Source organism: Camellia sinensis, chromosome 9, assembly GCF_055761805.1.
Source record: "Camellia sinensis isolate YWXY chromosome 9, ASM5576180v1, whole genome shotgun sequence".
NCBI classification, from domain to species: domain Eukaryota; kingdom Viridiplantae; phylum Streptophyta; class Magnoliopsida; order Ericales; family Theaceae; genus Camellia; species Camellia sinensis.
Window position 1 is genome coordinate 159,000,123 of NC_138969.1, and position 72,089 is coordinate 159,072,211.

General features: G+C 30.6%; 3 protein-coding genes across 3 annotated transcripts; 2 read left to right on the plus strand and 1 right to left on the minus strand.

The window, feature by feature from the left end:
• The first annotated feature begins 1,200 nt into the window (after positions 1–1,200).
• LOC114322535 (uncharacterized) lies at positions 1,201–26,275 on the plus strand. Its single transcript, XM_028269877.2, has 18 exons — positions 1,201–1,614; positions 2,561–2,680; positions 2,773–2,898; positions 3,013–3,075; positions 4,472–4,579; positions 5,174–5,251; positions 6,041–6,133; positions 6,270–6,356; positions 22,450–22,551; positions 22,701–22,820; positions 22,939–23,001; positions 23,343–23,488; positions 24,107–24,188; positions 24,281–24,339; positions 24,440–24,488; positions 25,658–25,749; positions 25,836–25,905; positions 26,008–26,275. The coding sequence occupies exons 1-18, from the start codon at positions 1,231–1,233 to the stop codon at positions 26,077–26,079; spliced, it is 1,914 nt and encodes a 637-aa protein (XP_028125678.2). The 5' UTR covers positions 1,201–1,230; the 3' UTR covers positions 26,080–26,275.
• A 14,318-nt stretch (positions 26,276–40,593) lies between these two features.
• Positions 40,594–42,085, plus strand: LOC114322547 (uncharacterized). Its single transcript, XM_028269889.2, has one exon. It carries the CDS (start codon positions 40,885–40,887, stop codon positions 41,671–41,673), a length of 789 nt encoding a protein of 262 aa, XP_028125690.2. The 5' UTR covers positions 40,594–40,884; the 3' UTR covers positions 41,674–42,085.
• Positions 42,086–57,837: 15,752 nt separating this feature from the next.
• On the minus strand, positions 57,838–62,841 carry LOC114322537 (uncharacterized). The gene is made up of 3 exons (XM_028269879.2): positions 62,505–62,841; positions 59,396–59,595; positions 57,838–58,231 (listed from the first exon to the last, which is right to left on the minus strand). Exons 1-3 carry the CDS (start codon positions 62,592–62,594, stop codon positions 57,985–57,987), a joined length of 537 nt encoding a protein of 178 aa, XP_028125680.2. The 5' UTR covers positions 62,595–62,841; the 3' UTR covers positions 57,838–57,984.
• Between the last annotated feature and the right edge of the window lie 9,248 nt (positions 62,842–72,089).

Here is a 72,089-nt window from a genome sequence, read left to right on the forward strand (position 1 = left end):
CGTCTTTGTCATGGACGACGACCAGTGATCATGTCTTTCTCCATTGATCGGGGTTCACTGATAACCGTCAACCATCGAAATCAACTCGTGACTTCACTCTCACCGACGACGAAGATAATATATTTCCGACGAAGAAGATAATATATTTCCGACGAAGAAAATGAGTGGATGTACTAGATCTGATGTAGATCTACTCAAATCTACATCAGATCTGAGTAGATCTACATAAGATTTGACTAGATCTAAACAAAAAATAGTTGCCGAAGTACAACCCTCTCTCTACATGCGCCTTTCTCCTTCGATCTCTTTTTTTTTTTTTTTTCTCTGCTATACACTTTTGTTTTTCTGTTCTAATGGAGAAAATTTTCGAATTCTGAACAAGTAGTTTTCGAGTTTTAGTTATAGGCGGTGAAAACTGTAAAATTTTGCAGTTTCAAATTTTTTTGGTGCTGGAATGAATCATGGTAGAAAATTGTAAAATTTTACAGTTTCATAACATGTTTTTCAGTTTGATTAATAAGAATAAATGCTTAATAGATTTTTGTTTTGAAATTGTAACATTTTACAGTTTCAAAACTTACTTTTCAGTTTGATCACTATTTAGAAATTATTTGCTTGAACTTTACAAAAATTGAAAAATAACATAAGTTTTCCCCATTGTTGCTGTTTTTTGTCGTTTCATTTTTTTTCCTTTTAGTTTATCAATATTTAGCACATTTTGCTATGTTTTTTTTGCTATAATTTATCCATTTATTCTTTTTTTTTCCCGGCAATATTCTAAACATTCCGGTGAGTCTCCAGTGATGTTCTTAACGTCCAGTGAACGTTCTGAATATTCCGGCGACTTCCATTAACGTTCTTAACACTCTGGTGAACTTTCGGCGAAACTCCGGCGACTTCCCGGTGATGTTGAACATTCCGACGAGTCTCTGGCGACCGTTTGACGGAAGTCCTACGGTAGTAAGATGTGAACAGTGTCTGTAAATTAAAAAAAAAAAAAGATTTTTTGGTAACAATTAAAAATGTATTGGACTAATTGGTACAAGTATTTTGTTTTGGGATTAGCTGGGTTTTGAATTTGGTACATGAGACTTATCAGTAAGGTTTCCAACTTAGTTTTGGCGAAGGGTCCAAGTCCAGTATAACATTGGGCCTAAAGCCCAAATTTCCTCGGGCCAGCCCATGGATCTCGGGCCTAATTTACATGCCAAGATATTTGCAACGAATCTGATGCATTCCTGGGTCTTTAAACGAACCCGACCCGTTTTCGTTCTCTGCATCTGTCTCGCCGAACTCTCACTCTTCCCCGAAGATCAATCGAACCAGAGAGCAAAACCTTCATTCGATTTCGCGATATCAAATCAATTATCGAAGAAGATGACAGTGGAGGTATCGAACGGCGCTGCAGATGCTTTGTCGTACCCCAACGGCGACGTGAAGCATCAAAACCCTAGCAGCGCCACCGCCTTGAAGAAGTCGCGAGAGACCGAGCGCCGCCGGAGACGGCGGAAGCAGAAGAAGAAAAACAAGGCTTCTGTGGCGGAGAACGGCGACGACAGCGATACCGCGGCTGACGACGATGACAATGCGAAGGAGAACGGCGATCTCCAGAAGGTATATACAATTTTTTGTTCTTTTTTCTGGATAGTTTCCTAGGGTTTTGATGAATTAGTAGCCAGCTGGTGACTCGTGTTGTGGATCTACCTTCGGGATAGAGATAGGAAAAATTGAAAATTATCGCCGTTTCAATGAAGTTGAACATGGTAGTGAATTGTGTGTGCTTATGATTTGCTTGGTTGTTTAGAAGCTCGAGTTCTTCATTTTTGAATCCATTTCTTACTGATTATTTGTTTTCATGGAATAATTGTGTCAGTCGGAAGCCTATTAGGGTTTATGTTTAATTTCTGCTCAGTAGCGAGTATGTAGTAATATATTATTATGTTATGTTTGCTTCATCATTTTCGTGCACTGTTTATATATATATATATATATATATCATCAATTAACAGAGCAGAGACGTGGTACTTATGGAAATTTGCATTCTGGATTAACCAAAATGTTGTGGTTTATGTTGTTAATTACATGTTCGATGTCTTCAGCTTTATATTCGCTTTCTCTTTGTTTGATGATTAAAAACAATTTTGTGACGAGGAGACTTGAAACTGGTGATTGTTATGTTTCTTTAGAGGGTGAAATAATGAGCTAAACCAGTCGTTGTTGGATGAAGTGGCTGAGTTGCATTGTTTTGATTTCCTTGGAAATGAAAAGCTGTGCTGGACTTTGCATATGTACCTGCTTCTATACTTTTACGCGGTTACCATACTAACCTTGCTTTTTTTTGTCTGTTTTTGGGAATACGAATTCTGTTTCATGAGTAATGGTCCTACAAAATTTGGTGTTATTTACTTATTTATTTTATGTTTTCAATTTTATAGGATTTAGTTTTGGCCCTCAACTAGCAGGGATGTAAACAAGGAGGAATGCCAAAGTCTTGTAATGTGGTTTTTGCTTTTAAATTTTTTTAGCTGATTTTGTTTTTGTTTGTTTTGGACACTAATAGGCTTTGGAGCAAGTTGAAGTTGAGTATGTACTAGAAAAGGCGGAATTAGATGGTGATTTGGATGATGAGTTTAGGAAGGTCTTCGAGAAATTCAGCTTTAAGGAAACTGCTGGGTCTGAGGTGAAAGGAATTTTGATAAAATATTGAGCATCTTTCTTTTGGTTGTATTGTGCTGATTTGTTTTACTCATTGCTCCTATCAAATTCATTCAGGAGAATGATAAAAAGGATGAGACTGCTACCAATGCTGCCTTAGCCAAGAAAGCTGACTCAGATTCTGACGAGGAAGAGCAGGATACGCAACAAAGAGACAAAGGCTTCTCAAATAAAAAGAAAAAGGTTTGATTTTCAGTACCCTGATTATAATGTTGCTGTTGATGCTATTGTTGCTGTTATTGTTACTTCTACCTTGTGCATTATTATAGACTAAAATCATTGCACATGGTCTTTCAGCTTCAACGACGGATGAAAATTGCAGAACTCAAGCAGATATGTTCAAGGCCTGATGTAGTTGAGGTAATGATGGTTGGTGAATGGTTTAATTCTTTTCAGTCATTTCTTGGTGATTGCAGTTTTCTATTTCTGTGGCTTGGTTACATCATCATGTCAGTACTATGACGATTTCCAACTTGGGATTGTAAAATTAAAGAATGAAACCGTTCACTTCTTTGACACACATTTTAAAAACTCCAATTTGTTCTGTTTTTCATATTTGTTGAGTTATTCCCAAAGGAAAGTGTGGAATTTAAAATATTTTATATTTTGAGGAAAGGTGATATTTTCATTAAGCCTAACTGTATTCTTAAGCCCTGATTTATCATTGAATGCTGACTATGATAAGTAAAATGTGTATATTGGTAATATATGTATATTTGCAATAAATAATGTATAATGTTGTATATGAAAGGTAATATATATATATATATCCTTATATTACCAATATGGCAACATATAAAGGTAAAGGTAAATTTTGTAATATGTATATATATTACCAATATATGTATATATAATACATATATTACTATTTTATGATGTCTGATACTTTCTCTTTTTCTCTCTCCCTTCTTACATCATCAACTCCTTGAAACAATTGATCTCATTTCATTCTCTGGGAAGTATTCTATTTGATTGGCTGTAATCAAAAACTTTTAAATTTACCTAGATTACAATTCTCTTCTGAATTATTTGGATTTTTGCATTGTATGTCTTGTCTATAGTTGTGGTGGTTAAATAGTTCTTCCATACCCTAATAATGAATAAAGACCATAAAACACATCCGAAGATCTTTTTGATTTCAGGATAAATCTTATGTGGCATGTAAGAGGTTTTTTAATCATGTTCGTTTTTTTATGTTGCAGATGGATTATTGTCAACTTTGGCTGAGGGAGGATTGCTCTTTTTCTATTTCGTTTTTTTGGCAGTGTATATGAGATTTGTACATGGTTGTAGTTGTATAGCTTATAGGCTTGCATTTTTGAATGTACAAGTTTTTTCCCTTAAGGTGTTTTTGTTTATCTTTTCTTATCAAAAAAGAAAAAAGGAGATGGATTATACTCAAGGAGGTTCACCCGTTGAATTTTTTCCCAAGTTTAATGTCAAAAGCTCCTTTCTTCATCTATAATTCCTTTTGCCTTTCTATGAGGTGTTTTATCTTTGTAGTAGTCAAACCCTTTGTTGTTCCTACGAAGAAAGGTTTCAGATTAATAAGCTTAGAGGAGAAATTATTGGCAAGATTGAATTTTCTTGGTACAATAATTTTTGGCATCATTTGTTGCCCGAATAGATCATTATTTATTTTACCATTCATAAAATGATATTATTTTGGGAAAATATGTATGATCATTTTTCTAGTTGCAGTTGTTATTGTAGCTGTTGTAGTAATTATCTAATAATTTATGTATTTAATTTTCAGGTATGGGATGCGACTGCATCTGACCCAAAGTTATTGGTATTTCTGAAATCATATCGAAATACTGTTCCAGTGCCACGACATTGGTGTCAGAAAAGAAAATTTTTGCAGGTTAGCCAATCCACCGAATTATACACATCAGGTTAAATATGCATGCATGTTTAGTGGGCATACTTAAATGAGAGAATTAGGAGAGAGGTGATGGAAGATAACGTCGATGAGGTTTCTCTTATATGTATATATGTGATTCTTGCAGGGGAGCGGCTGTGACAATCATGGAGCCTGGATATGTAGGTGTTTGGCAAAGGGGACCTTTGGATGGTTTCTCTTTTAACATGTTTGTTAGTTTGGGTTGGGTATAGACATTTACATAACACCTTATTTTAAAAAGCAAAAGAAAAAGACAAAAAAAAATAAAAAATAAAAAATAAAAAAAAATTCCGGGATGAAATATCTTTTTTACATGTTAGATATTGGGGATCATTGACTGGAAGGATGCTAATTAATCTGCTTTGAATTTACAGATTTTTTTGCATTATGCATAAAGCCTGGGCTGAAAATATATTTTCACATAAGATATTTGGACTGTTTGTATTCTTACGTTCTAAGATATTATTCAAAAGTGATCTGATTTGGGTGCAGAATTATCTAAGGATTTATCTGATTGAAGACTCCTACCTCATCAGGTTTTGAATTATTTTGCAGGGGAAACGTGGTATTGAGAAACAACCTTTTCAACTTCCTGATTTCATTGCTGCTACAGGGATTGAGAAAATCAGACAGGTAAGCTCAACTTGTGACTACTTTACAGTAATAATTTTGTTTCATTCTTGTTTATGCACTCATGGATTACTACATCTATTTGCTTTATCCACTAATAAAAAATAAAAAAAACGAAAACAAAAACTTTATCTTCCTTTGTTTTTAAATTTTCTACAGCTGTTGTTCTCTTTAAGATGACTACATTGCCTGCAAATGGCATGAATTCTTGGGAGATGCCACACTTATTATTCTTTAAAAAATGCATCCAGTAACAATTTTCTTTGAAAGTTATAAATTTCTTCCTTCGTTATCCAATTGTGGATTGATCTTCATAGAAATCTCAAAATTTATCTGGCATATGGCTAGCAGCTTGGTGAAATCACTAGATGTTTATCCCAATTGTCTGTTCATTTTAGTTTTCCCAACTTTTACATTTTAGTTCACACACAGCCTTGAGTGCAAGTAGAAGTAGAGATTCCCACTAATCTAAATAAACAAGAATAGAGGTAGAGAGAGGCAATCCTGCTGCTGTTTCATGAATCTCAGAATGATGCTGATTTATGTGATCATTCAAATATGATGCCAGTTGCCGAACTTGCATATGATTTTACTCTGATACTCAATGACAGTGATTATTCAGCTCTTGTTACTCTTCCACTCTTGTTTCCTGTGTTTTTGGTTCTGCTTTTTAGGCGACATCCCAAACTTAAATTATGATGTCTTTTCTTGTTTTTTAACCCCAACTGCCAAAATATTTGTTATTGCTACCAATTGTAGCATATTTTATTGTTTAATGATATATTCTTACAGGCTTACATTGAGAAAGAGGACAGTAAGAAGCTTAAACAAAAGCAACGTGAGAGGATGCAGCCAAAGATGGGAAAAATGGACATTGATTATCAGGTTTATCTCAAATATTGATTTGTAGTTTGTCTTAAGCACTTGCAATATTTTGGTTTGGAGGTAAAATTGAATCTGTTTATTTCTTTTGTTTTTGGCACTGTCTTGACTTGCCTGTGCCTATGGTTCATGGTTGCAGGTTCTCCATGATGCATTTTTCAAATATCAAACTAAGCCGAAGCTTACGGCCCATGGTGATCTTTATCACGAAGGAAAAGAGTTTGAGGTATGAACGTTATGTTGGTATTTGCTACATTAATAGACAGAAAAAGTATATGTAGCCTCAATTCTGATGTTGTTCAAATATACTTGATTTTCTTAGTTTTCCCCGATATATAATTTTTTGTATTCCCTTTAAAAGCAATATATTTCGTAATGTTTGCTCGTATGTCAGTACAATATGAGGACCCTTAGGTTTAGTATGCTTACCTATATTACAAATTTACATATCACAATGTTTGAAAATGTCTTGCCTGTACTTTGTTAGAATGGTTAAAGATTGTTTCATCTTAAAATTCAATGGTTAGATATGTTTGGATGTATAGAGTCGTGAATATGGAGAGAAATGAGGGGTTGTTAATGGGACATGGTAATATGTAAATGAGATGAGATATGGAAAGAATAAATAAAGACCTGAGTGACGTTAGAGGGAAAAGAGACAAAGCGAGTTGTTAAAGCAAAAGAAGACATTGGTCTCTTGCATTGACTGAGAGAAAAAGAGAGGTCTTACTTTTGGAGAAAGAACAACACCTTGGGTGAGACAAATGTATGGGTTGGTCTAGCTTTTAGACAAAAGAGAACCAATGGAAGACATATAAACGGAGGGAGACAAGAGAGTACACACGCAAGAGAGAATAAGCGGAGAGAGAAAAGATTGAAAATATAAGAGGAAGGCAAATGTGTTGGAGGGAAATCAGTGAGAAAAAGAGTATGTAGAGAGAGAGAGAGAGAGAGAGAGAGAGAGAGAGAGAGGACTAAAACTGGTAGAGAAAGAAACTAAAGAGGGAGACAAGAAGATGCGAGAGAAATTGAGTTGAACTCTCCCTAAGGGGGAGTTGAATTAGGAGGCAAGCACTTGGTGCTTTGCAGGGGTCGGGATGCTAACTCTCATTGATGCTAATCTAACAACTAACTAACAACTGACTTTCGCCGATCAAAAAATAAAAAAATAGAGTTGAATTGAGGGTGGTGAATAGATGAACCAAGAAGCATCATGAAGTGGTGACGTGGTTTGATAAGGTGGAGACGACAATGGGTTGCCGAAATGGAAGGTGAGCTATGTTACATGGACTTGTCAGTTTTGGCGAAGTACGCGTGTCGATACGACACGACACGGGTACGGGTCCGGAATCCGGACGGGATACGACATGGAAAAAGTGGATATGGCATATGGAAGTAAGAAGAAAGATGGCATACCTACAATTAGGGCTACGAAAACTACGATTAGGGCTTCGATCCTGCGATTAGGGATTCGATCTTCTTCTCTCGAACTGTCTTCTTCTCACTCTCACTCTCGATTGTTCTCTTCGTCTGTCTCCTCTCGTTCTCAATCTTCATCTCTCTCTTCTCTCTATTTCGATCAACTTCGTCTCTACTTTCTCGCTGTATTATTTTCTCTTGACCGTCTTGTCCTCTCGTCTTTTTAATCGATGCCTATATCATAAATAATATATAATATAAATTATATCATATCTACTATATAATATATAATATAAATTATATCGTAAATAATATATATAATATAATTTATTAAATCTAGCTACATTTGAGCCATTGGAGATAGAGATTAGGGGCGAAATGCGTTATCTAACAGCCGCAAAACTGTTAGACTACGGCTTTGTCTCTAGAATAATTTTCACAGATCCAGATCAGACAGATAGCTTCGGACATGTAGAAGCATTGATAGATAGTAGACTACCAGAGTGGAAGGAAATATGGTGCAATCCAGCTAGACTTAAAATGTACCTCAGAGGAACCTCTACATTCCCAGGATATCCAAGACTTCTCAATAGGAGACCCTGGCCATGCAGAAGATTTCCACGCAGAAAACAGCTCAATAAATGGAGGAAATGTGCAAACAATCCTCTATTAGCATATAATGGTAATTATGGACGCCTAGTCTGTGAAGATAAAAATCAGATGATATTTTGTAACTTAGCTATCCCAGGATATCCTTTCAGTAAAGAGACATTCTTCAATGAAAGTCAGTATCCCAATTACCAGCATAGCGTCTCTCATGAGTCACCAGTAATGGGAGAAAATGACCAAGAATGGTATGATGAACCACCCATGGGAGATGGGGATGACTTTTACGATCAACTCTCAGCAGTAGACCTACACGATCTCTCAGACAGAATGTATGGGTGAAGAGAGAAAAAAAAAAAAAAAAAAAAAAAAAAAAACAGGGTGTCCACTACAAGACTCATAATATTTTGAAGATATTATAGTAGCAGTTCCTTTTGACTCTTCAATTTTGTAAATATTCCACGAATAATCCGTTTTGAAGATTCAGCATCCAAGCGTCTCCATCAATAATTGATACTCCAGCAGAAGAAGACAAAATTAGTAGAAGATAAAGCTTCTCTTCAATTATCGATAAAAGATTCTGTAAATATTTGTGTATGTAATTATTTGAGTCTGTCGGTAATAAAGATTTTCCTTCACTCACTACTTTAATAGAGCAGATGACTCCCATCTTGCTCCATTAAAGAAAAGCTGTGAAAATCTTTACACGTGTCTTATAATAAATTATAGTGTCAGAATTTTGTCAAAAAGTGGACGATTGAATGATGTGCGATGGGGCCCAAAGCAGTACCCGGCATCATTATCCAAACCCTCTATTTGTTTTTATATGTAGAAATATCATCAAAAGAGGCATATAATTGTATACATATATAGCCTTGTCTTTACTTAATTTTCAAAAAAGCCCAAGTCTAGGCTAGCATAGGTTTTGACCCTTAGGAAACTTTTAGACGTGAAATGTTGGGCATAACCTTTTGAGTTTTGTTTTTTCTTCTTTTAATGTTGTATAAATTGGCATGCTTGCCAACGAAAGAGGCAGAATGAAAAATACCCCTCACTCTGCGTTGTAAAATTTCTAACCTTGAAAAATACCCCTCACTCTGCGTTGTAAAATTTCTAACCCCTCTAAAAAAACCTCAGTGTATTTAAGTTTTTCAGAATTCCAGTCTGTAATATAAATTTTTGTAAGTATATTTCTTATTAATATGAAGTGTGAGTAGTTTCTCTTTTTTCTTAAATATTTCAAAAGGGTAACTCTTCTATTTTAAAAATTTATTTTCTTTTTGAAAAAACTAAGTTTATGGAATGCTTGTTTGCTCATTAATATTACATGTTTTGCACCTTCGTAGTATCTGTTGTTTTCTAATTTATTACTAAGTGACCTTAGCTGAAGAGTCCGTGTGAGTCGTGGTTAGGCGTTGGAGGGCAAATTGTAGGCAGAAAGGGAAAGGTAAAAATTAGGAAATAAAAATATACTATGTTGAACGAGGCTTAGCTTCAATGTGGGAGTACATGTAATGAAAACAAACATTGCCTAAAAATAGTTTTTGCCAAAGAAAAAGAATTTTAGAATAAAAGGAGAGCAACCTGAGTAGAAATATTAAGGAAATATTGTTCATAAAAATTTTAAAAATCAAAATTGTATGCCTTTAGATGAAGAACTTAGGATTAAAATCAGAACCGGTATTGAGCTTATACAAGAATTAGAAGATTAAAAATTTAGATATCAATTTTTTTGTCATTAGTATCTGGCAGATCCTTAGAAAATTACAGTTTAAAAATTTCTCAAATAAATAGATAGATAACTGTAAGACAAGAAGTTTTAAAGCTAGCCATACAACAGCTTTTAAAGAACTTAGGATTAAAATCAGAACCGGTACTGAGCTTATACAAGAATTAGAAGATCAAAAATTTAGATATCAATTTTTTTTGTCATTAGCATCTGGCAGATCCTTACAAAATTACAGTTTAAAAATTTTTCAAATAAATAGACAGATAATTGCAAGACAAGAAGCTTTAAAGCTAGCCATACAACAGCTTTTGAAGACCTATTAGCATAACTGAAGAATTAGCTAGATAATTCTCAACCCAATTTCACAATAGTGGTAGACCACTAACTCCCCACCCCCAAAAATTAGTATCAGAGCAGTGTTCGGTTTTAGGACAATTTAAGTTAGTTTATGCATTTTGCTTATGGTAATAGAGTAGTTTTTATTTTTGGACATTTTAGTTATAAATTTCATATTATAGTAGCGTGTAATAATTTTAAAGTAGGATTTAATTTTGTGTATGAAAAGAGTAGAATATTTAGATTTAAAACTCAGCAATTATAATCATCGTCTTAACATAGATAAAAATAAATTCCGTTGTAATTTTGAAGATACTTTCACACATCAGCTTCATAGTGAACATAATCCTCAGCTAAATAGTATCATAGATTATCAGATTAATTTTGCAGAAAATATTAAAAAGGACATAGATAAAATTAGTAATCTTTTTATTTCCTCCATAGATCATCTTCGTAATGATCGTAGTATAATTAAAGATCAAGACAAAAAACTAGATTATATCTAAGACCAGTGTAGTTCAATTTTACAAAAACGAACAGATTTAAATTTAGAAAAATTTCCCACAAAGCTAGAAATAGAAGCTTTAATTTCAGCTATAAATACTAGCATAAGACTTTCATAATAACCCAAAAGGAATCAGTAGCTACCAAGGAATAAATCAGTTAGATAAAATATCAGTAAGACAAAATAATATAGAAATTTTATTTCTTATTAGATTGTGTGAAAAATTTGAATATTTATCAGAACAACTACATAGCTTAGAAAATCGTTTAGCTTCTTTAGAAAAAATAATACTTCAAAAAGGAAAAGGAGTAGAAGGACAAACAAACAAATCTCAACCTCAGGTAAACGAAAAAGATATAGCTAGATATTTTGAAAAGCTTAAATTACCAAGAAAATCCACCTGTAGAATTTACAGAAAATAAAAATGTTTAAACAGCTAATAAAAGGAAGTAGTAAAAACCGTAATGAAGATGAAGACGTTAAAATGGAAGAATTTATAGATGTAGAACAACAAATAGAAAAATTTAAGAAAGAGAAATTAGAATTAATTTCAGCTAAATATGTATATAAGCTAGGTAAGATTCATAAAAAACAATATCTATTTAAACACTATGGTGAGCAGATGATTAGTGTAACTCATGAAGATGAAAAAATAGATCTAAATTTGATAGATAGAGAAAGCTATAAATATGCAGTAAAAGAACACCTTAAAATGACTCATTTAGGATTAGTTGTGTTAGGAATAGCTTAACTATCTGATCATTTGTAAGTCTATAGTGAGTATTACTTTCTGAAACTGCTAAGCCTAAAAATCTTGTGCAACCTAATAAATTCTTTTCTTCATTTTTGATATTGTATTCTCTGCTCTTTATTCCTATTTTTATCTTTTTATGGAAGGTCGAGGTTGGTAATAAGAAATCTGGTGTAAAATAAATCATTCCTCCTTTTGAATTCATGTCTAATACATAGTTGCCTAAAATACTTTGTCCTACATCATTAAATCTATCATCATAAAGACATACAAAGACTTTAGTTCCTAAATTTTCTCTGGTTAAAGCTATACTGGGTAAATCTTACTGCATAGCTTCCATCTGCCCTTTGACATAGTAAGTTATATTGTGGGGCTAATCTCTTTTGTCCTAGAAAATCTCTTAGTTTCCAATCTAGTGCTGCATTATCTTCAGAATTAAATTTTTTAGCTGGTAGTGCATTTATTCCTTTTGTGCCTAATAGCTTAACTATTTGATCATTTGTAAGTCTATAGTGAGTATTACTTTCTGAAACTGCTAGATGATGAAAACTAATCTGTGCCCCATTTGTGTATGTCTGTTTAGTGCCATCGGCTATACTAACTAAAGTTGGGGTTGTTAAAGCTGTGCTCCATCCTGGTGGAACTACTTGTTCAATATATGATTTACTAGTTCCTGCATCTAGCATGGCATCTATACTAAGGGTCTTTTCTACAAATTTGATTGCACAAGAGATCTCAACTATATTTGGTTTGGGTATAACCTGGTAATTAAATGGTAAATATGTATTATCTGGTTGTGCTTGAGAGTATTGACTAAAAGGTTGAGAATCAACTAGGTTGACTAATTCTAAAGAATTCGTATGTTCTTCAATCAGTTTATCTTTTAAAGGGTATTTATTGTGAAATTGTTCTAGCTGCTGTTTAAGCTGTCTAGTTTCTAGTTTTAAACATTTTATGTCAAAACTAGTCTTAGTTTCTGTCTCTCGTATTTCTAACTTGAGTTCCCTTAGTTGTAATTCTAAGTCTCTAATTGTTAAATGTAATTCTCTGCTTTCTATACTATGATCTTCTCTGTTATCTTCTAATGTTATTTTATGTGTCATGTTTAATTTTTCTAGACAGACTATACAATAAGTTATACTGCATAATAAACACTGTGCTCGTTTATCTTTAGCTGGAAACCAATTACAATAGCTACATCTAGTGGTATCAAATCGTAGTCCTATTTGAAAATTATGCTGACATTCAGTATCTGCATTACATTTCATGATAAAGAAAGTATCATGAGGAGTCGTTCCTATTTCTTGGTTGAGTTGTCCTAAAAGATTATCTATATCTGTATCACTTTCTGAATTACTATCTGAACTTATGGCTTCTATTTGATATTCATAATCACTGACTATGCTATAGACTTCTGAATCATCGCTATTTATGCTAACTATATCTTCTTCTAAGTCTTCTATAATATGAAGTCATTCTATCTGTTTATTAGTATTAGGCCTTTGTCTTTTTGGGCAGTTTTTTGCAAAATGATTGGGTTCTCCACATATAAAACAATTGCACTTTTTGTTGTTGGGTTTTCTAACATATTTTTGTTTTCTTTTATCTTTTTCTTCTTTAGGTAATCTCTTATAATTTGTCCTATTAAAAGTTCTGCTTTTCCTAATGAATTTCTGTTTTTTCCATGGTTTTTTATAATTTTTCTTCCAATATTTATTCTTTCCATGTTTTTTGTATTTTTTCCTATTATATTTATCTTCGTATTGCTGAGGAGTATATATTACACTGCTACAAAAATCATAATTTTGTTTTTTCAAATCTTTCTGTATTTTAACTTCTATACATTTTTCTCTGAGCTTATAAAATGTAAAAATTATTCTAGGTCCTATTCCTAAAGTTTCTCTTATTTTTATTTCTCCTGTGGCTATTTTTGCTGGTAAACTTGCATAATAAACTTACCATTTATTTTCTATCTCTCTTCCTAGTTCTCCTGGTAATTTTCTAAAATATTTATTTCCTATCTCTTTATCAAAACTTTTTCCAGTTCTGGCTGCTATGGTTAAATATTCTTTACTAAAAGGTGCAATATATTTCCAACTTCCTAACGTTATTTGGTCTTAACTCAGTTAATGCTACGCTTTGAGGGGAATCATTTCTTCTAGAAGGATCATATCCTATAAGTATTTCTTTAATAAAACTGGTAAAATTTTACGGGTTATTTCCTAATTCTTTAAGCTGTTTAATTGTTTCTTCATATTTTCCTTTAAAAGTTAAATAAATATTATAAGCTGAATCTCCTAAAAGTGTTTGCAGATATTCCCACATATCCGTTGATTCATAGGGACTGGTCATCTATGCTTTTACTGCATCTTTTACCCATCTTTCTATTACTTCTTGCCATATCTGAGGGTCGAATTTGGCTAAATCTAAAAGGGTTCCTTGATTATTGCCTGGTTGTAATTATATACTTATATCTGGTTGTCTACGCTTTCCATGAAACCGATAACTTTTATTTGGGTCTGCGTGACGTCCTGAACTGGCTGATGGTCTTCTTCCTCCTACTGCATAATGCATTGGTTCTACGGGATCTTCTACAGTTGGTTGTGGGTTATTAGTTCCTGAGCTTTCTATGTTCGTGTAAAAAGTATCTTCTAAGTTGGATTGTTTTGGTATTTTAAATATTTTGGTAGGATGTATTTTATCTTTTATGATATCATCTACATATTCAGTATGAAATTCTTGGTCTAAAAATGTCACTGTTTCATCATGGGTATCTCCTCTAGCTAAGTATTCAAAGTATCTAGCATCTAATATTTTATTCATATCGGTTAGGGTAAAATTCTCTAAATCTATTTCATCAATATTATATATTTTATTCTGTGATATTGTTTTTTCTTCTGTCATTACATAAAGTTGATTTATATCACTGTGATTATCTTGATTTTCTTCCCTATCTATACTGCTAAATTCATCATCTTCAGACTTTTCTGGTGCTACATAGGTATACTGGGTAAATCTAACTACATAGCTTCCATTTGCCCTTTGATATAATAAGTTATCTTGTGGGGCTAATCTCTTTTGTCCTAGAAAATTTCTTAGTTTCCAATCTAGTGCTGCATTATCTTCAGAATTAAATTTTTTAGCTAGTAGTGTCTTTATTCCTTTTGCGCCTAATAGCTTAACTATCTGATCATTTGTAAGTTTATAGTGAGTATTACTTTCTGAAACTGCTAAGCCTAAAAATCCTGTGCAAACTAATAAATTCTTTTCTCCCTTTTTCATATTGTATCCTCTACTCTTTATTCCTATTTTTATCTTTTTATGGAAGGTCGAGATTGGTAATAAGAAATTTGGTGTAAAATAAACTATTCCTCCTTTTGAATTCATGTCTAATTCATAACTGCCTAAAATACTTTGTCCTACATCATTAAATCACTAAATCTATCATTATAAAGGCATACAAAGACTTTAGTTCTTAAATTTTCTCTAGGTAAAGCTTTAATTCCTACCACAACTAATCCTAAATGAGTCATTTTAAGGTGTTCTTTTACTGCATATTTATAGCTTTCTCTATCTATTAAATTTAGCTCTATTTTTTCATCTTCATGAGTTATACTAATCATCTGCTCACCATAGTGTTTAAATAGATATTGTTTTTTATGAATCTTACCTAGCTTATATACATATTTAGCTGAAATTAATTCTAATTTCTCTTTCTTAAATTTTTCTATTTGTTGTTCTACATCTATAAATTCTTCCATTTTAACGTCTTCATCTTCATTACGGTTTTTACTACTACTTCCTTTTATTAGCCGTTTAAACATTTTTATTTTCTGTAAATTCTACAGGTGTATTTTCTTGGTAATTTAAGCTTTTAAAAATATCTAGCTATATCTTCTTCGTTTACCTGAGGTTGAGATTTGTTTGTTTGTCCTTCTACTCCTTTTCCTTTTTGAAGTATTATTTTTTCTAAAGAAGCTAAATGATTTTCTAAGCTATGTAGTTGTTTTGATAAATATTCAAATTTTTTACACAATCTAATAAGAAATAAAATTTCTATATTATTTTGTCTTACTGATATTTTATCTGATTGATTTATTCCTTGGTAGCTACTGATTCCTTTTGGGTTATTATGAAAGTCTTCTGCTTGTTTTAAAATAATCTGGTAATCTCTATTAGCTTTCTTATCACTACTCATAAACTAAGATCTTACAAGTTGTTTTAAAATTTCTAATTTCTGTTTTAGATTATCTTGAATTTGGTTGACTTGTTCTATTTGTTTAGCTATTTGATTTATCTGACTATGGATTTTTTCAATTAATTGTTTAAATTCTATCTCTATTTGTTTTGAGCTGCTAGTATTTATAGCTAAAATTAAAGTTTCTATTTCTAGCTAATTGTTGAGTTCTAAATCTAAATATTCTGCTCTTTTCGTATACAAAATTAAATCCTACTTTAAAATTATTACACGCTACTATAATATGAAATTTATAATTAAAATGTCCAAAAATAAAAACTACTCTATTACCATAAGCAAAATGCATAAACTAACTTAAACTGTCCTAAAACCAAACACTGCTCTGATACCAATTTTTGGGGGTGGGGAGTTAGTGGTCTACCACTATTGTGAAATTGGGCTGAGAATTATCTAGCTAATTCTTCAGTTATGCTAATAGGTCTTCAAGCTGTTGTATGGCTAGCTTTAATGCTTCTTGTCTTACAGTTATCTGTCTATTTATTTGAAAAATTTTTAAACTGTAATTTTCTAAGGATCTGCTAGATGCTAATGACAAAAGAAATTGATATCTAAATTTTTGATCTTCTAATTCTTGTATTAGTTCAGTACCGATTCTGATTTTAATCCTAAGTTCTTCATCTAAAGGCGTATAATTTTGATTTTTAAAATTTTTATGAACAATATTTCCTTAATATTTCTACTCAGGTTGCTCTCCTTTTATTCTAAAATTCTTTTTCTTTGGCAAAAACTAGTTTTAGGCAATGTTTGTTTTCATTACATGTACTCCTACTTTGAAGCTAAGCCTCGTTCAACATAGTATATTTTTATTTTCTAATTTTTACCTTTCCCTTTCTGCCTACAATTTGCCCTCCAACGCCTAACCACGGCTCAGACGGGCTCTTCAGGTAAGGCCACTCAGTAATAAATTAGAAAACAACAGATACTACGAAGGTGCAAAGCATATAATATTACTGAGCAAACAAGCATTCCATAAACTTAGTTTTTTCAAAAAGAAAATAAATTTTTAGAATAGAAGAGTTACCCTTCTGAAATATTTAAGGAAAAAGAGAAACTACTCACATTTCATATTAATAAGAAATATACTTACAAAGATTTATATTACTGACTCTGGAATTCTGAAAAACTTAAATACACTAAGAGGTTTTTTGAGAGGGGTTGGAAATTTTACAACGTAGAGTGAAGGGGTATTTTTCATTCTGCCTCTTTCGTTGGCAAGCATGCCAATTTATACAACATTAAAAGAAGAAAAAACAAAACTCAAAAGGTTATGCCCAACATTTCACGTCTAAAACTTTCCTAAGGGTCAAAACCTATGCTAGCCTAGACTTAGGCTTTTTTGAAAATTAAGTAAAGACAAGGTTATATAAATATACAATTATATGCCTCTTTTGACGATATTTCTACATATAAAAACAAATAGAGGGTTTGGATAATGATGCCGGGTATTGCTTTGGACCCTATTGCACATCATTCAATCCTCTCCTTTTTGACAAAATTCTGACACTATAATTTATTATAAGACACGTGTAAAGATTTTCACAGCTTTTCTTTAATGGAGCAAGGTGGGAGTCATTTGCTCTATTAAAGTAGTGAGTGAAGGAAAATCTTTATTATCGATAGACACAAATATTTACAGAATCTTTTATCGATAATTGAAGAGAAGCTTTATCTTCTACTAATTTTGTCTTCTTCTGCTGGAGTATCAATTATTGATGGAGACGCTTGGATGTTGAATCTTCAAAACGAATTCTTCGTGGAATATTTACAAAATTGAAGAGTCAAAAGGGACTGCTGCTATGATATCTTCAAAATATTATATGAGTCTTGTAGTGGACACCCTGTTCTTCTTTAGAAAATTTAGACATAGAAAACTATGAATTTGAAGATTTAGAAGAATTTGATTTTGAAGATAAGGGAGACTATTGGAACCTAGAAGATTTTCAACAAACAGTTAACCTAGAATTAATTTTTGCAAAAATAAGAAAATTAAAGAAAAAATTAGTATATAGAAGAACAGAAAATGATTTAGATGAGATACAGCCTGTTTGGCAGAAATTATTTACAGCTTATTTCAGCTTTCAGCTTAATTTAAGCTATTTTGATGTGTTTGGTTTAGCTTATAGCTTTGTGGAAGTCAGAAATCAGCTTATTCTTTGAGTGGGTCAGGAGTTGCTTTAAGAATAAGCTGGAAATCAGCTTAAACTGAAAGTTATAAGCTATAAGCTGTTTAGGCATAAGCTATAAGCACTTTCCCACGGCTCTACCAAACAGGGCTATAATAAGATTAGCTGAAACAACAGAGATTTTACGAGAACAACCCATGAAATATTGGGAAAGAAATAAAGTTTTAGCCAGTTCAGATATAAAAAATAAGGATTACAGGATTACATCAGCACAAATAGATCATACGCCAGCCGATATAGAAGAATTTAGAACACAGATTAAAGAGTTACTAGATTTAGGAGTAATTAGACCTAATAATAGCTTGCATAAAAGCGCAGCATTTATGGTTAGAAATCATGAAGAAATAAAAAGAGGAAAAGTTAGAATGATTATAAATTACAAAAGATTAAATGATAATACAGAAGACGATAAATATAACATACCAGATAAAGACCAACTAATAAATAGAATACAGACAGCAAAAATATTTAGCAAATTTGATTGTAAGTCGGGATTTTGATAGATAAAAATAGAAAAGGAAAGCATACCTTGGACGGCCTTTTGTTGCTCACAAGGACATTACGAATGGCTAGTTATGCCTTTTGGACTAAAAAATGCATCTTCTATATTTCAGCGTAAGATGGATAGTATATTTAATAAATATAATTTTATACTGGTATACATAGATGACATATTAGTGTTCAGCCCAAATAAAAATAGTCATATAGATCATTTATATATAACATTAGAAGAATTCATAAATAATGGGATAATAATTAGCAAGAAAAAGATGGTATTAAATAAACCTCATATAGAATTTCTAGGAATGGAGTTAGGAGTTGGAAAGATTAGGTTACAATTTCACATAGTTAAGAAAATTTTAGGCTATCCATATAAATTAGAAGATACAAAACAACTTCAATCATTTTTAGGAATTTTAAATTATGCGCGAATGTATATTCCTAACCTTAGTAAAATAATAGGACCATTGTATAGTAAGACCACACCCACTGGACAAAAATATTTCAATCAACAAGATATAGCTCTAGTTAGAAAAATTAAAGACATTTGTAAAAATTTACCAGACCTGCAACTTCCCTTTGAATCAGAATATATTGTAGTAGAAATAGATGCAAGTCAATTAGGATGGGGAACAATATTATTAGCTAAACCTAGTAAGTATGATAGTAAAAATAAAGAGCGCATTTGTAGATACAGTTTTGGAAAATTTAAGGAAAAAGACACGACCATGACTAGCCTAGATTTTGAAATATTAGGAGTAGTTTATGCAATAAATAAATTTAGATTATTCTTGCACAAACCCTTTACGATTAGGACAGATTGTGAAGCTATAGTTAGATTTCATAATAAACTTAACGAGCGTAAATTAAGTACTAGAACATGGGCAAAATTTTTAGATTGTATAGTAGGACAAGGATATAAAGTAGAGTTTGAACATATTAAAGGAAGTGATAATAGGTTAACAGATTGGTTAAGTAGGAAAATCTATTTAGAAAAAGAAGATAACCAGTTTAATTTTTGTGCAAATTATGGAGAACAACAAAACCATGAATTTTGGGGGATTTTCTCTTTCCATTCATGAAGGCAGAAACAAGTTTAGACCTTTAACAGGAATTGAGTTAGAGCCAGTTCAACAGTGTCTTCTAGATAACATTTGGAACAGTCAGCCCTAAACTCTTAGCATATATTTTTCTAAAATCCAAAATAAACCTTTGTCTAAAAGCTTTTCTTTCTATGTAGTAATTAAAGGAACCAAGCCTGGTATTTACCATGACTGGATAGAAGTTGAACCCTTTGTTAAAATTTTTTCCATACCCCAGTATAAAGGATTTTATGATTTTGAGTCAGCCAGTACCTATATATAATATATATCATAAATAATATATTGAGAACAATTCCTTTTCTTCCATCTTGAAAGTTGTCACCAATCAACAAGTTAATACACTTTCACCTTTTCACCTACCAATCAAAAGTTAAAAAAGCTACCATCCACCTGTCAATTATATAATAATAAATCTAATTAAATAATATATAATATAAAATTAATAAAATCTATAAAATACATTATCTATTTTATATTTATTTTAACATAATTTTTTATTCCTTATTTATTATATTTTTGTTATTTATAATATATATGTCAATTAAAAGTAAAAAAAATAAATTATATAGATAAATTAAAAAAATTATCAATAAAAGTAATACATAAGATAAAAATAATAAATATATTTTAAAAATTAAATATTTAACGTATCCCCCTACCTGTGTCCTCGTTTGGATCCATATCCATGTATTCTTAATTTTTAGTTTTGAAGTGCCTGACCCCTAGATACGTACCTGCACCCGCACCCGATACCCACACCCGAGTCCGTGTAACGTAGAAGGTGAGGATGACTGGTGGTGATGACAACGACATGTAGTGATCTCGACAAGTGGTTGCACCCATATGAGGATAGCATGGGAGGGTAACAGACAAGGTTTTAAAAAGCAGCCGCAACCGTTACGTAACGTCGTTACGTAACAGTTGTGGTGGTTACCGCCACCCGTTACGGCCGCTTTTGTAGTGTGATTGAGATTCACAGGTGTGTCGGCCGTAGCGGCTGCCATAACGGTTGTAACGGTGCCGTAACGGCCTGTTACGCACCATTACATAACGGTTCCGAACTTCTTTCAAAAAAATACAAAAAAAAAAAAAGTTAAAAATAGGAGAAGAGGGATAGAGAGAAGAGGGAAGATAGAGGAGCAAGAGATAGAGAGAGAGAGAAGAGGAGAGATGAAAAACATGTTATTGATTTGTTGAAACTGTAAGACCTATGCTATTCTATTCAGCTGCTATCACTCAATCATTTTGTTTATGTGTGTCTATCTATATATTGTTTGAAAATAAAAATAATAATAAGTGTGGTCATTATCTATTTAGCTTGGTTAAAATATGTATATATATATATATATACATACATATATTTAGGCTCTTATTTATTTTCTTACTTTTATCATTGTTTATCTTATATATAATAGTTAGTGATTGATTTTTCGTACAATATAAAGTCCTTAATTATTAAAATAAAATGTAAAAAACTCAGTTTATAGTGATTTAAAAATATGAAATATATTGGATCATACTTAAAAATTTACAAAAATTTATCAATGTTTATTTTAAACCCAATAAATATGATCATGAAAAAAAAATATGCGTATCGGTAAGTTTTTTTTAAATTGTGCAAAAAATAAAAAAATTCACAGTTCCGGTTACTGCAACCATTACACTACAACCTTTACACCCTGCAACCGCAACCGCGCCACCGCCACCATTACGGCGACCGCAACCGCTTTTCAGAACCTTGGTAACAGAAATGTTGGCAAAGGTGGCAGTGGTGAAGAACAATGAGGACATAGAGATGGTCTTTTTAATGCCATTCAGATAGAAATAGAGGATGTTGAATCATCTGTGGCCAAAGTAGTCGGCAGTAAAGACAAATGATGAGTTGTTTGGGTGTGAGAGCTAGTGTTGCAAATGTGGAGAGCAAGCATGGGTTCTTTTCGGCATTGAAGGATGAGGTGGTGATAAGTTGTACTTTTTGTTATATGACAATGAAGCATGGGCACAAGCATAGGAGACAAGTGCAACATAATACAAACCTGTAGATTTAAGAAGGATGGATACTGACGTGGATACGACACGACATCATGTCAAATTTAAAAAAAAAAAAATTGGGCAGGACACAACAAGGACACAATAACAAAGAAATGTGTTTTTCTATGTATACATGAAAATACTAATTTTTCTTCTTTTTTACATGACTATTTTATTAGGCAGGATACATCAAGAGTACAATATCATCTATAATATGTATATGTATATATTATGTAAATAGAATTAATGAGTGATTTTTTTCCTCAATATTCACATGGTAAACTTTCTTTCCTTGTGAATTTATCGGATATTCTGAATTCTTCCCTTTTGATAATAGGATTATGTAACAAAAAGAGGGTTATGTTCTATAGACATTTGACAGGAAATAATGATCCTTGTACAAAACAGTGTACTTGATGACTGGAAATTTAGACTCCGAAATTTTTTTTTGGGGGAGAATTTTTTTGAATTGTGCATGAAACTTTCTAAGAAAAATAACATTTGCATCTGATTATTCAACACCTTTAAAAGTTCCAGAAACTGCTGTCCAGTAGAAATCTTCTGGCTGTTTATCATACCAATACATGGTTTTGCACGGAAAGTTAGTATGAGACATTCAATCTTGTCGATGTGATGTGTTGTTCAACTGTACTAAATTTCATTATTGTATTAGGATGAGGTGAATATTTTCCCTAGTTTATGGGTGTGCCGGGCCGTATGGGTGACTAGTTGGATTTGATGTTCATTGTTTTTACTGGATGTGAAACTACCAACAGTTATTTAGGCTTGAAAAAGTCATTCCCTTGGATTATTTTGAAGATAACTTTACAATTAGCCGGAATGGTACTATCGGGTGCAACATTTTTAGCAAATTACTTTTTTTCACATGTCATACAGGTAAAGCTAAGGGAGATGAAGCCTGGGATGTTATCACATGAACTAAAAGAAGCTCTTGGTATGCCAGAAGGTGCTCCTCCCCCTTGGCTTATTAATATGCAGGTCAGTTGATGTAATATACTTGATTTTGACCTTTAAGGTTTGCGTTTGACCTTTTCATCTCAAATTTTTTTTTTTTTTTGGGTCTGAAAGACGATGAACTTTTATTGGTCTCGATTTTTTCTTTTTGACTGACTGATTTTTAATGCCAGAGATATGGTCCACCACCTTCTTATCCACACCTGAAAATTCCTGGGTTGAATGCTCCCATTCCTCTTGGAGCTAGTTTTGGTTATCATCCTGGAGGTTGGGGCAAACCGCCTGTTGATGAAGTAAGTTCCTACTGTTTTTGTTCACTCTATGTTCTGCTTGTGTTCTAATTTGTTTGTTTATTTCAACATATTACTTAGAATCTTAATTTGTTTTTTTTTTTTTAAATTTTTGAAATAGTTTGGCCGCCCACTGTATGGCGATGTCTTCGGCGTTCAGCAGCAAGAACAACCCAACTATGAGGTACTTCAAACAATACTTTCTGCTTTTGTTTCTTTGTGTTTTTCCATGCTTGATTGCAGTTGTAAACCGATCTCGCTACCAAACTGAAAAGGCAGTTACTGAAAATAATGAACCACATTTCTCATCTTATGAACTGCCATCTTTAGGTTTGCCAGTAACGTCTGTTTGAAATAATGTCATTTGCCTTAACTTATTTCCAAAGATAATAGGAAGTGTTTTTAGCTTTTATTTATGCAGCTTAAATCATAGGCCTTCTCAGAAGATGGAACTTCATGCCTGATGTTTTTATGATGTTAAAACATACTCTATTATCTTATACTCTCTCCAATTAAACAATTCAGGAAGAACCAGTTGATAAGACCAAGCATTGGGGTGATTTGGAGGAAGAGGAAGAAGAAGAAGAAGAAGAAGATGAAGAGGAGGTAGAAGAACAGATTGAAGAAGAGGAATTAGAGGCTGGCATTCAATCTGTTGACAGCCTTTCAAGGTATTGTTCTTTCCTTTTATATTACAGAGATTGTTTACCGTTGGTTCTTGTCTCTAATAATAATACTTTTGAAATATTTTTGGCATTCGGCCAAGGACCTAAATTTCTGATGCACTCTGCCTGCCTACCCTTGCACCAGAAAGAACACCAATGGGCGGATCTGTTTTCCATATTTTGTTAGCAAGGAGAAGGGGAGCAAGAGAGAGAGTGCCTTTTCCTTAGGGCCTTGAGTTATTTTTTTATTATTTATTACTATTTTATCTGTAAAAAGTATATTTTCTTCAATATATGAGGGAATATTAGTGAACAATACATCATGCCTATCTTTCCTTTTACTTCTCTTCCCACTCAACCATGCAAAAGGAGCGACAGGCAGCTTCTTTTTCTTTTAGAGAGCTTTTCCATACCTCCTACATTCTCTTTCTTCTTCAAATTTGTTTCATTATACCAAACAGAGGATCAGGTAATTGGATTAAAAACTTAAAATTTCCAAATACTCGAGGGATGAGGTTATTTACAATGGGGAGAGTGGTAGTGCCACTTCCTGTCTCCACATTTTCGTTATTGTGGGATAGTGGTGATTTCTGTTAATGACTTAATTTCCTTTTTATTGTTCAGCACTCCTACTGGCGTTGAGACTCCAGATGTTATTGATCTTCGCAAGCAGCAAAGAAAAGAGCCCGAGAAGCCTCTTTACCAAGTCAGTATACCATGCATGTCCGGCCCTTTCCTATATCAATTTTTGGCTGTATTGTTCTTGACGCTCACTGTTCTTGTTCTTGTTTTGTAAAGGTACTAGAGGAAAAGGAAGAAAAGATTGCTCCAGGGACCTTACTTGGAACATCTCATACGTACGTGATATATATTTTAAATAGAAAATTTGAAGATTTTGTAATAATAGGACATTTTCTTTTTGAGTTGAGCAAGTTTTTGACCCTTTCTTGCTAACAGGTATGTCATTGGCACTGGCACTCAAGATAAGACAGCAGCAGCCAAAAGGGTAGGGAAATTTGATGATTTTTCCTTTTCTTCCTCTTCCCCGCTTTTTTTTTTCTTCCCCTCCTGTTTGACCACCAATGACTTGAAAAAAAATAAAAATAAAAATAAAAATACTATCAAGCACATTGTTTTTTTTTTTCACTTAAATTAAGATCTGGTCCGGGTTGATGGCTCATGTGCTTTGATGGTGGTTGACCGAATCAAATTACAGAAGGGATGTGATTTGTCATGTGCTTGATAATGATGCTTTTTGATTAAAAATATAATGGAATACTGTAAGAATTTAAATGTGATCTTGGAAATAAAAAGTTAGTGAACTAGAAATACTTGGGTGGGTATAGCATCTCAAACTGGAAGCAGTTACAAAGAAATTAAATGAGGAACATACAAGTTCACTCTTCTATTCTCAGATTGACACCACAGGAACGTGCAAGTTCATTCTTTTATTTATCAAAAAAAAAAAATTCGAGTTCATTCTTTATTGCATTTTCTATTGACTTTTTGGCTCCCCTGGGGTGTTCGGTTCAGCACCTTGTTTTAAAGATGTGAGTTGCACGAGGTGGATGTTCAAAATCTCAACCCTTGTCAGACACACCTCCAAACACGTCCCACTATTTTTATTTTTTTTTTTTAAACTCAGATATGCTGTAGACACTTGGGGAACATGTGCCTCTCGCTTAGACACATGAAATACATTACATGTCTAACTAAAATAACTTAGAATCCCATGATAAAAGAAATGCAATGTAAAATTTATACTTATTCTCCTTTATATTTTAGATATTATTATACTGTATTTTGTTATTATCTTTGAATTAAATAGCATATGCGTGGCATATACTAAGTGTTTCTCCTTGTATACGACATAAATAAATAATAAAACTATATATTTTGCTTGTGTTTTCAAGGTGTCGTGTCCTACTTTTTTTGAAAGTTTACATGGCATGTTTGTGTTGTGTCACGAGTTTGTGCTTCAGCGTGAATGATTCATGTTTAGTTAGAATTAATCAAAGAGGCCTAGTGACATGTTTTATTCTCCATCCCAGGGATGATAGGAATCAATCAACACTTAATCAAGAGAACATGTGATTTAACGACGATGTATCATCATTTGCAACTTACAAAAACCATGTGGTGCGTGCATACTAAATGTGTTGGTTCTGTTTTCAGGTTGATCTGCTTAGAGGCCAGAAATCAGATAGAGTTGATGTCACATTACAACCAGAAGAGTTGGAAGTAATGGACAATGTTTTGCACGCAAAGTAAGCGGAATCCTTGTTTGTCTAGTGTCAAGGTGGGTATATATTAGTTACCGGACTCTCATTTCTCATTATTCTGTATTTCACAGGTATGAGGAAGCGAGGGAGGAAGAGAAGCTGCGTAGTCAGCGAGAGGACTTCAGTGACATGGTTGCCGAGGTGTGTGTCTCACTCGATCTTTGTGTTTTTTTTTTTTTTTGCTTGATGTTTTGCGTAGTTTTCGACAAATTTGTTTTGATGGTGTGGGCTGGTTTGGTGCAGAATGCGAATAAGAGGAAACGAAAAATGCAGGAAAAGGAAGGGAAATCGAAGAAAAAGGATTTCAAGTTCTAGGAGGTTTTGTGATTGTAATGCTAGAATGCCAGGTTCATTACACGCCTTGGCTGCATCGATATTTTTACCACTCAAAACCATAATGTTTGTTGCTTGCTTGTATGCATAACTAAAAGGAAAAAAATGTAGTGGCTCTAACTAGACACAAGCCTACTGTATTAGTCATTAATGAGAAAAATGCTGTGAATTTGCGCTATTACTTTCTGCTTCCTCTTGCGTAGGATGGAAAGTATGTTTATATTAGTCGTTAATGACAAAAATGCTCTGTTAGATGTGAAAGTGATGTTTGTGTGAGTATCGGTCGAGAGCATGTGTGTCGAGTTAAATGAGCATATTTTGGTAGTAATAACTTTTTCTAGCTTATGTAGAGAGTATGAGTGAAAAATCAGTTAAGAAGTTGGATAAGGCCCAGCTAACGATGTTTCTTGTCAACTTTTCTGTCCTTTGTCTAAATAGATGTATTTTTAATTATTAGATTATGTGAAAATGGGCATAATTCAACAATTAGGACTGTATTAGGATATGAGGGCATAGGATCTTGTGTTTTTAAATCCTTCTAGTCTATGTGATATTAAGAGCGAGTATGCGGTAGTGGTATGTTTTCGTGCCTATGAAAAAAGTAGTAAATATGGGAGGAAGACAGTATTGCAACAAAATTGAAAGTTATATTGATGCACGTGACATGGTAGAGTTGATGTGATATATCATTTTATTTTTTGTTTGTTGTGTGATAAATATGAGAAGTTATTTTGCCCTCCACCCAAGGGACTCGAGTGTTCAGTCACATTCACTTTTAGCCTCACTTTTTATTATGTAATAAATAACAATAATGTTTGGAAGCTTCAATTTGAGAATTCTAATAAAACTCTAATGATGTTGAGAGTACTTATGCAATATGGGGCCCACTTTTCTCTTTCTACTCTCTTTTTTCTACCTCGTTAGAGTTCCTATTAAAGCTACAACTGAAGATAAAATTTTAAAGTTCAAAAATAATTTAGAGCTCTAAATAATGAGCTCTAAAATTACCACTAGTGAGTTGGCAGTGGAGTCCATCACTGGATCCCACTGCTGATGTGATAGATATGTTTTTTTCGTTTTTTTTCATGCCAGCTCATTAGAACTGACATTAAAGTTATTGAGTTAGAGCACCTAATTAGTGCTCTTTAAAGTTATGTATCACTACTCAATAAATAATAATAAGTAGAAGAGTAAGATTACACTATGTCAACTCGTTGCATGTTATGGAGAATTATTTATCAGTATTGTATTTACTATTTTGTGGTGATTGGCTAGCTTGCAAAGGGTTTGGAAAGGCATGATGACATTGCATGCACGAGAGATAAAAGGGGAAATATCAAATCAGTGGGAAGTAGTGTTTGATTTTGCATTTATGAATTGAGTAGAGAGAGAGAGAGAGAGAGAGAGAGAGAGAGGTCTTGTTCACTTTATGCATGAAGAAAAGCATCCCATGCCAAAAGCAAAGCAAGATAATTAAAAGATTATAAAGTGGATCATGCATCATCATTCTGAAGATGTTGTACAACAACTTCTTAACCACCAAGAAACAAGAACGAGAGAGAGAGAGAACGAGATGATGACAATGATGGGGTTTCATGGTTAATACACTCCAAGATTTTAAATTAAATGTTGAAATATTGATTTGTCATTTAATAAATTCAGAAGGAGAAATTAAGTATAGTAACTCAACATTCGAGTTTATGGCTCATTTTAAAGTTGGCTTTTTAATTGCTTGAAATATCAAAAAAGTAAAAATATAAAAAATGATGTGACAATTATTCAATGCTCATAAAGTAAGTTTTAAATAGTGTTCTAAATTAATAGTTATTCATTTAAATGTGTTAATTAATAAATGAAAGTCTATACACACAAGCGATGCATGTGTAAAAATGATGGTTGTAATTGTCATCGGAAAAGAAAAATTAAATTAAATGGACGGAAATTAAAAAATAAAATAAAATGAAGAAATCAAAATTTGAATTAAATGAACAATTGCATAGACGTGATTTGGATATAAAAAAATGCATGACATAATTTTAAAATATATTTTAAATTGTGTGTCTTATATAAAATAAAGACTTAACTTGGTGTTGATGCCACAATTTTTTTTTTAATATTCTCAAATTATCCCTTATAAGTTATAACTATGTCTATATCAACAATTGTGGATAAATATAGAGAGAGACTAAAAGAGAAATTCTTAGCTGCCTCATAATAGAGCTTTGATCTTTTTAATTATACAGTGTGTTTATCTTTCTAACATATATATATATATATATATATTTGTACTATGGAAAAGTTTCTAAGTCCAATTATTGTGTCTATAAAATCTATATCAATAATGCTATAGATTCAAATATAAAAACTCAAAAATTATTCAGAATTTTACATCAATAACTTAGATTTATTTCATATATGGATTCCATACTTTATCAATTTAATTTTCACCATACATACTAATTTCTAAATAAATTCTGGACATAACTTTTTTGAATCTATATGTTTGTGTTGTCCACTATGGCCCTGTTTGGTAGAGCTTATTTCCAGCTTATTTTAGTTTTTAGCTTAGTTTAAGCTATTTTGATGTGTTTAGTTCAACTTAACAATACAGCTTATAACTTTTTGTAAGTCAAAAATTAACTTATTCTTTGAGTAGGGGAGGAGAAACTTAATTTATAAGTCAAAAATCAATTTATATTTACAGTTATAAGTTATAAATTGTTAAGTTATAAGTTATAATTACTTTCTCACAACTCTACCAAACGGAACCGATATATCTTTGTGCCGTGGCTGCTTGACTGTTCTCAAATATTCCTTACTTAAACATTACTCTTTCTTTCTCTCTCTCTCTCTCTCTCTCTCTCTCTCACACACACACACACACACACACACACACACACACAGCAGACATGTGAATATGACCCAATTTTCATTCTCTACTCCACAATTGGAAAGGGTTAGGTAAATGAACATGCATCAGGAGGACAAAATTAATACTATAAAAAAATATATGATGGGCCATAGAAATATCTCCTTATTTTTATTAGATAATAGTTTGATTGTGTTTATGAGTACATTATTGATATTTTTTTTGGTGAAAAGATTTCTTCAAAAAAATTATTTATAATTTTTTTTTTTGTTATAAATAGTTCTATTTTGTCTTCTAGTTAAACACTTGACTAACAAAAGTGTCAGGTTACACAAATTAACATATTTTATAATTTTTTTATTTATTGATGTGACATATATCAAACATTAAATTGATTCTTGATTCAGTTTTCAAAATTTTGTTATTACATGATATATTAGCTAATAAGAAAAGTTTGTGAGATTAGTTAGTTTACCTAACATTTTCTTTAACAAAAAATGATGATATATAACTTTGGACCGTTTTTTAAACTAAGAAGGTATGGAAGGTTTAACAAATTATTATTCGACAATGCTACGTAGCTCAAATTTTGTGGCTCAAATGGCCAAAACGACGTCGTTTTGAGTACAGAACAACATAAAAATGACCAAAACGACGTCGTTTTAGCCATTTGAGCAACTTTTGAGCCACAAAATTTGAACCACGAGACATTTTCCATTATTATTATTATTTTGATAATTGATACTTCATTTTACGCAGAGTCTTTTGAATCTACCTCATAAGGTAAATTCGAGATTAAAAAAGATGACCCCTAAGTTAATGAATCGAGCAAACAAGAGGGCATTCAAACATAAGAAGCATATTTAATTACCAACTCAAATAACCCCTAGGGATTTTAATGAAGGTGTGTTTTGAGTAATTCTACCCTTAACACCATCCTAATCACTATTAGTTTGGGCAAATGATGCTTTAATCCCTTGATGCACAATGCAAAATGTGTTCAAACTTTGACAATTTTTACAACCCCATTTGGGTTGGTAGGTACTTATGTTTTGTACTAGCAACTTATCAGATATATTTTAGTTGAAGAAAAGGAGAAGAAGAAAAAAATAGAAACGTTGATCAAATGTTTGGTCTAAGAAAAATAACCTATGATCTTCTAGTCCGTCATCAAATGATTTTTAGAAAATAAGAAAAGAAAAGGTGATAGTTGTGATATTTTTGGAGAAATTATATATAAAAAAATATCTAGAGTTTGATCTTTATAACAAAATAAATCTTGAATTTTTAATTTTATCAATTTAAATAATAATTTTTAAATTTATTTTCAATCTAAGCTATCAATTTTCCATTAATTAAAACTGACCAAAAAAATAATATTTTAATTATTAAACTCAATATAGGCACACATAGAATGTTCAAAATATTCTTTTTTCTATTGAGTTTAAATTAACAAAATTAAAAATTTTGAATTTATTTTTGTTATAAAGGTTAAATCTTGATGATTTTTTAATAATTTTTTTCTATATATATATTTATACTGTACTTGAATTATGTGTACCTAACTTTGTACACCATATGCAATCCTACACAAAATTAAATAAGTTCAACACAAATTCGCGTAATCACACAAGCTTTCATGATTTTACACAAATTTATATTCAACTTACATATTTTTATGTTATATAAATTCCTTAAAACTTACGTAATTTTGTGTAAGATTGCATGCGATGTGCACACTGGAGCATTTCTCAAAATCTATATGGCCGTCCAATAATAAATCCAAAGTATGACTCCTTCATGCAACACTTTTGATGCTTCACTATCACTTTCCTTTTTATTTCAATTATTTGTTTTCATGTTTTCCACATTGCTTTTCCAAGTGTTTTATGATATTTTGGAAACAAAAATATTATATATGGACACAAATTCTTCTAAAGGTTCAATTCAATGTGAGACAACTGCGTTTGTTAGCAATTAAATCATGTGTTAAACTTTGATTGAAATCATATGTGATTATGAGCATTCAAGATGGACTTTTGAGGGGCCTATTAAATAGGGGTATGGATTTTCAGTGGTGCTATATTAATGTTTCACACAAAATCAATGAAAAATAAAAGATTCAATGTAGTAATGAATAGTGCAAATCTTAAAATAAAAACAAGAAATATCCAATGATATAAGAACATAATAATAATGAAAAGAATATGGTACACAATCTCCTCTCCTATTATTAAAAAAAAAAAGTTAATATTTTTTTATGATATTAGTTACGAACAATTGTGATTATATTTAAGGTGCATCATAAGTATGAACCATTGTGGTCATATATAAATATGAAAATGTTACAAACTATTATGATGAGAAAGGTCACAAATCATTATAATTTTTTCACGAATCAATATAATAAAATTACGAAAAGTATTGGAGGCATATTATAGCCTTTTCCTAATAATGAATTTTAAAAATATATAATTAACTCCACATTATCCATTAACTAGAATAAAGAAATATATAATCAATTAAGATAAATTGATTGATTACAAGATATTTTAATATAAAAAGACAGTTCATCATTAATAAATATTCTAAGTCCAACTAATGAATAAAGGAAAAGAACAAAGAAAGAGTTTTTTGATTTAAGTTAGAAAAAAGAGTTCATAAATGTTCAATGGGGAGGGGCCAAATAAGAATAAAATGAAAAATGCAGAATATTTGTAAATACTAATAACAATATGATCAAGTTGGGGGCGGGGGGAAGTTCCAACTTCTTTAATACCTAAATGAATATAATATAATTCAATTAAAAAAGAAACTCACCTTATTTTATGTCTGAGGTCAAGATTGAATCGTCAAAGTTTGACTCATGGGTCTATTTGTTGCTTTATTTCGATAATTTAAGCGTTTTAGTGTGTATAACTTGTCAAATATTATTTTCTTCTAATAAAATCACATTGATCGAATATCGATAATTATTGATCGTATCAGATTTGTATAAAAAAAAAAATAGATAGTGAAAAAATAAATAATTGATAGAAATTTGATGCGATCAAATAGCTATCGATATTTGATCAACATAATTTTTTAAAAAAATATAATAATTAAAAAATTTTACACATTACACGATTTAAATTATTAAAACAAAACTAAAAAATAATAAAAAAATAAACCCTTAAACTAAAATCAAACGATCCAATCTCAAATATAGGCAGCTAGACCCTGTAAAAAAGTTTGACAAAAACAGGCTGCCTCTCCACCTAACAAAGTAGAGACTCATGATCCACCCTGGAACTATCAATATTTAATGCTCAATCACGTGTCATAGTGACACTTTTGATCACTTTTTATTTATTTAAAATTTATTATTATTATTATTTATTTATTATTTAATAAGGTGATACTAAGGGATTATTTAGAATGATCTAAATAAGTATATTTTTTGATTTTTTATGAAATATGAATTGGGCTTGGGTTGAGTTTGTAGTGATGGTTCTGTTTGTAGAGCTGTGGAAAAGTGATTATAACTTATAGCCTAACAGCTTATAGCTTATAACTGTAAACATAAGTTAATTTTTGACTTATAAATTAAGCTTTTCCTCCCCCACTCAAAGAATAAGTTGATTTTTGACTTACAAAAAGCTATAAGCTGTATTATTAAGCTGAATCAAATATATCAAAGTAGCTTAAATTAAGCTAAAAGCTGTAATAAGCTGAAAATAACCTCTATCAATCAGGGCCGATATGTTAGAGAGATGATGTGACTTAAATATGATAATGTGACTTAAATAGGATAGTGACTTTTTAATTTTTTTCAAACATGCCAAACTAGTCTTAAATCTATTTCTGCTATGTAAATCTTAGGTATTCACAATTAATTAGCAAATCATGTGTATTAATTAAAACTATAAACAATTTTATTACTAGATTACTTGTGCGGATTTACTAAGGTTGTATTTGGATTATTAATTTGGATAGAAATTTTAAAAGAGAAAGGAAAAAAAAAGGCGGGAAAAAAAAAATCTTATATTTTATTTACATTTTCCTCACTTTTTGCTTTTTTTTTTTTCTTCTTTCTAAATCCATAATCTAAACATAGTCTTAAATCTTTCCTCCCATTAATATAATTATGAGAAATTAACATTAATAAATTAAGACAGTGATACTAAACCAAAGGCTGCTTGATCTAGAGGCAAATATGAGTAGTCACAAAAAACACCAAGACATTTCAATTAGTTAAATTCAAATTTTTTTATTGAACAAGCCTACAAACATAAAAATTAATCACAAGACACAAAATATATATAAATGGATAATTTTATTTTTTTATAATTAAAGTAGATTCCACTAACAAACCTTGTTAAATATTATTCATATACAGCAATGCTACAGACCCCCAGTGCCACGTGTCGGCCTGGGTTGGCTAAAAACTAAAAAAAAAAAAACTGTTTTTTGGACCAATGGGAAGGGACCCAGCACCCCCACTGGGGGTCCGAAGCTTTATTCTATTCATATATATTCTGTGCCATTTTTCTGTCCACGGCAGAACTATTCTTGATTTAATTATTAAAATTAAATGATGAATTAATATAGGAGTATTAATTTTGGAATGATGGGTTCAACAATTCTCAGCTGGACAGATCAGACTCTTTTAATATTAGATTATTAATACTTAATTGTGAAGAAAAACCATTGGTGAGTATTTATGTTGTCTAACAAATATTCCTTTTTTGGTCTCTTTAAAAATTAGAGAAATACCCTTTAAAGCAACTTTATCAGACCGACCACCCAAAGTTTGTTTTGAGTTTACATTAGATTAGCATATGGAAAAAGGGTATTATGTGCTTTAATTAGACTTATTATTCTCCTAGTTGCATATTAATTATATGCATGTGTCCCTTGCCATAATTCCTTCACTTGGGAGTGTGCGCGGTACAGTTTGAGCGGTTTGAGAAAAAGATTATAAATTGATTGGCGGATTGACAAATTATACGATTTGGACGGATAGACGAATTAAATAATATTCTAACAAATTATCAAATATTTGCATAATATATAATACTAATTTACATAATATTTATCATATATATAACACAAATTAATTTTACATATATATTTCATATATATAACTACTAATTTGTAACAAATTTCACATCTTAAATCTTTCTCACACTCATTTTTATTTTGATATTTCATTAGATGTTAAAAATATATATGTATTAATTAACTATAGTGGAGCGAACCGGTTTTGAAAGTGGATTATAAATTTTAAAATTTAATCTGCGATTGACAGATAAAGTAATACAAATTAATGCAGATTGGTACGATTTTAACAGACTGTCCGATATTTTTCATAGCCCTACCTTCACTTATGGAATTGTACATAATTAGATTTATAGCAGCAATACAAACATTATAAAATATGTATAAAATTTTTAATTTATTCTGTTTGTGGTAGGGATAAGATTCATTGACTCATATCACACTAAATTTTAATGTATATCATAAATTCAACTTTTGACATTTTTTTGAATATTTTTTTTTAAGGTACATAACATTGCTAAATTAGTAAAAGAAGCAAAAATCTTCACAATCCGATTTTGTCACGTGTGTTTGCTATTGATCTGTTGAATTTGAGCAATGTCATAAATAATTTTATTTTTTATTTTATATTCTCATTCTTAAACACAAGAAAATAGGACATATATTAATAAATATACATACAACTCATTTGTATCCAGAGGTGAGAAAATGTGGGATAAAATATGAGAGTACATGTAAATTACAAAACTTTTAAGTTGTTTTTACGCCAAAACATAAGTGACTTTTGGATCACTTGTGATACAAAAACCACTTTTAATTTTCAATAATCATAGCCTATATTTTCCTATGTTGTTTAGTTTGATGCTAATTAAGGGTGTGAATTTGGCCAGGCCCCGGCCCATTCGGGCCCAGGCTTGGGGCTGCCCATGTCGGGCTTCGCGGGTTTTCGTCAAAATTCGGGTCGGGCTAGGCCGACTCACGGGCCAGAAGGTCCAGGCTCAAGCCCAAGGGGTATTCTGGCCTTGGGCAGGCTGGTGGACCTAGGCTTGGGTCAAGGTTTGGGCAGGGCTTGAATATTTTTTCTATTTTTTTCACCAATTTTTTATTTTTTATTTTTTATTTTTTCACAAAAAATGACACCGGGCTTCGAACGGGCTGAGCCGAGCTTCAAAATGATGGCCCAGGCCTAGGGTCCAGGGCTGGGCTCGGCCCCAGGCCTAATCGGCCCCGGCCTAACCCAGGCCGCCCACAGGTTACGGGCCATTTTTACACTCCTAATGCTAATATGTGTCCCTTAAGAGCTGGTTTGGGAATTAATGTTTTAGTGACTTTTTAATTTTTTATAAAAAGATGTGAAAAAAATAGATTTGACAACTTTTAGTGTTTTTTTAAATTTATTTTTTGGCTAAAAACCTTACTTTCCAAACAAGTCTTACCAAATGTGAAATATAACATTTCACTTATATTTTTTCTTTATTTTTTTTTTAAAAATCTTTTGTCAAATTAATGATTCAAACATAACGGAAGTGTTGAAGCTATTTTTGTGTTAAAGTTTTGGATGATTTTACCCACATAAAATGAAGCACATAGCAACTTCAAATGCTTTATATGACTCAAGAAATGATTCATTGTTCATGGATCAAGAAAATGATTTAAGAGTATCTCTAACTCATTAGGCATATAAGAGCATCCTTAAGAGTATTCCCAGAAGTACCCTTATATCACCTCCTTACTCAAAATAAGGGATTTTGTTGTCAAAAAACACTTCCATCAGATCCCTTAACCCACCCCCCAAACAAAAGTATTGCTTGCAGTTGCTCCCCAAATGTAGGGAGCGGCTGTTCATCCCCAAAAATATAAAATTATTTTTTATTCAACCTTGAGCATCTCCATGCCCAAAAATATAAAATATAAAATAATTAAAAAATAATATTTTACTAGAATAGAGAAAGAATAAGAAATTTGTTGGGGGAAATAGATAAAAAAATGATTCCTAAAATAGGAAATGAAATTTTTAATAATATTTTGGAATAAATTCTTATTTTATTTCATTTTGAAGAAACGCCCGAACGTCCCCCGGACATCCACCCAGTCGACCGCCCTGTTTATTTTCTTTAGCTGCAGAGGCCGTCTTGCATGTTGTGCTCTTACTTTCTTATTTTATTATTTTATTATTAAAAAAATATTTAAATTTAAAAGTAATGAAAAATATTATTTTAATAGAATAGAGAAAAAATAGGGAGTTTGTTGGGAAAGTAAATGAAAAATTGATTCCTAAAAATACGGTATGAATTTTTTAATAATATTTTAGGTTAAAATTTAGGTAAACTGGTAGGGATGCTCTAATAAAACTTCTAAATTTCACCCTTACCTATTTTAAGGGATTAGTGGCTCCCTATACCCTTCCATTACAGCCCTTAAACACTTTCCTAAAATAGGAATTGCTACAATGACCCCTTATTTATAGGGAGTCACTGTAGCTCCCTTATAATTATTTATTTATTTATTTATTTATTTATTTTGTTGCTTTGTTTTGCTTAGGGACTGCAGTATACATTTATGATTTTTATTTTTTTTTAAATTTATAATTAAAAATTATATTTCAATAAAATAGAGAAAAAAAAGAGGAGTTTGTTAATAGAATAGGGAAATAATAGGAAGTCTGTTAGGGGAAATAAATGAAAAAATGATTCTTAAAATAGAGAATGAATTTTTTAATAATTCAAAGTAAAATTTAGGTAATCTGATAGGGATGCTCTAATACTTGTTAGTTAAAAGGCTTAATATAACTTACTTTTTTCAACTTCAATGCACTAAGCGTATGATTAGGCAATTTAGCTCAACTCACATTTACTAGCTACATGTAACTAATCTTTAAAAATTAGGCAAAATGTATTTAATCATTTGGATCATGAAAAAAGATTGGGAGATCTAAATTAAGAGCTCTAATAGCTCTAATTGGTGTGTGAGTCCCATGTGATGTGATGTTTTGGTATTGATTTTTTCTTTTTTTGATTTTCTACATTATTAGCGCTCTTTTAGAGCTCCTAAATTAGAGGGATATATCATTTCTGTAAAGAGTATGGTTAGAATAGAAATATGAAATAATTGATAGACAAAACAAAATGTATACTTTATAGTAATGTTTAATTAGATAAAATTCCTATTAGCATTAGAGTTGCTCTAAGAGGTGATTAAAAGAGAGTTGAATTAAGAGACACTTAACAAAAGTAGAGAGACTAATTCTTATATATGCTAATCAAACAATTAATAACTGATATTCGCCAATTATAAAAAAAAGCCTAAGGGTATGTTTGATTTGAAGGATTAAAGTATGGGATTGAGATTATTAATCCGTGGGCCCAATCATCCTATATTTGTTTTGACATTTTGGTTTAAGATTATTAATCCAATGGATAATTAATCCAATAAATTTGTAGGATTATTAGTAATAGGGTAGGGGTGGGATAGTTAATACCACACTAATTTAATAGGATTATTAATACCTCACTATTAGTGTTGTGAATCAAACATGGCCTAAGAGTACTATCAAATATCAATGACACAACTAGGTTTGGTATAAAATACATGATGGGAAAAATTACTAGCCAGTCTGTAAATATCTGTTAGTTTTGTATATTTTTTGAGGTCTGGGAATTTTAATTTTTAGTTAAAAAAATTAAAAAGAAGTTATTATAAGTTGTCAAATTATTTTTTTTAATTTCTTTACATATCTTTTTATAAAAAATTAAAAATTATTAAAAAAATCAATTCCAAATAACACCCGCGAATGCTGAGTTCTACGATGCTTATGCTGCTCTCATTAAAAATTTCTAAGTCATCAAACTTTTTTCTTTTCTAGTCAGACTCATAAGTAAATAAGCTGTATATGCTGCAATGATTTAATTGATGAAAAACAAATGAGGTCGGTCAAAAGATTATGCTGTAGCTACATTTAATGGTTCTAACAAAACCAAAGCCTATGACAATGATGCCATAACTCCTACTACAAGAAGGTGTACAGTAAATTGACAAAAAGATAACATTGATTTACAAATTGACTTGTCATAAGAACTTTAAGACGTACAAGTCATGAGTTCGAATTCTTTGATTATGAATTTTTTTTGACAAAAATTCACCTTTCAAAATCTACTTCTAAGGGAGAGTGTATAAGAGACTATATTTACGTAATCAAGCTTTGCTACGGTTATAATATAGTGGCCGTGTTTGATAAGGCTTATTTTCAGTTTATTTTAATTTTTAGTTTAATTTAAGTTTTTTTTGATATGTTTGGTTCAGCTTAACAATACAACTTATAATTTTTTGTAAGTCAAAAATCAACTTATTCTTTGAGTAGGGGAGGAGAAACTTAATTTATAAGTAAAAAATCAACTTATGTTTACAGCTATAAGTTATAAGCTGTTAGGGTATAAGTTATAATTACTTTTTCACAACTCTACCAAACGGGGCCAGTACCATGCCCTTCGCTAATGTTAACAATGGCTTATTTTATTGACACTGACTCAATAATAATCTTTTAACTTTTAACAAATTTATTCATCTATTGATATTCAAAAATATTTTGATTTTTTAGTTTATAAGTCGCCCCTTTCGTGACTAGAACGACAAATTGCACCAATTCAATTTCATAATCGCACAAGTTGCACCCGATTTCATGTACGATGTCATAGTTAGTTCTAATAGCAAATAATACAAGCACCTTGTGTAGGAGTTATTAAAATTTGACTAGCAAAAGAAAGAATATTCAGAAAAATTATTTTCATTATAATAGGATCACCCTGAGAATTTAAGTCGAATGATCATTCATTTGTATTAAATGAAAAGACTCAAGTACATAAAAATTAGATCGATTTAATTGGGACATCTACAAGTAGACGGTGAGATTAATTCTCTAGATTAGTCAGTGTAGACAGTAAAATTGATCTCTTAAATTAGTCGATTCAATAAGCTGAATATCGATTTACCGAAAATAAAAATTAAAAGGGTTGGTAACCCCCACAAGGAGTCACGTGGTGACACCTGTTTTTTTTTATTTTTTTATTTTCACCCTAGCCATCAATAGAGACCCTTCAACTATACCCCATTTTCATTTTTAGAAAATCATCAGACATTTCACCGACCACTTCTCTCTCTCTCTCTCTCTCTCTCTCTCTCAGAGTCAACATTTTCTCTCTCTAAAAGTCTATTTCTTTCTAACACAGGAATGCACTAACCAACACTGCAGAAAAATGGATTAGATTGTGGACCAAGGTGTATGCCCACTTGCATCTATTCTTGCCAATTTTTATTTATTAGGTTTTTCAATAATGCAGCATTGTGTAATTTGAACATAACATTTAGCTCCCGTTTGATAATTAGCTATTTTAATTAATTTTTTAATTTTTGTTATTATAAAAATATATATAAAAAATAAATAAAATGATGTAATAACTTGTAACTGTTTGACTACAAATCTAACTCCCCAGATATGTTAAATTATCAATATAAATTAGTTTAATAATTCTTACATTTAATAACTTTCATCAATACGTTAGTAATATATTAGATTGTATTTTTAAATTACAAGTTGATTTTGATTGCCACATTATAATTGATAGATTATACATATATTTGTATATAAGACTAATGTAAACATTTGCCCTTTTCTTAGGCTCCGTTTGGCAAGAGTTAAACGGGATTTTTTTGGTTATTTTAGCCACAAAAGACAAAATAGGTTATTTTAGCTACAAAAAACAAAATATCACATTCAACTCATAATCATTACATTCTTCTCTGACAAAAAAAGTTAAAAAAACCAAAAAGTCGTTCCCAAACCAAACTTTTTAACCCAGGTTAAAATAGCCAAAAAAATCAAAAAGTCAAAAAGTCAACCCACTTCTCAAACGGAGGCTTAATAGAAAAATTTGATTCTTAGGTTATTTGTATACAATTTTTTTTTTTTATATACTAAATTAATAAAACAATAAGATTTTTGTATTTAAAACACATTTTCAAAACACTGTATATCAATTCAAGCACACTTGAATTGAATTCATATCTTAAAGCTTCTAGACTTTTCTATTACATAACATTTGAGATTATTTTATTTTATTTTATTTTCAGTTATTACGTGTAAAATTTCTATCCCTACCACATAACTCTTTGTCATTAATAATGTGACCATCAAATTGTATATAACATTTTACTAGTGTGATGAATCCTCGTTATACTAATAATAAATATACACAAATTATTTAACAAGTACGATGGTAATATATTAGATGATAAATAAAATATAATATATTAATATAATGATCATAATATTATTAATTGTTCTTAAAATTTGACACGAAGATTTATGTGAAAATAAATTTATTCATAAGAATAAAATGCAAAATTTAATTAGTTTAAAATCATAAATTATAAATTTTAAAAATATATTAATCTCATTTTAACTTGTAAATTGATATTTTAAATCAAACACAATTATTGTAGTGTTGACACATTTTGACAATCTGGATACTAAGATTTAGGTACTTTACACCAAAACACAAGGCACTATCGACGGTGTTAAGAGGATCCACTTGTCACCCTCTCAGCTTCACCTTAGTGCCGAAGTATCTCTCCTTATATATAAAGATTTTGTGTACAAGGAATGAAGAGAATGATAGTTCTGTGAAGGAAAACCTAACTTGTTCTTCAATTCCATATCTCACTTTCACATACCCAATCAAAACTATCTCAAACTTTCACAGATAGATTGATTGATAAAGAGAGATAATCTTAGAGTGTTTGTCCCAAACAAAGCCAAGGGTTTGAATGATCTTCAACATATATAGTGAGATTTTTTTGTGAGTGTTTTGGTTGTGATTCTGGAGATGGGTTTGAGTACAAAACAGGTTTCAGGAGATGGGTTTGATTGGGGACAGAGCCTTTTACAGTCTGATAATTCTTTAGAGCTTGTGCCTAAACCTCCTCCTCCTCCTCCTCCGGCCACCGCGGCGAGGCGGCAACCACCGCAACAACCACCACCGGAGCCATTACCATGTCCAAGATGTGGCTCTAGCAACACAAAGTTTTGCTATTACAACAATTACAACAAGTCTCAGCCTCGCCATTTTTGCAAAGCTTGTAAGAGGCACTGGACTAAAGGTGGAACTCTACGGAATGTTCCGGTTGGCGGTGGCCGCAAAAACAAGCGGCTCAAAACTGCCACCGCCACCGCCACCGCCACCGCCACCGCCACCGCCACCGCTAGCGGCACCACCACCACTAGTAGGAGTAATAATTCCCACATGGGAATTCATCAAAAGAACATATCTGAATTTCTTTACCAGGGTTTGACACATGAGTACTCCATGAATGATGACTTTTTGAGCTCTTTTGAGAGCAACCCATCTTCAATCTCAGCCTCTTTTCGGTGTTCGGATGCTTATGACTGCACTGGAGGGTTGGATTTTGCTATCACCACCGCCACCACCTCTGCCCCCGCTACCAGCAGTGGTTCTCAGCCATGGCAAGTTGTTCCAACCACCACACGTGGTGGTGGTGATGGTGGTGTTATGGACACGTCAAACTACTGGAATTGGGATGATTTTGAATCATTGGTTTCATCAACTGAGATCAATATAACTTGGGAAGATGGTGATACTAAGATTAAACCCTAAAGAGAATTATTTATTGTATCAGGTTGTATAGATAGAGAGATTAGTTGTGTGAATTGGTGTCTTTTCTTTGGTGGGTTGTCCCCTTTATTTTATTTTTTTTGAGTTTTTTTTTCTTAGGTGTTGAATTCTGATATATCTCATAGAATAATGTTAGAGGTTGCAAAAATTTTATTAAATTTTTTATCAAATATTTTATATGAGTATAAAATTCACATGAAAGTCAATATAAATTTTATACTCATATGAAATATTTGATAAAAAATTTAATAAAACTTTTAAAATTTTTAACATTTTTATATCCAATATATGTATCTATGTCTTTCACATGTAATTGTAACTATTATAGTGAGAGATGTGTACTGTTTGAAGCTGCCCCTTTTAGTTTCGGCTTCAAACCTATGGTGTTCATTTATGCTCTCTCTCTCTCTCTCTCTCCCCCTCTCCCTCTCCTTGTTTCATCTTGATGCAGGAATATATTTGTTTCATCTTGATGCAGGAATATATATAGGTTGGTTAGGGTCACTAGTGAATTTGATAGAATTCGGATAACTTCACTCTGTAGTTTACGGGTAGAAGTATAAAAATATCCTGTGGTTCGTGAACTGTTCAAAATTTACCTGTGGCTTGGGATTGGCTTAGCCCGATTAGGCCAGGTATCTTGGGTCAAGGCTTGGACTATCATTTTGAAGTCCGGCTTGACTTGTGAGCTGACCCACTCGAAGCCCTACTCGAGGCTGGCCTACTAGAGATTTTTATTGTTATTTTTTATGAAAAAAACTGAGGCTCTGTTTGGTTGTGAATTGAAAATGTAATTCTACAGGTGTGTTTCAGTATGATGTTTGGTTGAGTGTTTGGAATCAATTTTCAAAATCTCTGCCGAGAGCTCTGTGCATCAGCAACGTTTTTTGTGATTTTTTTGCCTTAGGGAAGACCGCCCGGACATCCCTAGGGACATCCGCCCGGATGTCCTCTGCTGTACAGATTTATTTATTTATTTATTTATTTATTTATTTTTTTTTTTGCAATTCATTTATATAATCAGGAAAAATATTTTCTGAAAATTTTTAAATTTTTTATGTGCTTTAAAATAATTTTGAATTGTATGTTTAGTTATGAGTTGTAAATTTTTGTATCACATATCAAATGTCATATCAACAATTACCCACTCAAATCAAACCTCTTTTTCAAAACTATTTTCAAAACTCTTTACCAAACAAATTTTCTACACTCAAATTATAATTCTACAACACACAAACTCAAAATACAACTCATACTCTCAAATCACATTTACAAAACACAACCAAACGCAGGCTAAAATTTTGGTGAAAAAAATAAAAAAATGTTGAAATCTTGTCCAAGCCTGAGCTCAGGCCTACCAGCCTGGCCTGAGGCCCGGCCCACTCAAGGCCCGAATGCCCTCTAGGTCTGGCCCTAAATTTTTGGTCGGTCAGTCAGCCAGCCCAGTTCACATTTTGGTAGGAGACCATGAGTCCGAATATGGGTCGGCCCAAATCCAAATCTGACCCGAGTGGGTCGGCCCAACCCGACCAAATTTATACCCCTATTTACAAGCAATTGGATATATATATATATATATATATCTATATTATATTAAAAATAATGTTTTTCTTATATTTAGGTGACACAATATAAATGCTTACTTTTTTTTTCTTTTTTTTTTTTTTTTTTTTGAGAGAGTTACATCAGTATGTATTTTCTTAATTATATACAATTCTATACAAATTCAAACCTAATTTAAATTATACTAACTTTACTTATTTTATATGTATGCTATTTGATAAATATTTATTTTTCATATATTTTTCATTGTAAATTTAGATGATACACGAACCCAATACCAATTTTGCGTTGCGTGTTTTTTTTTTTTTCTTAATTCTTTCAAGAGTATTGGGATTTTTTTAATGCTAAATTGCTTTTTTTCTTCTTCTTATTTTCCTGTGCATTATTCTATACCCAATGTCAATTCTATATTATAAATTTGTCATTTAAATTTTATAGGGATCCTATATATGAAATTATATTTGTTTTTCTACATTATATAATCACAATTCATAAGAAGAAAAATCTACACAATAATAATATTCTCAAAAAACCTTTAAAATTTGGATTTACTGAGTTAATTTTTCTATTGTTGAACATTAAGTTTTTTTATGCTTTGATATTATATTACAGATGATTAATCAATTCACACACTAAGAAGTATATATCATTTGAATGTTTTTATTATTTTTTCTTTTTAGGTTTAGATGTGTGATTCTTTCTTGGTTAGTCATTGTTGAATTTCTTTTATATAGTTGATATTTTAATTTAATTATGAGTGTTTATTTTATAATTTAATATATATATATATATATAATATAATATAAAATCATTATATGATAATCCAATTACAACATATTTATATTTAATTTTTTTAATAAATTTTATATAATTTCTATTTCTACATATTTTTATTTTCAAATAAATATAAAAAAAATAAATTGTTAGAATTACTTTTAATTTTATGTTACTAATTCTTCTTCTAATTTAATTATTATTTTTAATATCAAAATGAGTATTTATTTTACTATTTTATAATTTAGGCCAAGTTTGGGAAGACTAAATAAGTGCACTTTTTGACTTTTTATGAAATATGGGTTGGGTTTGAGTTGGGTTTGAAGTGATGTGTTAGAGAGGTGATGTGACTTAAATAGGATAGTGACTTTTTGACTTTTTAGATTTTTTGGAGGATGTCAAACTTGGCCTTAATATATATCAGATAAAATTATTATATCATAATTATACTTTTATAATACGATAGAACTAAAATTATTAAAATACACAAATAATTTAGCTAAAATTAATATATATAAGTATTCAAATAATAATTTTATAAAACGATAGTATCAATATTATCAAAATAAATTATTAAAATTATTATTTTATAATACATATTATATTATCAAATATTTTTTGAAAAATAATAGTACATGCATCACAGGAATCAACTACTAATTATTAAGAGAAATGTTAGAGATCATGAAAATTTTGTCATGAAAATGATCATGAAAAATTTGTGACCCTTAGATTACCTTGATTAGTGTGTGGTGCTTTATTGTAAGTGAAATCCAAAGGTCACAAATCTTTCATGACTATTTTCATAAAAGACTTTTCATAATACTTAATTGTATCAAAGATATTGACTTTGTTTAGGGTTCAGATCCACACAATTAAATGACTTGAATTGATATGTAATAATGCGAGTGTTTGGAAAGTTGTCATATACACATGGGTGGGTGATTACTCACCCTTTACTAAGGAAAATGGGTCATTGCTGTCCCCAAAGCACAGTAGTGATTGTGGTGTTCCATTTGAGGTGTATTATGATCTTATTTTTATGATCTAAACTGTTCATATTGTAGGGTTTGTTGAGTATTTCATGCATACCAAAAATCATATTAATCGGATATCAACAACTATATGATCAATAACCAAAAAAATAAATAATAAGTTTTTCTTTTGATAAATAGCATAAACAATATGCGATTCGATCATATAGTTATTGATATCTGATTAATATGATTTTTGGTAGGCATAAATTACTCAACAAACCCTACAATATGAACGGTTTAGATTATAAAAATAAGACTATAATACACCTCAAACAGAAACACCCAATCACTACTGTGCTTTGAGCACAACAAGACCCCTGTTCTGTTTACTAATGACCCTAAGTGATGACTCACCTCCCCCCTAGACCTTGACGTACAGATGGATTCACTTCATCTTCTTAGCAATATTTGTAAATCCTCTCAATTAAAAACAAATCTTCGTAATTAATTATTACTTGATTTGTTTAACTAAATCTATATATCCCAATCTTCTCACACTAATTAGTGATTAATTTAACCCCCAAATAATTCTCTTTATTATATATTTGATAATTACAATAACAAATTAATTTACATAGCACGTATAGCTTAGTTATTTTATTATTATTGTTCTTCTTCTTCTTCTTCTTCTTATTATTATTATGGAAAATGTTTGGTAGCTCAAATTTTTGTGGCTCAAATGGCTCAAATCTGTCAAAACGACGTCGTTTTACATTCAAAATCTGTCAAAACGACGTCGTTTTAACAGATTTGAGCCATTTGAGCCACAAAAATTTGAGCTACCTATCATTGTCGTATTATTATTTTGCCTTCATCTTACATTGACTCTAGTTAATTCTATAATAAATTAAATTATTTTATTTTACTATCACTCCCACTAGTATTAATATTATCATTATTGGTTGTGGTGTTAATTAAATATTTAGAGTGTCACAAAAAGTAAAATAATTATGAATTTAATACTATGATATTTTGTCTTATTAACTATTTTAATCTATTTTATCTTTTTATAAAATTTAGCCAAAAAAAACTAAAAATCCAACTTGCCAAACACCCCAATGTCACATGAAATAATTTTCATAACATTCTTTGATTGGACTTTTCAGTTTAACTTCTAAGACTCAAAATGCCTCTTGTATTTTTTAGAAGAATAGTGCTTCTCTCTCCTGTTTTTATTTGTGGATTGGATAGGGTTTCATCCAAGTCCCATCGTATATCCGTCAAGATTGATTTAATAATTATAATTATATTTTTTTAAACAAATGAATAGTAAAAATAATTTAAAAATAATCATTTATTCTTTTTGAAGGTAAATGTAAACAAATAATATGATAATGATTATTGAATTATTCTAATTTTTTAATGAACAATCTATGTTTAAGATCTTATAAAATAAATGTATTAAATCATCGGAGAGGGGCACTATGTTGGGCCCCAAAAGCCCAATTAGACTATGTAGTCTACATTTGCGAACGGGAGACAAGCTTATTCATGCAGAAATCTCTAGCGGATTGATTGCACCTGTACTATCTAAGCATGTTGGTGTGTTACGAGTTTTATTTTGATAATTTAATTTGTTTATTTAATAATTTTTTATATATTGTTCATCCTTATATATATATATATATATATAAATAATAATTTTAAATTGATTTGAGAATCGTAGCTAAATGATTTTATTATAATTGTCTAAAAAGTAATAAAGAAGTATGATTGTGAAAATAAATTGTTCAATTTTAAAAATAAATATAATAAAATTATATTCTATGATTATTAAATCAATTTGTTTTTTTTTTTTTAATGAATAATCTCTACACTAACCTTCCTTGAGATCTAGAGAAAATACATTAAATTCCAAAAATTTAACATAATTACTAAAAAGAAAGTCAGTGTGATTATGTCTAATTTATAGAATTTATTATATTTTTTAAATTGCAAGAATGATCAATATAATTTACCCATAAATCAAAGAACTTGGATTCTCTTCAATCCATAGTGTGGATTAGACCGTCCAATCCACTTCACGGGTCCGACATGAGTCTTGCTTTGATAATCAATTATGTTTATTTTTTAGGTCATTATGTATAGATTATTCACGGAAAAAAAGAAGAAGAGATTTGATCCAATAATTTGGAATTGTCTTTCATTCTAAAACATAACTTGAATTCATGTGTTTCATATTCGCCCGAAGTTTACTTCCAAAAGCCATTGCTACCCCTCATGTCAATCCCACGAGCCTCTTATCCATTCTCATTTAATCTCGGTTGGAGAATAAGTTACATTAAAAAAAAAATCACATTGAGTTTAGGGATGTCAAACTAATGACTTCCATCATGTTAAGGTGATACTCTATCACTAAGTTATATATACCTTCTCTACCTCTATTGAGAAATAGAACTAACTAATTTCAAAGTGTTGAGAAACTCAACTCTCCTATTTTAGCTATAAATTTATTATATTTGTCTTTTAGAAACAAATATGATTTTGAAAATAGAATATCTATTTTTTTCAACACTAAGATAATAAAGTTATATAATTAAGATTATTAAATTAATTTAAATTTTTATATAAATAATGTATTCATAAAAACTAAAATAAATTATCAAAGTAGAACCGTGTTAGACTAATGGCCAGATTGAATTGTCCAATCTTAATGGAGAGAAGAGAATCACATTATGAGAGGAACATAGGGTCTCTTCCAGCTGTGTTGGATAGGGGAGATTTGATGGAAGATTCCTTGTGTATATATATAATATGTAAATATATATTAAATTGGATTTTTTGTGGATACATTGAATGGTTTTTTTTACTTGGATTTCATTCCCTAATAATTCATGTCCACTTGGGAGAATCATTCTCTTATATTCTATTTACACCTTTTGAGTTGTTAACTAATTTATAAAATTTGTGACGATGTTCCTGTTCTAGTTCTTGGTCTTTGAATCTTAGGGTTGGTTTACTAATTGTACTTTTTTGTTTTTTTAATTTTTGAATTTTAGATTTGTAGAGTAATTTATAAAAAGTAAAGGAAATGTAAAACTCAATGTTCTCTATTTACCACCACAAAAAAAAAAAAAAAGCAAATAAAAAAGTTTGTTTGGTGTACAAAAATATTTTTAAAGCGAAAATAGAAAAAAACATTTGGTGGCTTCTAAAAGTGGTGGTTAAGTTGGAGGGATGTAGTGGCTAGGGGTGTGCATAATACCGCCGAAACCGTCGAAACCGCCAAAACCGCACCGAACCGCACCGCCAAGGCAAATTCGTTATTATTTGCCAATCGAACCGCCGTTTTTTGGTAAGAAAAATGGCAAATTCTAGTGACACTTTTATCAGTCCGCCGGTTTCTATTTTTCTTCCAAACCGCACCGACCCGCACCGCTATTAAATCATGTTTTATAAGATTCTAAAAATTCTTTTTTACTTAAGTTTGTTTGTTGTTCTATACGTTAGAATATAGTATTACATTACTGCTTGAGGAGAATTCAAGATGTCAGTAATCCAAAATAAAGTTGGATTCCAATTCAAGATGCTTAACATCACGGTATCTCTTGTCTTTTTTTTACTCTTTGATTTAAGTTTTGTAATTTGAATTATATTTTTTATAAACCGCCAATCCGCCCGAACCGCCAAGGCAAATCTGCCATTATTTGCCAACCGAACCGCCGGTTTTTGATAAGGAAAATAGCAAATTCTAATGACACTTTTATCAATCCGCCACCCACCATACGATTTCTATTTTTCTCTCAAACCGCACCGACCCGCACCGCGCACATCCCTAGTAGTGGCTACCAAAGTTGGTGGCTACAGTGTCATGGAAGGTTACAAGATGAAGGATTGTCAAAAGACAGTTGGAACTCACTAAAAGGCAGTTGGAACTAAAGTGTTAGTGGAAGAGGGAGGAAAGAGTGAAAATTTACTTTAAAAACAAGTGATTTTTATTTATTTTTTTATTTATTTTTGTTTCCAAAAAAATTAAAATTATTATTTTTTTCTTAAACAAAAATATGTACCGAATAAGTTTTTGTTTATAGTTTTTTAATTAATTAATTAATTAATTAATTAATTAAAAACAAAACAAAAATGTTACTAAGTGAAATAATTTTTTTCTCTCTCCCTATTTTTTTTTTCTTTTTACAAATTTAAAATATAAACACAACATTAGAGCATCTCCGATAGTTTGCCATTGGAGCTGCCAAAGCTATTTTATAGCAGGTGTAGGACAAAAGTAGTTCTCTAATGGTAAGCTTTGACAGCTGTCAGATGTGTCAAGTTACCAAAACCAACCGTTTCTACCCTTTTTCCTTTCCTTTCTCATCATCCTTCCTAGCAAAAACTACCAAAATAAAAACAAAATTCACCAAAAAATAAAGCCAAAAAAATAAATTATGAAGCTAAATTTCAGAATCGGGCAAAAAAAAAAAAAAAAAAAAAAAATCAAAGAATATCAATCTAATTTTAGGAATTTTAGCAAATTTCAATCAAAGATAGAGTAAAGGGAGAGAGATTGAAGAGGGTTAGAACAAAGGGTTGGAGAAGGAAATTTGGGATTTGAGGATTGTAGATAAGCGGTGGTTGTGATAGTTGTAGTCCTAGAAGCAAGGGGAGACAAGAGCTCAGTAGTGATGGAGATGGTGTGAGATAGAGTGATGAAGATGACATGAAGGAAAGAGTGAGGACCGCCGGTGAGAGATAGGGGAAGAGAGTAAGGGCTGGTTTGGAAACTCTTAAAAAATTTAAAAAGTCAAAAAGTTATCAAAAAAGTTAAAAAGTTATCACTATTTACAAAAAAAAAATATTAAAAAAATATTTTTCACATATTAATACAAATCAAAAAACTACAATTAACAAGGTACTGACGTGATGGGCCCGTCAGTGACCCGGGTGGGGGAAATAGGGAGTAAAATATTCATTAAATTAGATGGTAGAGCTGGGCCCGTGGGGGCCCACCATTGGTCTCGTTTTGATAATCTGAATCGTTCAATATATAGAACTCGTCTAGTACTATATGCCTATAAAAAATTACGTTTATCGGATATCACTAAATATATGATTAAATTAGTTTTGTATAAAAATGGATGGTGTTATAGTTAATAGTTAACAAAAAAAAATTAATACGATCCGATAGCTATCGATATCCAATCAATATAATTTTTTACAAATATATAGTACTTAACGAGTTCTACACATTGAACGGTTTCAATTAGTAAAACGGGACCCGTGGTGGGCCCTCATGGGCTGAACAGAACCGACCAATTTATGCTCGAAAAGTAGAGAATCAATCTTTTCCAAAGTCCTCCGTCGCACTGCCCTTTAAGCTGCCAGCCGTACTCATCACTTTATTCCCTTATACACTTATTTATATAATTTTTTAATACACATTTTTCTATAAAAAGTCAAAAAATTAATCCAAATATTCATATTTTTTTCCTCAACTTTTTAGTCTAAAAAGATAAAAAATATACTTATTTAAGACACTCTAAACAATCCCTAATTGTGGAAGAATGGAGAGGGTGAGGGGAGCTTCTATTTACACACACCCATTCCCCTTTTTACACATCTTTTTCAATAAATAATTGGTTCGGAAGTAGATTTCCGAAAATAAGTAATTGGTTCGGAAGTTGCTTTTCGAAAATAAACAATTGGTTCGGAAGTAGACTTCCGAATTTTTATTATTTTTTCGACAGTCAACTTCCGAATGTGTTTATTTGATGTCTACAATAGTAATTTCACTTGAAAAAAAATTTATAATAAAAATAATTTTTATGAAGCGTGTGCAAAGAGGGGAAGGTGGGTGTGTAAATAGAAGCTGCCGAGGGTGAGAGAGGAAGAGAGAGAGAGGAGCGGACTTGAGGAGATGGGGATGGATGATTATGGAAGATTCCAGAGCTTGCATCTGACCTGTTGGATTATCAAAAATCTAACAACGCTCTTTTTTATTTTTTATTTTTTATTTTTTAAAATTTTGTAGTGATACGTTTTTTTGATAAGATGAATTATATTTAATTTTTTTTATATTTGTCTAGTCAGGTAAAATATAAATATTTATTTTTTTAAAAAAAAACTTTTAAAAAGGTCATAAAGGATAAAAAATAAAAAAAACTAAAAAACATATATTCAAACAATACTTACAAATTAGATGAAAAATTAGTTAGGATTTGTCAAAATAAAGTATCCCCATTGGAACACTTTTATTATAATTTGACAATTTACCACTATTTATTGACAAATTATAACAATAAGAATGCTATTATAATATTTGTAGTAGAGATATTCTATAGTTTTAACACTGCAACTTTACAGTTTGGTTAATGCTCTAATCCCAGAGTTTTTTTTTTTTAATATTCTAAAAAAAAGAAAAACTATTTAGAGAATTGATCTACTTTTCAAATAGTTTGGGAAACTGACCTGTTTTTGAAATTGTATTTTGAAAATATGATTTTGAAATTGAAATTGCATTTAAAACATGCAATTTGAAATCATATTTTTAACATGTAATTTTACCATGTCATCATAAATTTCATTTTCAATTTCAAAATCACATTTTTAAAATACGATTTTAAAAAATAAATTAGTTTTCTAAATAGTTTAAAAAGTGAGTTAATTATCTAAATAATTTTTTTTTAAGAATATTTAAAAAAGAAACTCCTAATCCCAGGCAGTATTGCTAAGCACGTGCAAACTTTCTACCTAAAATAATTCAAAAAAACACGTGCATATTGGGGACCATCCTGCCTTGACTCGTAATACGAAAAGAAAATTAAAAAAAAAAATAAAATTTACTCATCTCAAAAATTAATTTAAAAATAAAAAATATATATTGCAAATTTAAATTTAGTGTAATATAGGTCATATCAAAAATAAATTTAATTCATGTTTTATTTTGAAAATATTTTTTTGATGGGCAAATTACATATACACCCCTCGAGGTTTGGCTAAATTACAGATACTCCTCTGAGGTTTGAGAAATTACGAATTCCCCCCTGAATGCTATATTTGCATAAGAAATTAGGGGGTAATTTGTTATGAAATATAAACCTCAGGGGATAAATTGTTATGAAAATACAAACCTCAGGGGGCGGGATGTAATTTCCGAAACCTCAGGGAGGTATCTGTAATTTAACCAAACCTCGAGGGGTGTATATGTAATTTTCCTTTTTTGAATATGTAAAATTTTGTTGGTTGCAATATTTATTTGGGAGATTTGCAAAAAAAAATGGAGTGAATCTAAAATAATTACAAAAATTGTGGGGAACAAAAAATAACTAGGTCATACATGAAAAGTGAAAAATAATTACGAAAATATGATAAAAATTATTATTTTGCGCTTTTCACTTTTACCCTTCAGCCGCTCTCTTCGCTTCCTCTCTTCTCTCTTCTTCCTCCTCCCTGGTGATCATTTTTTCTAGCTTCTAGTCTCCTCTTTCCGCTCTCCCTAGTCCATCTCCGACCTTACTTCTTTCTAACCATCACAATGAAGGGGTGGGGAGAGAGAGAGAGATCGGTCTATGGTTAAAGATCTAGGATTCTAAGAGGGAGGTTGGGGTTGTGGTGGTGTGAGGAGTTGAGGTGTTGTAGTGGTAGCAATAAGAATCTGGGGTCATGAGTCAAAAAAGGTTGAGGTGGTTGAGGCAGGAAAAAGGGTTTAGGGTGAGGTGGTAAGAAAAATGACAGAAGGTGGACAAAGAGGGCTGGGAGAGAGGTCGATGATGGCTAGAAAGGGTCGGGGTACAGGTGGTCACCGACTTTAGATGGTGGACGAAGGAGGACAGCGAGAGAAAAGGGAGAGAGGGTAAGAGAAAAGGTGAAAGAGGCAAAAACATAATTTTCAAATCCCATGTGCCTACTACAATTATTTTTTATTCTTTACATTTTTTTTCTTTTGTAAGTATTTTATGTTCTTTTTCTTTTTTCTACTATTCTCCATATTTATTTTCTCCTTAAGCAGTTTGCATCCTCTGTCTTCAATAAAGAAAATAAAATAAAAACTCTTGCTGCAAAATTTAATGTAATTAGGCCAATTACATCTTGTCTTGCTCATCCCCAATTAGGCCAATTTCTTTTATATAGTTAATATTTTAATTTAATTATGAGTGTTTATTTTATAATTTTATAATTTAATATATATATATATATATATAATATAAAATCATTATATGATAATCCAATTACAACATATTTATATTTAATTTTTTTAATAAATTTTATATAATTTCTATTTCTACATATTTTTATTTTCAAATAAATATAAAAAAATAAATTGTTAGAATTACTTTTAATTTTATGTTACTAATTCTTCTTCCGATTTAATTATTATTTTTAATATCAAAATGAGTATTTATTTTACTATTTTATAATTTAATATATATCAGATAAAATTATTATATCATAATTACACTTTTATAATACGATAGAACTAAAATTATTAAAATACACAAATAATTTAGCTAAAATTAATATATATAAGTATTCAAATAATAATTTTATAAAACGATAGGATCAATATTATCAAAATAAATTATTAAAATTATTATTTTATAATACATATTATATTATCAAATATTTTTTGAAAAATAATAGTACATGCATCACAGGAATCAACTACTAATTATTAATTGTATCAAAGATATTGACTTTGTTTATGCCGTGTTTGGTTGGGAGATTTGGGAATGGATTTGGAAAGGGAAATGGAAAAAGTAGGTGAAATGTGAATAAAATATGTATATATTTTACATAGTTTCACACACCTTTTCTCTTTTCCTTTCCAAATCTCTCTCTAAATCCCCTAACCAAACACACCATTAGGGTTCAAATCCACACAATTAAATGACTTGAATTGATATGTAATAATGGGAGTGTTTAGAAAGTTGTTATATACACATGGGTGGGTGATTACTCACCCTTTACTAATGACCTAAGTGGTGACTCACCTCCCCCCCAGACCTTGACGTACAGATGGATCACTTCATCTTCTTAGCAATATTTGTAAATCCTCTCAATTAAAAACAAATCTTCCTAATTAATTATTACTTGATTTGTTTAATTAAATCTATACATCTCAATTTTGTCACATTAATTAGTGATTAATTTAACCCCCAAATAATTCTCTTCATCATATATTTGATAATTATAATAACAAATTAATTTACATAGCACGTATAGCTTAGTTATTTTATTATTATTATTGTTCTTCTTCTTCTTCTTCTTCTTATTATTATTATTATTATTATTTTGCCTTCATCTTACATTGACTCTAGTTAATTGTATAATAAATTAAATTATTTTATTTTACTATCACTCCCACTAGTATCAATATTATCATAATTGTCTGTGGTGTTAATTAAATATTTAGGGTGTCACAAAAATTAAAATGATTATGAATTTAATATGATATTTTGTCTTATCAACTATTTTAATCTACTTTATCTTTTTATAAAATTTAACCAAAAAAAACTAAAATCCAACTTGCCAAACACCCCCCCCCCCCAATGTCCCATGAAATAATTTTCATAACATTCTTTGATTGGACTTTTCAGTTTAACTTGTAAGACTCAAAGGGTGTGTTTGATTGGACGGACTGGAAAAGGAGGGATTAGAGTCCATCGGACTTGAGTCCTGGGACTGTGAATCTCCCGGACTATTTGGTCGGATTGGATATGTATCCTGTGTTTGTTTTTTCATGGGATTAGATGTCTGGATAGGACTATTTTGAGTGAATCCAACGTTTGGTTGGACGGACTGGATAGGATAAATGAACAAAAGACTATTTTACCCTTTTTCAATTGTTTACTATGTAATAGCAATATTAAACATATCTTTAATATTTTAATTATTTTTAGTAAACATTAAACATACTAATGGTTAAATTTTGTTTAAAGATATTTAAATATACTAATATTGATAAAAAAATTTGACTGGTATAGATTATTTTCATTTAAACAAATAAAAATTTATTGTTGAAATTAAACATACTAATGGTTAAATGTTTAAATTTTTATTTAAACAATTAACATTGAAATTATTTTGATGTACAGATTATGTTTAAACAATTAACAATTAAATAAATGTTGATGTATAGATTATGTTTAAACAATTAACAAATGTTGATGTAATTAACAATTAACAAATGTAGATGTAATCAAATGTGGACGTATTAAAACATAATTTAATAGATGTTAAATAAATATACATGTTGATATACAGATGTTGAAATAATTTAATAAACATGTTGATGTACAAATGTTTAAATGTTTAAATAAAACATAATTTAAATAAACGAAATTATTTATTGTTGAAATTAAACATTTAATTGTTTAAATAAAACATCTATTAAAACATCTATTAAATTTAAACAATGAAATTAAATAAAACATAAACAAAATTTTAAAATAAAACATCAATAAAATATCTATAAAAAATTATTTTAAAAAATTAAATAAATAAAACATTAATAAAAAGTTAAATAAAATTATTTTATTTTTAAATTGAGACATTTAAATTTTATTGAATTTTATTAAATATAATACATAATTAAATAGTAGAGGGTCAAAATGGTCATTTTCGCATATAATCCAAACAGTGATTAGTCCCCCACTTTCTGTCCCACCCCCCTCCCCAGGACAGGATAGTCCCCCAAAAAAAAATCAAACGACGGATAAGGTGCACTATTCGGATAAGGTGCACTACTGCTGAGTTATCCGTCGTTTGAAAACGCTATTTTCTTCAGAAATTTTTTTTATGTTAAAAGCGTGATTTTCAACAGCGCTTTTTTAATTAAAAGTGCGGTTTGCAATAGCGCTTTCACTATTCATCACATTTTGAGCTCCAAACAGTAAAAGCGCGATTTGTAATAGCGCTTTAGCTTAGTTTGAGAATTCCGTCCAAACTAAGCCTAATTTGAAAATTAAGATACAAAATAAGCTTAATATGGGAAAAGCCCCCATCTCCCACCTCACTTCTTTCTAACCACCACAATGAAAGGGAGGGGAGAGAGAGAGAGATCGATCTATGGGTAAAAATCTAGGATTCTAAGAGAGAGGTTGGGGTTGTCGTGGTGGTGTGAGGAGTTGAGGTGTTGTAGTGGTAGCAATAAGAATCTGGGGTCATGAATCGAAAAAGGTTGAGGTGGTTGAGGCAGGAAAAAGGGTTTAGGGTGGGGTGGTAAGAAAAATGACAGAAGGTGGACAAAGAGGGTTGGAAGAGAGGTCGATGATGGTTAGAAAGAGTCGGGGGGGGGGGGGGGGGGGGGGGGGGTGTGTACAGGTGGTCACCGACTTTAGATGTTGGACGAAGGAGGACAAAGACAGATAAGGGGGAGAGGGGAAGAGAAAGGGTGGAAGAGGCAAAAACACTATTTTCAAATCCCATGTGTCTACTACAATTATGTTTTATTCTTCAAATTTATTTTCTTTTGCAAGTATTTTATGTTCTTTTTCTTTTTTCTACTATTCTCCATATTTATTTTCTCCGTAAGCAGTTTGCATCCTCTGTCTTCAATAAAGAAAATAAAATAAAAACTCTTGTTGTAAAATTTAGGCTCTGTTTGTTTGTGCTCTGAAAATAGTTTTTTAACACTTGAGTTTGAGCATGATGTTTGGTAAGAGTTTTGAAATTAATTTTTCAAAACTCTGCCGGAAGCTCTGTCTATATGTCAAAGCATTCTGTTTGTTGCAGAGGGGGCATTTGAAGGAACGGGTCGTCCGGCCAGTTGACCGGCCGATTGTCCGAAACAGTGAATTTTTTTTTTTTTTTTGCAATTGATTTATATAATCGGGAAAAATATTTTCTGAAAATTTTTAAATTTTTTATATGCTTTAAAATAATTTTGAGTTGTATGTTTAGTTATGAGTTGTAAATTTTTGTATCACATATCAAATGTCACATCAACAATTCCCCACTCAAATCAAACATCTTTTCCAAAACTATTTTCAAAACTCTTTACCAAACAAATTTTCTACACTCAAATTATAATTCTACAACACACAAACTCAAAATATAACTTATATTCTCAAATCACATTTACAAAATACAACCAAACGCAGGCTTAATGTTGAATTAGGCCAATTACATCTTGTCTTGCTCATCCCCAACTTAGGAGCAGCCTCAAGACTCTTACTAGACACTTTTCAGCCTAAAATATTTGCAGCCTAAATGAATACTTACAAAAATGGCTTCAATCAGTCAAGATGGATATTACACTAAGGCTGTGTTTTGAATTATGAATTTAAATAGAACTTTGAAAACAAAAAAGAAAAAAAAGTGTAGAAAATGTGAATGAAATAACGTTAAATTTTTTCACCATTTCATTTTTCATTTTCAAATCTCTATCCAAATTTATGATCCAAACACAACATAAATACAATATTAATCTCCTCAGGAGAATATCAAATCCAAGGAGGTAATTTTTTGCAGGCAAGTTTGATCCATACACATGATGTTTTAACTGTAAATCCAAAAAATTAATTCTATCAGAAATGGCTTTTCTGATAAATAGTGATGACAAAACTTTCTCCATATACAGCTTCTTCATTCCCCCCCAATAAATAAATAAATTTCTAGTTCTCCAATTTTCATCTTCTTTTCTCAAAGCATGATTCCAAATTTGATGAACTAAACAAAAGCCATGACCTAGCTTTCAACTGTAACCAGAAAAAACAATTTTAATGAACTAAAAAAATATCACACTTGGGCTAAAGATCACCAGAGTCCTCAGCTTCCATCATGAATCTAGCACGTTTCATCGATGACACAAATATATATATACATTACACACACATTAAAAGCAATCTACATGTCATATATCAATGCAAACTGTATCACGTAGTCTGTCATCCAAGTTCATCATAATCATCAGGAAGGTTAACAAGTAAAAAGAAATCTATGAAACAGATACAAAGAACACTTCACCTTTGCAACAGAGAGTTCACTTGTAGGCTCCCATCCCTATACCAGTGTCCCTAGTAGGCTGGAAACTGTCGTTAGCCTTAGAGTAGTAAACATAATAAAGCTCAGAGACTATGCCGGTGAAAACAATGAAGGCAGCCCCAGCCCCAAAGAGTCCCTTTCGCACGGTCTTGCAAGAAAGAGGATTGGCTGACGATGTCTTGGTGTAGTAGGCATTTCTCGCCGAGCCAGCGAGCAAGCAAATCTCAGCAATAATAAATGTCACCCTGAGATATCAAAGGAATTAATGGAATGATTTTTGAAATATTGAAAAGAGCATCTTCCTACACAAGATTAGAAAGAGACACTAGATCACATCAAGGCTTTGAACTTGTACATATAGGGATTATTACCTTTAGGCTCTATTTAATTAAAAAGAAAAAATGGCGGAAAGTGAAGTGAAAGAAAGAAATGGAAAGGAAAATATTGCAAGAAAAAGATGGATATATTTGAAATTTTAATTATAGGTAACTCCTTACATGGACAAATTCAAGTATTTTCTTGTATTTTTTTGCTAGAAATTAAAAACTTAATTACAATGCTAACATGGGTTGTAAAAGAAAATTAATTTTTTTTTTATAGTTTCTATCACTTCATCCTAAACAAACTTAGAAAAACAAAAGTTTTTTCCTCTTTCCCTCACTTTCATCCTAAACAAACTAACCTTAAGGAAAAAATTGGAAAACTATTTACTGGTCAATCTATATTAAATGAAATTTTTTATTTTAAACTCTATGTATGTAAATATATTTACAAATTAGTCAAAAAAACATTGGCAAAAGGTCATTTTTGTGCATGTCACTTTCTTCAGAGGTTACGGGATAGAGTTAGGGTTTGAGAGAATAGGGATGTAAAGATGAATGAGAGTATGTTTGGTAGTATGGTGAGCGTAAGAAGGTAAAATCAAAATTTTAAATTTTTGTAAATGGTGTAATTATAAAATGTGTAAGAAGATGTTTTTGTTGTATAAATAGAATCACTCAAATAAGTTTCAATACATAGACTTCAAAAACCTCAAGGGGTTGGCCTGGTGGTGGTCAGGCTTAAGGGTGTGCTCCTTCCATGCATGCAAATAATTTCTTGGAGCCATGCCATACAGGGCTTTGCCCCCGGTTTAATTGGGCCCCCTTCTAGTGGTCGGTGAGATTGATCATCCGGATTAGTTAGTCCATTGGGCTGGATACAGAGTTATCCAAAAAAAAAACAAAAAAAAGAAGACTAAAAAGAATTTTTGTATTTATTTAATAGACTTGATAAATAATTTGTTTATTAATAATCCCATATATTTATATATATATATATATGTATTTGTATATCTGATTCTCTGCAAATATTTCTGTGAGCAAACACCCAAAGGAAATTCATGAACTAGGCACGACAAGAGCACATACCAGCAGGTGATGAATAGCACAATTGCCCACACCCTCGAAGTGCCAGGTCTCAAAGCCCTCCCACAGCACATGCATCGACTAACTACCATTATAAGCAGTTGGCTGGCCAAGAGGAACAGCAGCGACCCCACACCCAAGCCGGTTTCAATATCAGAACTATAATGACAATAGCTTTGACCACTTCTTACAGCAATTGTAAACTGTCAGAGAAGATGGGTAATGCATGAGCCAGATTCTTGACAACGAGAATAGAGGAAACCCATTCTGATTTTGATTTCTCAACATTATAATTTGACAAAGATATAATCCAATATAAAGTCTGTAAGAGCATCTCCAGACTCCAATCCTTCATCAATTTTTTCCAACAAAATTCAAATTTGATGAAAAATGGCTAAAAGTGTGCTCCAGTTATTTCATCAATCTGTATCAAATCAAGGGAGAGGCAATTTTTTCACCAAATCAAGAATTCACCAAATTCTTCACCAAATTCCCAACAATAAATTACTCAAATTTGATATCAAACATAGATAAAACAGGTTTTTAGGACAAGTTTGGAAATTTTCAAATTGGTTTGATGAAAAAAAATAGCATAAGGATTTGAGTGTTCTACATCAGAACAAGCTTTAAATCAAAATTTCACTAAAATTTTATGGAAAGAAAGAGCAAGGATTGGAGATGCTCCAAGAAATTAGAAGATAGACAAACACAAACATGAAGTGCAAAATCCCCCCATCACCACCACCACCAAAAACAAAACAAAAAACAAGAAAAAAAAAAAAAAGGAAAGAAAAAATAAAAAGAAACAAAGAAAGAAAGGAGTGTTTGTGAAAACCAAACTCGATATCTCTTCTTTCCGTAGTCACTGATAAGGTTTTTTGAACCAATAGGTTCAATTTATGGGACTCACCTAAATCTCATCATTGCTAAAATTTTATGTAAAGGCTATTTGATAATATGATTACTTGAAGTTTTCAATAAATCGTTGTCAAAAGAAGGGAAGCAACTTAGAAAAAGAATGAACCAAATCAAATCAAGTATTTTTTTGTGCCTTACTCAAGTGAGATCGGCTATATAAATTCATTTTTTTGCTATTTTTTTATGTCAAGGGCTATATGATAAGTTAAATTAATTTGTTTTAAAAAAATTATTATTTATTATCGCATCTCATGTCAGTTTTTGTCTTCCCCTTTACCTAAGATTTCCATTTATGGTGATCAGGTACAAATTTCAAAATTTTAAATAGTAATATCAATGAATAAAATTTTTATTATAAAAAAAAAAACACAACCACTATGGAATGGGAAATTATAGTGAAGCAACTAATGAAATAAACCTGACATGGCTGTTTTCCACTTTCATTGAGCTGTTAGGATGTTGCTTTTCTTACATGATCCATTCACTTTTTTTATAGGCCCATTATAATATAAATTTGCCCCAAGACCACCACTTCCACCCTATTTTATTAGGCACAAGTCACACGACATATGCAGAGCCAATTTAGAGAATCAGAGAGTCCCATGGTTTAAGATAGAAAACCACTAGAAACTCAAACCAAACTCAAAAAAAATTCCCTTACTTTGAGCTGAAAAAACAAATAATCTGAAAAGGCAAAAAGTTTCACCAAACACCCTACGATTCCTAAGTACAACCGCTTAAGCATGTGTTTCAAAATTTAAAAATGCTGAAACTAAGTTTTACCAAACGAGGTCATTGAATAGCTCAAAGCATGCTCGGAACTGTAGATGTTTCTAGATTTCTAAGTTAAGGAAAATTATAAAGAACTTCATAATACCATATTTTCCCATTTGTGAAACAATTCTTAAATATTTTCCCATTTTCTCAAGATGCCCCCTAAACACTACCTAAACTGCCCCACACCATCAATATCACAGCTGCCTCCACCACCACCATATTGTCATCACTGCCACTTCCAACATCCCATGATGACCATGGTTGTTGTGTTAGCCACCAATATTACAACAGTTGTCTCCACCTCCATTGCAATCAACACCTACTTTACTTCACTACAACTAAATATGTGATTCTCTTTCTGGGCTTTGGATGGGGAATGTTTGCATCAGATAGCAAAAACTGTAAAGTTTTTCTTTTCTTTTCTTTTTTCTTTTTTTTCCCACTTCACTTCACCAACCAAATATCTTCCATTAAACAACCCAAACTTCTCTATCCAAATCTGGCTTCATTTCTGCTAGAATTCAAGAGATCAACAAGTACAAACACATCCAATCATAGTACAGATGTTTTTGCAATTATAAGTAGGCACAGTGGGGAGAAGCAGCAATACCCTTATTAACAGCACAAGTTATTGATTGTGGAAAGCCAGAATTGCCACTTTTTCCTCACAACTACATTCATATCTCTAATGCAAAACTAAGCCTGTGTTTGGATCTTTACAAATCCCTCCCCAAATCTAAGATATAAACACAACCTAAAATGAAAACAACCTTCGGCAGAATGTTCCATGAACCTGAATATTGTGCTAGAGGTTGTATTTAAGTGCTAATATGGTGATTGCTGCCAAGAACTCATCTAGGGAATTCATAAATTACTTGAATTTAAAACAAGGGAAATCACAATTCCCTTCCTTCATCAACAAAGTGGGTATCTTATTTTATTACAAAAAAAATTACTTGAGACCCAAAAATAAGCAAATTAGGGCATCTCCAATTCTTGAGTCAAAACCTATATCAAATTTAAATTTGGGTGAAATCACTCAAAACACCTTCACTCCTTGACCCAAGCTTGTTAAAAATTGATTGAGTTTTATCAATCTTTTACCAAATCAAATAAAATAAAATCAAATGTTTACTTCAAATTTTCAAGGCTATTTTGTGGCTCTCAAATTTACCAACTTAGTGAAGCTTTTTACCCAAATTTATGCTTAAATCTGAGTTTGTTTGTTCATGGGTGTGGTTCATATCAAATAAGCTTCTACTCAAATTTTGGTAAAATAGAATACCCACTTTGTCCACAACACATATGAAGCAAAAACAACATATATATATATATATATATATATGCGAGAAAATAGAAAGGAAAATGGAAGAAAAAGGGAGAGAGGAGGAAGGAGAAGCATAGAAATGGAACTCACTTTAGCCCTCCTCTGCTCAGCAGCAACAGCAAGTGCAAAAGCAATGAGATCGAAGACAAAAACCACCAACAAAACCAGTTTTGAAGCCATCAGATCAGTATTTTCCACTGCACAACCACTTGTTCTAACTCACACACAAAAAGCAACAGAGGGTTTTGCAAGAAAATAAAGAACCAGTGAGATTAAAAGCAAGAAAGAAAAAAAAATTAAAATAGATGACAATGAACCCAATAAGGCCTCGTTTGGTATTCGGTAAAGTTCGGTAAAGTGGAGAGAACACTCAACTTCAATTGGAAGAAGATAAACGCTATGTGGGTTTTTTGGGTTTTGATTGTGTACTATTGTTGTGGGAGGAGTCACTATTATGGCAAATTACAATGACCTCCTTAATATTTGCAGTTATTACAGTCTACCCTCCAAATTAGTCAAATTATACTAACCTTCCTTACAAGAGATTCTTTTTTTAATTTTTTTTTTTATTTTTAATAGGAAACCTCCCTTGCAAGAGTTTGTGAAGTGTATTTATTTGGATCCCACCATTTAATAATTTTTTGAAAAAATTACAATTTTTCTTTTTAAAGTTGAACCTTATAATAAATCAAACTCTACATTTTTAATTATTTCAAATAAAATCCTAAATTTTCAAAATAATCCCAATTTCAAAAATTAATGAAGAAATTTTTTTCAATGCATATATCATTCTCTTATTTACTCAATTCAAATTAATAAAAATACTCATTTTTACCTTACCACACAAATTACAACCATCACTTAACAATAATTCTAACCACATATTTCAATGTTACTATGGACCATATTACTATCGTGAATCTACGTGCACTTCAAAAGATAGGTTAGGCACCTCAATTTAATAAAAAAAATTTATTCTTATTATGTCTCTATTTAAAATAATAAAAAAAGGAGTACTTGATATTGAAAAAAGTACAAATCATAGTGTTTTGAACATCTGATTTCATAATCATTCTCAATCTTTCTCTCTTTTCTCTTCTCACTTTTTTCACTTTACATCTTCATATTGAAAAATTAAAGATAGGCATAAAATTAGAATTTGAAAGATTAAGGATAGGCATAAAATTAGACTTTTATCTTAAGGTAAAATAGCAATAAAAAAAAAATGAATAGGGTAGGAGTTTACTGAAAAAATGTAGGATTATTAGCAACACTGTAAAATGGGGGGCTAGAGTGAAAGTAAAAGATCTTTTTGGGGCCATTAAATAAAAATAAAATAGTAGTAAAATTTATGAAATTTCAAAAAAAAAAAAAAAAAAAAAAGAAAAGAAAACCGCGTAAAACATGGAGGGCCCTTGTCGCTGCTTCCTACGTGGGGCCCAGTCAAAGGTTTTAGGGTGTGACATAATACAAGCTGCATGGTCTTATCCTTTTAAATTGTAATGATAAATAATGAGATTAAGATATTGACAGTTGAGGCCAAAAAATTAAAAAAATAAAAAATATATTGACATTGGTATATATGTTTGGGGACATTGATGTGTACAACGTTGGGTTAATCAACTTGACTAATAATATAAAGAGAAAAATATCATTTTTTTTAAATTATTACTTAAAAATTAATTTTTTTATTATTATTTTAATAATATTAATTTTATTCCATCTTCAATCGTCAATTATAATTAAATAAAAATTAATGATGTGGCACTCCACCTTCATTTGAAATTTCATTTCCTCCCAAATTATTCCTAAAATATTAAGACCCTTGAATAATATAAAATTTAGGGGTCTAATTGATATTTTAAAGATAGTTTTGGAGACCAAAATAAAATTTTAAACGAAATTTAAATGCCACATCATCAACTTTTGTTTCATTATAAGTGACAGTGAGCGATAGGGGTAAAATTAATCCAAACGACAGTGAATGATAGGTGTAAAATTAATATTATTAAAATAATATGGTTGAATTGATTTTTGAGTGATAATTTAAGAGGAAAAATAATATTTCCTCTAATATAAAATAAGGAAAATTATCAACAAGTTTCATTTTATTTTTAAGATTACAATTGAGTACTATCAAGCTTCAATATAGACAATTAAATCTTATTTTATATAAAATATTTTCAAAGAGTTCATTTCTCCATTATGGTGTATGTCATCCCAATTTTATCCTTATTTAATATGAACAAAAATTTTATAAATATTTTTAATCTAAGTAAAATTATATTTTTTAATTATAAAAATTATGATATTGTATTAAAAAAATCATAAATCACAATAAAAAAAATCATAAATAATTTTAATTTATTTAAAATTTTAGTTTTTAATTGTTGAAATTAAATGAATTTTCATAAATAAAAATATAAGTATAAAATTCATTAGTGTATTGAAAAACATATAAATTTGGGGTGATTATTCAGTACTCCCGGAATATGGACACGTGATGTTCCATAATGTTTTGATTGGTAGAGAAACGCAAAGGGCCCACGATTTATCTTGAAAAATGGGGAACAACATGAGGCTAACTAATTGCTGATTGATTTGGAGTATGGACACGTGGTGATCCGAGAGTATTGAATAATTTCCCATAAATTTGTCATAGTATTATTTTTCAGACCTCTTTGAAATTTTAATAAAATTTAGCCCTTTTAGATTGTTTACGCTAAAAAAAATCATAATTTGAAGTAATAAAAAATGACGCATTTCATACTAAAGTTGTTTTGATCCAATTGTTATTTATGATTTTTTTGATATAATATTAATATTTTTTTTATAATTTTTACAATTAAATTTTTTAATTTTAATTAAGTTAAAATTATTTATAAAATTACTTTCATATTAAATGAGAAGGGTAAATTTGGGATAAAATACACTATTATAGAACAATGAAGGGTAATTATATTTCCATACACTAATTCTCATTAGTTCACATACTTAATGAATTTTTTTAAATATAATTTTGTCCTAGAATAAAAATACCATAATATTTTATTTTTTTCCAACAAAACCCTAATTTTAAAACACCACAACTATCATCTATCGTCATCGCCACCTCTCTTTTCTGTCATCCCCTGCTGTCTTTTTTTTTTTTTTGTTTTTTTCATCCATCATGTGACAACATTCCATTCATACACTCCTACAAGCCTCTACCATGAACCATTAACTTTTAATGTTAACTGTGGAGGTTTATGATAGACGGAGATGTGTTAGAAGTGACAGTGGTGGCAGTAGAGGGTTGAGAGTGGTAGCAACAGTGGCAAAGGAGGAGCGTATGGATGGAAGAAAAATTAGGAATTTAAAATTGAAGACGAAAGTATTATTGGAATAAAGATACATATATATATATATATATATACTGAGATTGTAATTTTTTTTGATGTATGTTCTGACAATGTGTCCATTAAGTATGTGTCCTGAGTAGAATTAGTGTGTGGAAATAAAATGAAAAAATAACCAATAAGTCATATTTTGCTATTAAGATTTCTATTGCATCCTATCAAGTTTGAATATGGACAACTAAGCCTTATTTGTCATAACATATTTCCAAAAAGTTCATTGTTTCATAATGATATATCTTAATTTTAATTTTACCCTTCTCATTTAATATGAATAATAATTTATAAATAATTTTAACTTAATTAAAATTAAAATTTTTAATTGAATAAAATATTGATATTATATTAAAAAATGTAAGTAACAATTGAATCGAAACAACTTTAGTATAAAATGCTTCATTTTTTATTATTTCCAATTGTGAATTTTATTTATAAACAATTCAATAAGATTAAATTCTATTAAACTTCCAAAGAGTTATAAAAAATAATATGGCAAATTTATATATTTCACAATACATGAAATAGCTAATGAATCTTATACTTATGTTTTTGTTTATAAAAAATTATTTAATTGAATAAAATTTTAAATAAATTAAAATTATTTATGAATTTTTTGGTTCATATTTTACTAAAAGATAAAATTAAAATAAAATATACTATTATTGAACTTTTTTATAAGAATTTATAAAATAAAAATAAGAAAATATAACTTGTTTGTCGATATTGAAATTTGATATAACTCAATAGAAATTTTTGAAACAAAATAAAACTTATTTATAATTTTTTTATAGTGGTTTACAATATTTTAATAAAATATCATAATTTTGTAATCAAAAAATATAAGTTTGCTTAGAATAAAAATACTTACGAAATTATTGTTCATATTAATGAGGGGTAAAATTGGGATAGCATACACCATTATGAAAGAATGAACTTGTCAAAAATGTTTTATGAAAATAGGATTTAGTTGTCCATAATAAAAATTGACAGAACTCGTAGTATTTTTAAGAGTAACATATGACTTATTGACTATTTTTCTAAATAGAATTACCCAACAATGAACCTTTTGCAAACATTTTATGATAAATAAATAGAATTTGATTGTCTATATTAAAACTTAATATGACTCGGGTAAAATAGGACTTATCTGATAAATTTTCCTATAAAATATTGGGAAGTGAAAAGAAAAACTGTGTGCCTTTTATCTCTTTCCAACGGACTTTCAAAGTGGGTCAAGCACTAATGACAAACAGAAGAAGAAGATAATAATAATAATAATGGTTGAATCAACACGACTAGAAAACGATGAAAAATAATAATAATAAATAAATAAATTAATTGATTATCAAAATCTTTCTATTATTAATAAGGGTTAATTCGTAAAAGGTCTACACATATTATTAGGTCCAAGGTTTAATGGATGGGCGATGGTGGTGATTGGTGGCGGTGAGGTAAATATGTGATATGTATATAGATAAGTGATATTTGAATAGAAAAATGAATAGGTTTATTTGCAGTCCTATTCGGTCATGTTTGATTCACAAGATTAATAGTAAAGTATTAATAATTCTATTAAATTAGTGTGGTATTCACTATCCAATTGGATTAATATTCATTGGATTAATAATCTCACCCCTATCCCATTACTAATAATCTTATAAATTTGTTGGATTAATTATCTATTGGATTAATAATCCTAAACCAAAATGTTAAAACAAACATAGGATAATTGGGCTCACGGATTAATAATCACAATCCCATACTCTAATCCACCTAATCAAACATGCCCTTCATGTTTTACATAAAAATGGACCTAAAAATAAATAAATAAATAAAGGTTTTAAGAGTTGCCTCCAATCTTTCTGGGCTATGATCGGAGTGAGATGTTCGAGTTCAACACAGACTCTCTAAAGTCTTCCAAAAGAATCTATTAAGACTGGAAAATTTGAAAGATTCTAGAATATTCCGAACATTAAAAAAGTTTTAAGACAAATCTAGAAGGTTTTGAAAGATTATAGAGTATTTTAGAAAAACATAAAACACTCTACTAGAATAATTTTAAAAATTCTAGAATATAGTGGAAGGATAAAAAGATATTAGAATATTTTAAAAGACTAATGAGAGTCCTTGAAGCAAGTGGATCTTGGCCATCCATTAAAGAAGTGAAAGACTATATAAAAGAAAGACTCCTAATTTTAGATAATATAGTAATGAAATAAGAGTATTGTTCTAATATTCAAGTTGACTGTAATTCTTTTTAAATGAATGCTATTGTTCATTAAAATTTGTGTATTCAAGAACAAATTAGATATTGTCTTTTGTTTGCAATTAAGATTTTGCCAACTTGAACGTAGGAAGAATATTCTATAATATGCAACCTGAATAAATTGCAAACCAGAGTATTACGGAATTGTTTGAATTGTCTTGTTTAGATATTATATTGTTTATCTAAATATTTGTAGGTTGACTATTTTGATTGACTATTTGGATCCAAAAAGAATGGTAGTGTCCCGCTTTCGATTCATGAAATAAATAAAATTACAAACAAAGTTTTTTTTTAAGAAAAACTTTTTTTTCAACTATCTAAGTTCCGAATAAATTTTTCCGATATTATAATTCTGAACTCTTCCTATAATCGATGTGTAATTTGTAGTAATGGAATATTTGATACCTAGCCATGTGTGGACTGAACTGTGAGTATGGACCTTTTTGGCCATCCTTGCCACGTATGAAGTTGTATATGTGTTAGTCTTACCATCTGTGATGTGTTATTTTGAAACTATTATTACTATAATATAGAAAATATAGAAATGGGTTTTCAATATGGATAGTTTCAATTCAAATTCAATGGTAATTTTCACCAACCAATCAATAGTTTGTATTTTGAGTTATTGATTAAGCAAAAAATCTCATTTTTATAGATAAAAAACGAACCTTAGTAATTTAAAATTGTTATTGAATCAAAGGATTTATCCATTTTTTATTTGGAGCGAATTCAAAATTGTTCAAATTGTGTAATCGTCAATTACTGACCTTGGTAAACGACGACAATTTGATTATAATTCAATTCGTGATCTGTAATGTGTTAAGGTGAAAATAGAGGAACACACACACACACACACACATATATATATATATATATATATTTTGATGTTGTTTTAGTAAGGTATATTTTGATATTGTATATACAAACTTTTGTTAAACTAAAATGATGTGATGACTTTACATTAACAAGTATCCAATAATAATTTGACTCTTATCTTTTCCTGTGAAATTGAGATTTAGAGACAAATACAATAATTCCATTTCATAAGCTCATAAATTATTAACCCACAAATGTTTTGATCTTACTTATTTTTAATTTAGGAGGTTTTTTCCCCAAAAATTATTGATTTTAAATATTTTTCTTTGATTCCCAACAATATCTACCAAACAAAACAACCAACCACAATAAAAGAAATATTTTTACAACCTATAGAAAGCAATGAGTACTTAAGTTCCGTGCCGCGCAGCCAACGTCACTAGTATCAAAATAAACAGAGCATAAATTTGAAGAATTTAAAAATAAACATTAATGTCATCAAAGCGGCAAGTGTTATGACGTCTTCTTTTTTTTTAATTATAGTTAATGGGATTTGTCCATTGTACAATTAGTCTCATGGAGTTTAAAACATTAATTGCTATAGCAAAAGACTTTAAGCTGTTGGAAATTATGATTTTCATATGTTCATTTTGAATTAATTTTGAGTCTAAATTTAAGTGGGGCCTACACATTTTTTGAGATGGGTCTAAAGAAGTGATGTGTTTCTTGTCCCATGGCAAGTCATACGGTGCAAACGGTTCGTCAAAACCATTTATGAGTGAATAAGAAGTTGACGTCGTTTTGGGTTTGTGGAATGGAAAATTAAAGAGTAAAATGTGAGTTTCATTGAAATGATTGTCCCACATTAAAACTTTAAGAGAGGTTGTATATGTTTATAAGCTATAGGTGGACAAATTTGGGTTGGGTCCCAAGGGACATTCCAAGTTTGTAGAAGGGAAGAGTTATGGACAAAGTAGGCTTTGGCTCAAATCACCACACACGCGCGCCACCGCCCAACCGATCAGGCACAGGTGTGAGTCGGGTCTAATATTAATTTTTTAGATAAAATTTATTTAAATTTTTTTCAAAAATTTTTGTGAGAAAATTATTATATTTGAACGAAATTAATTCAAAATTTGTGCCAAATTTGAATTCAAATTTTCTATCCAAACAGTGTTTTCCCCAATCCAATTTCCAGCAGGTTCAAACAGTTTAAACAGTTTGCATTGAACAAATTCTATTTTCCAGCAGATCTGTTCAGTTTGAATTATGTATATGTTCATGTTCAATTCAAAATCATACATGTTCGGATCTACCAAGCAATCACCAACTTTCTTATAAATAGGAGACCTTTCCAACAGATTTTCGCATCTACAAAATTAATTATCTTCCCGTTTTTGCTCTCTGTTTGCATTGTTCTTCATATTAGTTTTTAGAGAAATTTTTGAGAGTATAGAACATAGGTTCTAGTTCGCCATACAGATTGTTTAGAGTGCTACTACAATCTGTGTAAGATCATTGTATTTTGGAAGATAGATGTCATTTATCCGTAAGCACCAGAGCGGGGTGAATCTATCTTAAGAATAGAGTGTCACACACTCGATTTGATCATTTTTGTATCTATTCATTTTGAAAAATAAATTCTGTAAGCAATTTATTTTCATTTGTTTGATTTGGTTTCAAGTTATTTATTTTACACAAAAGATTGTTTCAACAACCTTAAGACAGATTCGAATTATTCTGTTTATACAGAATTTATCGTTTGTTTATTTTCTTCCTTTCTTCTTCTTACATAAATTATTTTTTGTGCTTATACAAAATAATATTCTAGTTGGAAAATACAAATAGTAGTAATATACTGTTTGACAAATAGTAGTAATATATTGTTTATTTTCTTTGACAACTAATAGTAATATACTGGTTATTCCTAATCCTAAAAAGACTGAGATAGTGTTGGGATATATCTCCTTATTGGAGTATGTGACCCAATTGGTTTATTAAAAAAGTTTGAATTTGGTTTGGTTTAGGTATAATATATTTTTATATATTATATCTAATTTTGTGGAGACCCAATTCAATTTGGAAACAATTAAGGTTTTGATGAAAAACCCTAAAATAAACAATATATAAGTATTGTTTATGTGTTCCGTGCGGGTGGCAGTGGCTTCAATACATATATTGTTTTCACCAAAAGCAAAGCAACATCTAGCTACATGATTTGTTTCAGCCTCAGTAACCGTGCAGGTTAATTTGCTTAGTTCATTAGGAGCTTTGGAATTTTTCAATGTATCTTCGGCTAGGTGCTTTGGTGAAGTTGATTTGGGTCTTTTACAACTCTGGTTCTGAAGACTTTTGTTCATTTATTTGGTGAGGTCTTTCCTCTTTATTTATTTGTGATTATTTGGAATTCACCTAAGGGTGGTTTTGTGAGGCCATTCGTGTCTCGTTTGTAATCGTTTGGAAACTATTTGGTTGATAGTGGAATTGGATTTTGATCCCGTGGACGTACCTCACATTGAGGGAACCACGTAAAAATTCTTGTGTTACTTTTGATTTAATTTTTCCGCATTAGTTTTTATTCCCATCGATTGATTTACTTATGGGGAATCATATGTTCCCTAATAACTGGTATCAGAGCTTACGGTTTATTTGGGTTTATTTATTTGTGTAAATTAATGGAGGGGAATGTGGGTCATATGCCTAGCTTCAATGGAAGCAATTAGGTAACTTGGAAAACTAAAATGGAGGACCTATTATTTTGTAAAGATTTGAATGGACCCATTAAGGGTGATAGTGGCAAACCCGAGGGTATAAAAGATGATGAATGGAATAGGCTTAATTGAAAAGCTGTTGGTGTTATCCGTCAATGGATTGATGACAGTGTGTTTCATCATGTTGCTACTGAAATTTCAGTACATAATTTATGGAAAAAATTAGAAGGCCTTTATGATAGGAAATCAGCGACAAATAAAGTTTTTCTGTTTCGTAAGTTGGTTAATTTAAAATATAAAAAGGGCAACCCTATTTCGGAACATCTGAATGAAATAAAGAGTATTGTTAACCAACTTGCTTCTATAAAAATTATTTTTGATGATGAGTTACAAGCTTTGATGCTACTTAGTTCTTTGCCCGAAAGTTGGGAGACTTTGGTTATGACAGTTAGTAATTCGGCGCCCGATGGAGTTATCACAATAGGCC

Excerpts from the sequence above, each read along its gene's own strand:
- LOC114322535 (XM_028269877.2), top strand. The coding sequence starts at position 1,231 with ATGCATTCCTGGGTCTTTAAACGAACCCGACCCGTTTTCGTTCTCTGC. Across the intron at positions 2,899-3,012 it reads TCTCAAATAAAAAGAAAAAG|CTTCAACGACGGATGAAAAT; the intron begins GTTTGATTTTCA and ends ATGGTCTTTCAG. Across the intron at positions 24,489-25,657 it reads AGACAGCAGCAGCCAAAAGG|GTTGATCTGCTTAGAGGCCA; the intron begins GTAGGGAAATTT and ends TTCTGTTTTCAG.
- LOC114322547 (XM_028269889.2), top strand. The coding sequence starts at position 40,885 with ATGGGTTTGAGTACAAAACAGGTTTCAGGAGATGGGTTTGATTGGGGA.
- LOC114322537 (XM_028269879.2), bottom strand. The coding sequence starts at position 62,594 with ATGGCTTCAAAACTGGTTTTGTTGGTGGTTTTTGTCTTCGATCTCATT. Across the intron at positions 59,596-62,504 it reads CTGAGCAGAGGAGGGCTAAA|TTTACAATTGCTGTAAGAAG; the intron begins GTGAGTTCCATT and ends CTTCTCTGACAG. Across the intron at positions 58,232-59,395 it reads GTGCTATTCATCACCTGCTG|GGTGACATTTATTATTGCTG; the intron begins GTATGTGCTCTT and ends TTGATATCTCAG.